Source organism: Papaver somniferum, chromosome 8, assembly GCF_003573695.1.
Source record: "Papaver somniferum cultivar HN1 chromosome 8, ASM357369v1, whole genome shotgun sequence".
NCBI classification, from domain to species: Eukaryota; Viridiplantae; Streptophyta; class Magnoliopsida; order Ranunculales; family Papaveraceae; genus Papaver; species Papaver somniferum.
In genome coordinates, this window is record NC_039365.1 from 41,125,873 (window position 1) to 41,197,961 (window position 72,089).

Genomic DNA, 72,089 nt, shown 5'->3' on the forward strand with positions numbered 1-72,089 from the left:
CTTTTTGTGGTCTGGATATGGAGAAACAAGGAAGTATAATAAATTTTCTTGGAAAAGAGTTTGTACTCCCTTCAGTGAAGGAGGTTTGGGGATTAGAAGACTTGTTGTTATTAATAGAGCTTTTCTTATGAAGATGATGTGGAAAATCAACAATTCAAAAGATGATTGGGCACTATTCTTTCAGGCTAAATACAAAGATAAAATGGGCAATGGAACACTAAGTGGCAGAAATCTTCAGTATGGCCAGGTTTGAAATGGGCATGGGAAACAATGAAAGAAGACACAAGATGGATTATTGGAAATGGTGATAATATCTCAGTCTGGTTTGATATTTGGATAGAAGATGAAGCAATATTTGATAGATTTAGACATCATAGATATGTTACTGAGAATAAAAACTTGAAGGTTTCAAATATCTTGTCATATGGGATGTGGTCTTATAATAATGCTCTTCATCGGATCTTTCATAATATTCAAATGCCTGAAGTTCTTGGAGGAGAGGATAAAATGGTGTGGACAATAAATCTGAAAGGAGAATTCTCTATCTCAGAGGCAGTTAATAAAATGAGCCACAAGGAACAGCCAGTAAATTGGTCAAAGTACTTATGGTCACAGTATCTTCATCCTTCTGTTGCTAGTAATGTGTGGAAATTTATAAAAGGAATATATATTGATGATAAGTGCATGATAGAGAATGGGTATGAAATTGTTTCAAGATGTTGCATTTGTGAAACTGAACAAGATAGTATGAATTACTTACTCTGGGAGTGTAGTTTCAGTGAGGTGATTTGGAGATGGATTTGTGCTATATTTCAATTCAAAGTGCCAAATTCCTTTGAAGACTTATGGAATAGTGCCTCCAAGTGTAGTCTATTGGTCAAACAAGTTTGGATAAATGTATCATGTATTATTCTGAAAGAACTATGGTTTTAGAAGAACAAAAGATCTTTTGATGAAATTAAGACAAGTATGCAAAGTTTCAAGGGAAGAATCATGAAATTAGTGAATGAGTGTGGATTAAGAATTACAGGTACCAAGTGGAATCAGAACTATGATAAAAAAATCATTGAAAAATTTCAATTGGGATTCAGTCATTCCAGGTTTCAGTACATTAAAACATGTTATTGGTCTCCACCTGAACAAGACTTTGTGATGTTCTGTTGTGATGGATCATCATTTGGTAATCCTGGCTCTGCTGGATTTGGTGTTGTTGTCATAGATTCAAATTGTCAGGTGTTAGGTGCCCTCTCTGGAGGTATTGGTGTTAGGTGATTTAGAAAAAAAAAGTCACTTAATTATTTTAATGACCCATCATAGTACGATATGGAATTGTAAGGGCACATACTAGTGCAACCAAAAATGCGTAAGAACAAAAAAAAAAGCCAGGCTTATATCAAGTTACCAACTGGTACGCAAAGAATGGTTGACAAATTGTGGGTCTAAAATGAATAAGTGAAGATGCTTATAATATTGCATATTCCCCAAGCAGTTAAAGGTAGGTTTGTACGCATAACCATGCCTTAGGAACAATTTGTAACCATTGATGATAGCTTTTGCGAGACCATAGGTATAAGATGCTATGCAATACTATTAAATATGCAATAACCATCAAGTCCTTTTGATGTACACTAGCTAGAATTTAGAAGGGGTGGTGAGACCTTACATGTATAATATGTGCTAGTAGTTTTCCAAACGCAAAATTTCTTGGGAACTATAAATAGTCCAAAATGTCAAAACATTCACCGGATCCGTAAGTCACTTTAATGGTCCGCATTCTGTATGAATATTTTTCTAAATTTCACCTTGTTTTCTTTGTAATATGGATTGTTTACCATTTACATCTTATGATGGTCTCGGTCCTGTTTTTCTGAAGACTTTGAGAAGTGAGCGATATGCTTTCTTACTTAAAAGCAATCGCGGGGGTGGATGGAGGTGGGGTACTTTAGAAAACACTTATTGAGGGATATGTCGTCATTTCGCATTCTGTCAATCTTTCTCCCGGTTTTGTTCACTCAAGTAAATTGATGTTCGTATGAATCCTTTAAAAACGATCATCATGTCACAACCAAAGTGCCTTTATGGTTATGCCCAAAGCATGTATGAGTCAATTCCCAACATTTAATTGTCGGAGTCAATATGGATTCAATAATCTAAATACTATAATGATTTACATTTTACTAGATTGACTCACTAGTTTCTCTAATACATTAGAGACTATAAAAGATGCATTCAATTACATTCTCATCATTGTGAGCTTCCACATGATATCCACTTGCATGGATTTCTGTGGAATTTAAGAAGGTGTGATTATCTCTTGGTACATGTAGATATTTTGTGACGTCTTTGTTCTATTTTGAAAAAATATTTTGAGTAGTGATGCGCTCGATGATCCAATCCTCGTAGTCACATTATAAAGAATTAGTTCAACAACTAGTTTAAATCCCTTAAGCTAATGGAAGAAAAACAATTATGAGTTAGACACTTGGGTCTTGAGAGTTTGAACAGGTGGTGTGGCCTTATTACGTTATAAAAGTGGGATTCAACTCATGTACTTTAGAGTGAATATATATTCCTTAAGTTCTAGAGACTTTATGTCTCGTGTTTTCATTCCACGAGTACATACATTGGATCTAGTTCAACTGAATAAGATAGTCAGTTCGCTAGGAAAATTTCTTGTTGCCACTAAAGTTGATGTGAAACTTGGTTGTTACCATGATACACGTACAGATTACATTGTATATACCAACACCTATGACAGGTGCATTTCCAACTCTTTTATTTATGATGAGAGCTAGAATTACATTTTAGCTGATCCCATGTTCAGTTGATACTTGTACTTTGAAATAAATATATTTGAATTGAGTTGGTACAACCAATTAAAAAAAATACACAATTCAACTATAACCAATATCATATTCAAGAGAACAAATAGCATTAAAACCAAAATTCTTAATGATTAAGATTGACAAATATTCAAATTAACTGCTTAAAAGATGCTGGCTTATTTTACAACAAAATTAGAATTACACATGTTCTAAAAAACAAATAAACAAGCCCAACAAGTATTCAACTTTAAAGTACACATCAATTACATATCTTAAACTTTGGAATCGCTCCATATAAATAAAACCAGAACGGAAGCGTACGTTCATGCCCAGAACAAGCTGGAACAGTACGAACAGGGTACCGACTCCCACGGTTCAGAAGCTGGAACAGTATAGATGGGGTACAAGCTCACCCGGTTCAGCTCGATCGGGTTGGTCAGGTCGCGGGTCCAATCCATGAAACCAGGAAAAGACCGGCAAAAAAGATGAAGTAGAACACATTGATTATTAATAATTTTCCATCAAATGCAGGCATAACGTATCACGCAAACTGGTTGAAGATAGGGAAAAAAACAAAAAAAAAAAAAGTATCATACTTACACGTTTCATATTCACACTACATAGTCAATTACAGATGGGTATTCTCCCGATCATACCATCATGTTTACACACACAAAATAGGTCGTAACAATCTAAAGAAGGTGACAGAAACTCTAGCCAAACTAGTGTACACACACATGTCTAATTGATGGATGGATAGATGTAGAGACAAACAGTATCATGATTAAAATAAATACATGCTCTTTATCTTACTAATATAAAGAAAAGGAAATTTTTGTTGAAGTCTTTTTGGTTGGTCATAAAAAGCCAAATTAGTTTAATGTCACCCTGATATTACTAATATGACCTTAAATATTAACCATTACTATGCATTTATATTCAAGGATCAAAATGTACATTGGATCAGTGTTTGTATATTCACAAAAATGTCATTGTTTTAAAAATAGATTAAAAAATTTAAAACATACATATTTTTAAAAATACACATCGTATTTTTATAAAATTAATATATTTGAAAAGCTCTTTGAATTATCTACGTAATGAATATAAACAAGAATATTAAATTTTTACTCTAAGAATTTCTTTTTATTATTATCATAAAAAATCCAATTTAAACATTGCATCACATATGTGGCCTTACTAGTTGTTTATAAATAAAACAAACATATAGAGTACGTCAAATCAGAGATTGAAAGAACATATTTTTGTCTTTTGAAGAAGAGGACGGACGTATGTACTTATAAATTTAGTAGACAATCATGGAACATGGAAAAATCAATTTAAAAAAAAAAATTAAAAAAGAAACAATAAAAAAAAAACTTAAACTTAGCCACCAACCACCACATCCATCAAATGAGCCGCGAGTAGTTCATTCAGAGGTGCCGGACCTGATTGCCGGATGGGATCGAGTCGGGGTTGATGTTTCAATTTGGGTATGTTTCCTTTTAGCTGCAAATGATGGATTAGGTTTATGTTTTTTGTTCATTTTTTCGATGTGTTATGCGTGCGTCAAATTTTTAGTTTTAATCTCTCCTTTATGTCTTGACTTATTTCCTTGGATTGGCTTAATTCAATTGCTATGATCAAAATGAGGGTCTGATTTTGTAATTCTTCTGTGGAGCGGGGTTTCATGTTCTTTGTACCATTTTCGTTTGTTGTCTAGTTGATTCTTTAATGGTGACTGTTTAGAGTTGATTTAATTTCTGTTGGTGACTTTGATAAGTAATTGGAGAAGCAATTTGGTGATAACAAATAAGTTTAGTAAGTAGTAGTTCTCAATTTTAGAGATGAAAATTCTAGTTATCCATCATCAGGGAAGATGGTGTGATACAAATCGGCCGTGTTAGTGCATTTGTAGAATCGGCCTTTAAATCGGCATGTTTTTCAGAATTTTTGTTTTTCTTGACCTCAAAGTCTTGCCTTGAAAAGTGCCCTCCTAAGCTGTCTTCTGTTGGATGGGTAGTAGCCGCGTGTTGTCAATTACTTCTTTTAGGGGAAAGCGTTGGTGCTTTTGGTGTAGTCAACATTAATTTGGTGCGGCTAGATATATGTTTCACTTGAAGAAGTTTTTGGACCCTGCTCCCACCTTTTTTCCCTTTATCTTTCTTTATTATTTGATTTTCTTTCGTTGGAAAGTGTTGTAGTCGGCATTATTTTCGTGCGGCTGGAATTATGTTTCTCATGAAGACGTTTTGGACCCTGTTCCCACCAGGTTCGGTTCCCCTGCTGTTTTTTGATCATCTTATTTTATTTACGCTTCTTTTTAAAGATTAGCTCCCTAGTAATTTTATCTTTCCAGTAATTTTTATGCAAATTTAATTCTAGGTAAAAAAGAAAAAGAAAAAAGGTCCATATTGGTTCATTCATTTTGTATTGCCAGTAGTTTTTAATTTTATCCATCATTTTACACGTCTGCTTTTACCCTTATTGATACTCAACAGTTGATGGTTTCGTTTATTGCATAGGTACGGCATTTCAGTACCCCATCTATTTTATCAGTAGTTTTACATATCTTTTTCTTACTACTATTTTCTTCTAATTTAAACATCTCAATTGTTGATCCTCTCCGACCTAATTCACCTCTTCCATTTCATTTGGTAAGACATGTCTATTATCGCATGGAACTGTCAAGGTTTAAACCAATCACCAACAATTCAACACCTTAATGGACTTATATCAATGTACAAACCAACCATATTATTTCTATCCAAAACTTTAGCCAATGACTGTCAAATGCTGCGAATTGCGCAGACTTTGCAATTTCCAAATCACTGTACAGTTCCTAAAATCGGCAGAAGGGGAGACTTATGTCTATTATGGAAAAATGAGGTCAACATCCAAATCATCTTGAAGTCCCAAAGTTATATTCATGCTCTCGTCACACCTGCTGCTCCAACCCAACCTTGATTTTGCACGGGTATATATGCCCCACCACATCCAGACCCAAGGAAAAACCTGTGGGAAGATTTTCCAACAATCTTTCATAGCACTTCAACACCTTGGCTGCTACTGGAGATTTCAACGAAGTTTTGGACCAATCGGGAAAAAAAGGAGGCAGACCGGTTACGTATGCACAAACGCAACTGTTTCTCAATTTAATAGATCAGATGCGCTATATAGATCTAGGATTCAGAGGAGACCCGTTCACCAGGACAAACAACCAACAAGGTCATGACAACATCCAACAAAGACTTGATAGAGCAGTAACAAATCAGCATTGGAGAACAACCAACCCCCATGCTGGAATCACGCACCTGCCACGAATAGCCTCAGATCATGCTCATATCCTTCTTCAAACGAAAACCTTGGACTGGCAAGTGAGTAAGAATTATAAATTCGTGCATATATGGCTATCTCACCCTCAACTTCATAAAGTGGTTACCTCGGCATGTGATAGACTACAGGACTCGGATCCACCTTTGAACCTCCATCTCAAACTCATCTCAACTAGTGAAACTCTTACAGAATGGAATAAGATTAATCTTGGCCATCTACCCACTTTAATCAAAAAGTCAACCGCGAAAATTAAAGATGCCCAAAATTAATGTGCTATGCAAACCAGAGCTGCACTGGAAAACTGGATTCAACAAGAAAAGCAACTCTGAATTGAACACCTGAATTTTTTGGATTGCCAAGCAACATATTGACAGCAGAGATCTAGAATACAATGGCTTCAGTCAGGCGACCGTAACACCACATTCTTCCACACAAAGGCCACAATTCATAGAAGCTGCAATAATATACAACAAATTCAGGACCATCAAAACCATTAGATTAACGACAAAGAAGACATTATCAGGATCATGCTTGAACACTTCACAGATCAGTATACGGCTCCAAATACAATAATTGATGAAAACTTGTTCGAGACAATAACACCAAGGTTAACCCCCCGACAATGTGAGAAACTAACAGCGGAAGTCACCACTGAGGAGATCAAACAAGCGCTTTTCTCCATAGGATCGTACCGCGCTCCAGGACCAGATGGATTCACCAGTAAGTTTTTTAAAGTTTTCTGGGAAACAACCCAACCACAACTTATTGAAATGGTCCGAAGTTTCTTTGAGTCATTTAGCATTCACCCTCTCATGAACCACACTAACATCACTCTAATCCCAAAGATTGAACATCCCTCAAAACCATCTCAATTTAGATCGATAGGGTTATGTAATGTCACTTACAAAATCATCTAAAAGATCTTGGTCAATCGCATACGACCTCTACTCCCATTTTTGATAAGCCCATACCAAAGTGCCTTTATGCCTCAACGATCCATTCATGATAATATAGCTATCGCAACCGAACTTTTTCGCCACATCAGAACATCATACCGTACGAAGGATCCTAAAATAGCACTGAAACTAGACATTCAAAAGGCATATGACTCCTTGGACTGGGGATTTATCAAAAAGGCTTTAACCAGCTTAGGCTTACCCTCCAACTTTGTGGATTATATTATGCTATGCATATCTACGGTAACCTACTCAATCAATATCAACGGCACGCCGCATGGATACATCACTCCAACCAGGGGAATACGACATGGAGACCCTCTCTCTTCTTATATCTTTATTATTTGTGCGGAAATACTGTCCACCAATTTGGGAATACTTGAAGCACAAAATAAGATAGAGGGGCTCCGCATTTCTCAAAAAGATCCACCAATACTGCATCTTATGTACGCGGATGATCTCTTGATAACATATAAAGCAACTCCAAAAGGCACCAATCACCTCAAACTACTGCTACAGGATTACGGCACCTCGGCGGGTCAACACATCAATGACTCTAAATCCACACTGATACATCACCCGAAACTAGAACAACCCCAAATAGATAAGTTAACCCAAGATTTCAAAATGCCAACAACATCGAACCCCCTACCTAGGAGTACAATTTAAACATGGTAGATCCTCTAGCCACATATTTTCCCCTCTGCTTCAACGGCTGGCACGCAAAGCAAAAGGATGGATGACCAAATGCCTCAACCAATCGGGAAGATTCGAGCTCATAAAATCATCACTAACTCCTACTGCCAACCACCTCATGCAAACCCAAATCCTTCCTTCTCATATCCACCAAAAAATGGATCGTATCACGACAAACTTCTTCTGGGGTCGCGATTCTTCAATCAGAAAACTCCACCCACTGGGAAAAGACAAGCTCCACAAACCCAAATCACAAGGAGGCTCGGTATCCGAAGTAGTAAGGAACACAACAAAGCACTGCTCATGAAATGAGTTTGGCACATTCACCAAAACCCTAACACTATCTTAGCATACTATATAATGCAAAATACCTTGATCAGACCCCCATTTTCGAAAATATCCCACCACTCCCGTCTTCATCTAGCCCTCAATGGAGGCAAATGGCCTCGCTCATACCATTTTTTTAAATAACATCTCTTCCACAAAATAGGAGATGGATTACACACCCCCATACAAGCAAATTGGATACCACAATTTCAAAATACCATTAACCCAGCTTCTTGTTATCCAAAACAATCAGTAACAGACATCATCAACCTATCAACCAGGAATTGGGATCATGAAAGATTAAGCCTACTACCCCACCCTATAATTCAAAGAATCATCAACGTCCACATCCCACTGAACAATCAACCCGATAGGATCACATGGCCTTTTACAAAAAGCGGAAAATATACTACTGCTTCAGGATACAACTGCCTCATTAGCGCTTCTGCGCAAACTCACCAAAACTCCCTTCCACCATCCAACTTCCTTTGGACATTCCCCCCAAAAGTACAACTTTACTTATGGAAAGCAATTAATGAGGGTTTTCCAACCCTCAACATTCTTCATCGCATCCATCTCACCAACTCCAATCTATGCTCTCAATGCATTTCTAATCCTGAAACATCCAGTCACATTCTGCTACACTATCAGACAACAATGGATTCTTGGAACCTCTTACTAAACCACCTCAGAAACTTTCACGTCGCCTCGCAAGGCATACCCATTTCACTACCTCACCAAACAACCATATCCGAACTCCTTCAAACAAAAGTACCTGCACCGATAACCACAACCATCTGCTTCCTTTTTTGGTCCTTATGGTTAACCAGAAACGATGTGATGTATCGCCAACAACAACAAAATCCGATAAATGTAATACAAATGTCCATCAAGCTCCAGCAGGAATATTCTTGGGCCCAGACACACCTCCCACCAGTGCTCCCTGGGATGCAGCCATATCCAAACCCAGCACAAAGAACAATAACAACTTCAACCATCTTTGTAGGATGACTCAAGCCTCAATCAGATTGGATCAAAATTAACACGGACGACGCAACAAGAGGAAACCCCAGAATAGGTATTATTTGTAGAAATAAGGAAACCAACACTATCCTAGCAATAACACAACCTCTAGGCATCACCACAACACTTGCAGCGGAGACCTGGGCCATTCACATAGCCTCTAAAACGGCGACGGAACGAGGATGGTCAAAAGTCCAATTTGAAACAGATTCGGAAAATTTAATGATATTTATAACCTCAGATACAGATCCCCCTTGGTATATATCCGACCTGGTTGCAGAGATCAAACAAAGGCTCGCCCAAATCCAGCAATATACCGTTAGTCACGTATACCGAGAAGCAAACCAAGCGGCAGATGGTTTAGCAAACCGAGCAGCGGATGATTTCTGCATAGGGAAACTCACGACAACAATATGGGAACATACAATTCCATAATTTATCAGTTCTATTTTAATAGCAGATTCTATAGGTATTACGCATCCCGTGTAATTTCAGTCTAATCTAATAAATTTCATGCTTCAAAAAAAAAAATACCATACCACAATCATGAATCAAGCAGGTTACGTCTCCTAGTTTAAGAATAAAAAAATCAAACAAGTGATGCGCATCAATCGGTACCAGTGACGAATATGCCATCTCATAAAGCATAGACATTATATCATCAAGCAGTTATGAATCATGTGTATCAGTCAAACCAAAATTGTGCCTACCATGTTAATCATATTCATTTTCTTATATTTGATTAAAAAGTTAATGTATACCTTCTACGATTAGAAAATAGAACGACCAAAGGTAAGATTTTGAAGATCAAATGATTACCAGAAAATTGTCGGGATATATATAATAAAATTCAAATCAGGATATATATAATAAAAACACAAAATTGGTCAAAAAGACCAAAACACAAAATTCCTGGGTGAAATAGATTATTAGATTTTGATACTGTTTATATAGCCAAACATCAGAAATATACTGTTTATATAGCCAATTTGGATATTTGGCCCAGGAAAATAAAAATAAAAATATATGTCTTACCTAAAATACCCCTAACCTTCTAAACTCTTCTTTTCAAAGAGAATTTATTTCTCTTTTCAAAACCTCCTCGTCCCGGCAGAGCTCGTTTATTCCTCACCTGCAGAATTCGATCAAAGTTTCAGAGCTCGTGTCTTTTTCAGATCTGGTTGATCAATCATGGTGATTAATGATTGTTGAATAGTTTGTTGAATCGAAGTTTCAATTGGAGTTTCAACTGTTGAATCGAAGTTTCATCTAATAGCGTCGAACGGTAAATTTCAATTGAAATAATTTTGATTTGGTTTTTATCCAATTGAAGTTTCTCTGTCGATTTTGAAGTAATTTTTAGTAGTTGATGATTTTTTATGAATTTGAAGATTAATCTTTGTTAATTTTTGATTTTAGATGTTGATTTGGAATATCCAGGGTTTAGTTGATTATGTGACATTATTTGGGTTTGTCTCGAATCATGTTTTCTAGGGTTTAGTAATCTTATTTTCAATGCAATATACACAGATGCAAACCAATTCTAGGTTTAGTAATCTGATGATGATATCTCAGCTATGTATTGCATAACTAGTTATGCACATTTTCTTTGTACTGCATAACTGGTTATTCACATTTTTTTTGTACTGCATAACTTGTTATGCACATTTTCTTTGTACTGCATGACTAGTTATGCATATTTTTTTGCATATATTTGTACTGCATAACTTGTTATGCACTTTATCACATTGCGAAGGAGCTGATTGAGAGATTCAATTTACTCAACAAAGATAATCTGAAATTCAAGCTCAGGTTCGTTCGTTTTATCTTTGATTCTGATCTTGTTTAACTTTGATTCTGATCTTGTTTAATCTTGATTCGATTCTAGGTTTTAGTTTCTTTTAAGATTATGATCTATTATTTTAAGTTACAGAGTTTAATTTAGGTTTTCGAATGGATTTTTAGATATTTTAAGCTTGTTTTTGAATTTACGATCAATGCAGATCTTTTCGATTCAATCTTTAAGTTTCGATTTCACAGAGTTCCAACTCCATTGCACTGTACTCATCTCTAAAGTTCTCCTAAAACTGCAACATGATTTAATAACACTCATCAGGGAAGGCATAACTTTATATGCATAACAGGTTATGCAGATACTCTAAACAAATCATAACTTGTCATGCAGTCAATGTTGGATCTGCAAAAGATGTTATGCAGTTAAACAATGTGTGATGTAGGGTATGCTTAACCAATATAATAAGGCTTTTTATATGTATAACAAGTTATGCAGAAACTCTAAATAATGCATAAAAGGTCATGCAGTTATTTTTGGATATGCATAAGATGTTATGCAGTTAAACAATGTTTGTATTTTAACTGCATAAGCAGTTATGCATAATAAGTTATGCAGTTCACCATGTTTGCTTTTACTGCATAACCAGTTATGCATAATAAGCTACGCAGTTCAGCATAGTTGCTTTTACTACATAAGAAGTTATGCATAATAAGCTACGCAGTTATGCATAGTTGCTTTTACTGCATAACCAGTTATGCATAACAAGTTACGCAGTTATGCATAGCTTCTCTTACTGCATAAGCAGTTATGCATAACGTTATGCATAGCTATTTTTACTGCATAACCAGTTATGCATAACAAGTTATGCAGATACTCTAAATAATGCATAACAAATCATGCAGTTAATTTTTATATATGTGCATAATGATTCATGCATTATTTATTTTGGCTTCATAGTGTTTTTTTAGATGTTATGCATTAAAACAATAAGTGACGCAGGGAAGGCGTAAAAACCCTTTTATATGCATAACTACTTATGCAGATAACCTAAACAATGCATAACTTGTCATGCTGTCAATGTTGGATCTGCATAAGATGTTATGCATTAAAAAAATAAGTGACGCAGGGAATGCTTAACAAAAACAATAACACTTCTTATATGCATAACAAGTTATGCAGATACTCTAAACAATGCATAACAGGTCATGCAGTTATTTTTGGATGGTTTCTGATGAATCTGCTACTGTTGATGGTTAGGAGACGGTGGAGGAAATCGATTTCTGATGGTTTTTGGTGTAGGGAAACAGTGGACGAATTTGTTCCTCTTCTAGTTTGTGAGAAGATGAAAAAGAAGGATGTTGGCGGTTTTCATCTGAAGAGAGAAGGAGAACGTGGTTTTGTTGAGGAGACGGAGAACGTGCAGTTACAAAAGGGTAATTGGGTCAGTTTCAATTAAAAAGTTGAACCGTCCATTTGACCCGAACGAAACTTCTACCAGTCTATATGGCCCAGAAAACTTGTGTTTTTGGCTATATAGCCCATTTCCTGTAATAAAAATTCTAATCACTTGTGTTCAAAATTCTCAATCAAACACAGCGATCAAATATGGAATAGCTATGCTATGCTACGATTATGTTTGGTGCTGAACAGATTCAATTCTCATTGATTTGATTGCTGGGAAAAAAATAGGAGAAAATATGAGAAAATATATTCAACTTATCTGATTTGACGTTGACGATTCCATCAATCCATTGATTCAAAAACAGTGTATTTGATAGCAACTCAAAAGAAAAAAAATCAAAATCCATTACCGCAGGGTAGAGCTCGTGCTGATAACGTTTTGTTGTGGAAATGTAGGGAAAGAAAATATTGATTAGCATCAACCTTATTACATGGCTATAGTATCCTTTATATACATGGAGAAGTAAACCCTAACTATATAGATGGGCCGCACATTTATAGGACGTAAAATTGTTATAAATCAGATAAAATTATGACTAGGATGGGTAAACTATGCCATGTCATCTACACATTCGTCTTAGAGGTTAGGGTTAGAGAAAGATTTTAGGGATTTTGGATGTGTATCCAACGTGTACGAAGACTTTTTTGTTCACACACATACCGTTGGAGAAGCTTCTATTTGTCTTGGTTTCACGTTTGTAGTGAAAAAAAATGAAGATGTTTCTGTGGTCTAAATGCATGTCTCGATTTAGCTAATTATGGTGAGAAAACTATATTTTTTTTGGTTTGAAATCATGATTTATATTGAAAATATGTAGTAATTAGGAATTTGTAGGAAAAAGTTAGTTACTTTGGTTCTGCATCTAGATGACTGAGGAAATTGTTGTTTTCCCTTCAAGAAAATCGAGAATACTGAGTCGAATAGTCATCAAAAAATTTCTTATTATCTCCATAAATAATCTTCTTAACCGTGATTGATCTTGTCTTCTTCAAAACTTTTTCTTTATTTTTTAATAATTTTGTTTATGTTTATTTATTTTCTTCTTTTATAGTTTTGATTCTTTGAATTTTTCATCATAAATAGCTTTCATCTATCTGCAATGTTTTAATTCTCGGTTTATTCTGTATTGGTATATATTTCTTCCTGATCTTCAAGAAAGTGAAAACGAAACAAACGATAAAAAAAGATTGAAACACTTCAGGGTTTTATTGAAGAGAAAAAAATACATACAATCCCTTATTACCGATCAAATAAAAAATAAAAATACATACAATCACGACGATCCATTTCCCAGAAAGTGTATTGATCTACAGGGTTCCAACATCTAGTAAAGCTATGGAACTGGAGGAAGAAGATGAATAGCGCTCAAGGGAAAGTTGCTTTGCTTATTACTATTTACTTTGTTGTATTCAATCAAATTCCTTTTAGACTTTTTTCATTGTTCGCTAATGGATAACTAAACTTTTCTCTATAGCAATTCTTTATTCTGCATCATGAAAGGATGTAGATGGGGAAAAACAATTTGTTGGTTTTTTAGGAAAGTGAAGAGATCACGGTTCGGGCGAGACTCCTCAACCGAGCAAACTTCTTAACCTCACACATATGCATTGCACGGGAGTGCTTTGAGTTCGAGAGATCAATCTGTAGGACTCCGACCTAAACCAAGTCAATGGACGTTCCAGAGTCAATTCGGTCACAAAGACGGAGATGGGTTGATTTGTATGAGGGAAGCTGAGAATTTTGGGATCAATAATGATCAAGAATCGTGGATGTGTTGAAGGTTTCTGCAAGTATGTGAACTGTGTAAATAAGTTTTCGATCGAGGGAATTGCTGTAAATGAATGTTGTCCTTTCAGTCATCGATTTTAGACTTATTTATATTGTCAAAATAGTGAACACCTTGATCCCAGTAAGTGTGACGGTTTCTTGAATGAAAGAGTGGGAAAGTGGCATATCCTGGTAAAATCAGTCCCATGTCGTGCAAAACTTGGTTGATCGTCCACCCACTACTTTGCTAACTCCTTCAACTGCTTGCAAGACTTACTCACATTTCTCATCGTGGATGAACACACGTGTTATAGGCCGCTAGACCAAAACCCTAATCGAAATCCCCATGTGACGTGATTGATGTCTCACGAACATGGAGTCTGCAAAGCAGACGTGTATTTGATTAGTCAGTCGTTGACTTGATTAGACAGTGAGTCTAAGTTTTGTTGAATTGAGCATGATTGACGAATGCTCAGTGATTCATGAATTAAACGATGTTGATATTGCTCCTCTGAGAAAATACTGTAAATTTGACGAATTGTTAAATATTGATAATATTCGGCGAAATATTGATAGTTAGATCAATATTCGAGCAACTGAGCGAATATTGCTCAATTCGATAAATTACTGAATATTGATAGTTGGATCAATATTCGAGCAACTGAGCAAGTATTGCTCATATTCGAAGAATTACTGAATATTGATAGTTGGATCAATATTCGAGCAACTGAGCAAGTATTGCTCTATTTGACGAATTACTGAATATTGATAGTTGGATTAATATTCGAGAAACTGAGCAAGTATTGCTCAATTCGACGAATTACTGAATATTTATAGTTGGATCACTATTCGAGCAACTGAGCAAGTATTGCTCAATTCGACAAATTATTGGTGACGTAACCCAATAAAATATTCGTAGCCTACCAAATATTATATAATTAATCCAGATTTTGATTGCTGGTTGAACATAAATTTATTAGTGTTTGAAATTGCTCAAAATCGTGATTTGCAGAGTATTTATTCAAAACCCTAATTTTAATCAATTATTCATCAATTGATGATTTATTGAAAATAGGCCACTGAGTGAAGGAGCACCCAAGTGCTCGAGTGAGCGTGCACCAGAGTTCTTTGTTGACTGGTTAGTGAAAGGATGATTAAATGCTGGTTTAATCATTTATTAGAATAGTGCTCGTCTGAGCATTAGGTGATAAAACCTAATTATGGAGAAGAGAGGGACCGACCAAGAGGGCATGAGACCGGCTCTTGGTGGACGTGGGACCAGCTGATGGTCGTTCGAGAAAATTCCAAGTTGGTTGGAAAGAGTTTGGACCCAATATGAGCAATTGAGCAAATTAGGTTAAAATTATAAAGATGTGTGGGACCGGCTCCTTGCAAGCCTTAGGGACGGCCTTGGTCGGTCAAGGAAGCATGCCCGTGTCACCATAATGTTCGTGTCTCAGTCCTGAGAATTTTTATATTTTCTGGTGTGCGTTTGAGCAATATCTTGGATTTTCAGAAGGGTTTGATCCTTGACTGAAATTATTGATTTTGCTCGAATGAGCAAGTAGGACTTTGCTCGTTCGATCAATATAATTGAGAATATTAAAATAATAATATTTTAATGTTTTTCGTGAATAGCCTAGTTGGTCATGTGACCATTTGAATTTTTGGCTTTTTCATGGTTTGAGCAATATGTGAGAAAATATGAAGAAACCAGGGTTTTTTGCTCAAACGGAGGAGTTTCATGAGATGAGGGAAATAATAATTATGAAAACAAGGGATTGCAAGGTGTGGGACCGGACATGGCAAGGGCATGACGGACCGGCTAGGTATCCCGGTCCCGCAACACCTTCCCCTATTTTTACTATTATTTTTCATGAAACCGTGAAAATATGGAGAAACTGTGAGTTTTGCTCAAACAAGGAAAAATGCTTGAATGAAGGAGTCTTCATGAGGTCATGAAAAAAAAATAATAAAAATAAAGAAAAATAAAGGAAGTGGCGTGGGGGACCCGCCATGGAGGCACGACCGGCTGGCCGATGGGCCCGGTCCTTAGGAGCCTCTTTTATATTTATTTTTATTATTTTGTCTCTCCTATTTTGCATGGGTTTCCTCGTTTGTCCATATTTTCGAATGCTCGTTCATGCATTTTGGTGCTCGTTCATGCATCATCGTTGAGTACACTTGCACCATTTTATTGGGGACCAGATGCCCGATTAATCGGAGAATATTGTTGAGTAATTATTACTAATTCATGAAATTCAGCGGAGAATGATTCATGAAACAGAGTAATAAAATGAATTGAGTATCTATTACTAATCCATGAAATCCATGAATTAAATTAGTTTGATGTTTGGATACTTAAAAATCAGAATTGGTATTGTAGAGGTATGTATCGTTTCAATTTTGAGATGAACCGAAGGAATTAAAGGTCAGGGAAGAAGATGTAGGGCGACGTATTTAGGTTAGTCAAAGTTTTAAGGGCTTTTAAGTCTTCTTCAACTGATACATTTGAGTTAACTGTCGTTACCCGTTTTTTGAAGAAAAAAAAAACATGATGTAAAATGTCAAACTCGACCAGTTTATATGACAACTCCAAAAAACGTTCATTTTGTTAATTATAGTTCAAAAAGTTGGCCACTTTACAAAAAGAGGAAGGATCTCTTCACACTTTTATTATCACACTATCTTACATGTTGGACGCTATATTTGTGAATAAAAGCCAAACGTAACGGATTTGAAACTAATACTTTGAGGATATGTTCTTCTTACCAAGTTCTACATACCTACCAAAAATGAGCTCATTCTGAAATATAAAACCTCACAATCTACCGGTCTTAATTTCGACGGCCAGAAATCTACATATTTTCAACGACTCATTTTCAAAGTAATAGATGATGATGTTATACGTCTCAGAATACGCTCATTTTCGGTAGAAAAGTAGAGCTATGTAATAGTAACATATCTCAAAAGTGTTAGCTTCAAATTCATTACGGGTTTTAATTCGCAAAAATGATATCTAACGTGTGAGATAATATGATAATGAAAATTGTGAAGAGATCTCCTCGAATAAAGAAAAAGAAAAAGAGCCCAACAAAAAAGCCAATGATGCCCCAAAAAAACGTTCTTTGTTTAACAAATCAAACCACAAGAAGTCCACCACTACCACTTCCACTATTGGTACCTGGTGAACCATTTCCAAAGCTCAAAAAGGCAAAACACTTCGAAGAGGGATTTACATCCAACCAAATTGAATTCCTCTCTCCAATTTCCATGTCAAATCCCTAAACTGTCATAATCCTAATTCGGGTTTAAATCTGATCATATGGGATGCAAATTTGAGGATTCACTTGATTAGTTCGCTTAATTTTTCCGGGAAATGAGTTGCCGTTAAAGTTTTCAGATGACACTTCCATCAACAACAATGAAGTTATGGTGTATACACCATATTACTGTTACAACAGTGGAGGTCGACCATAAAAAATTGTTATTGTATATTGATTATGGCTGGCACACCGTATAGTACCTAGACTTCTCCGAAATACGTGAAGTTAGTGGCCGACCAACCAATTACCAGCCGACTTAACCAGCCGACTTAATCAAGTGGAGATAAACGTGAAGAGCTAATTGTCAGCTAATGGTGACACGTCAACTTCAAACGTGTCTTGTAATTGTTCTTTGCTTATCATATTTTGTACGCTATAAATACCCTTTATGGTACCTTATAAACGATAAAAGAACATTAGAGAAATGTAACAGTAACAACAAGAGGAATAAGAACCACTTCTTTACTTTCACTTCCAAACTCTAGTAGTCACTTTTAGTGCTTCGTATTAAATACACACTAGTGCATGTATGTATAACTAGTATGTTAGCCTCACCATGTATATGCCAGTGCTAATTACTACTTAGTATGGTTAGTGGACAAACTATAAGTTAGTGGAGCAGTTTACTGTTAAGGAAGTCGGTTTAGTGTTTGGAAATATCATACCATTTCATAACACGTTATCAGCATGAATTGTTCTTTGGTAATCGTCAGAGACTGACGATACGGAAAAGGATAATTCTCTTCAACCCTTCCATATTTTATTCAAATATTGTTGAGTAGTTATATGTTTAAACTTTTATTATGTCTAACTTTGTTTCCTATTTTGATTATGACTTGTTAAAGAGGAAGTTGGACATCTTACCGTATTTTGCATGTGCTATTCGGGGCACAGAAAATTATGCGGTATATGAAGAAATATCCAAAATAGGTAGGTATAGCGTTGACTCATATTTGTGGAATTATTCGATTTCCGAATTTAGCCAAATATTTGAGTTCTGTAGTGTTTTGCTGTTTTCCGCTTTAGCCACCCAACAAAAGGTTTTCCGCTTCCATTTGGATACCGTAGAGAATAAAATTACCTTTGTTGGTACATCACTAATTTTTGTGGTGTTAACGGTTTTTAATATCGATGGAGCGAGAAATTACTGCATCCTTGGGATAGCAAAATTTTATATTCCTATGGTAATCTTCATAATTCAAAGTCGTTCCCCTTAGGTCGGAATGCGATGAAAAATGGACACCAGGTTAACAAGGTTAGCCAATCTCTATCAGTGGTCATTGAAATGCCCTATAATTGATATTGAGACAATTTCTTTCAAGGTTAAAGAATGTGTTCATATTTCAACTTTGATAAATTAATATTTCGTCGAGCTTAATGGACGAAATTGGAGATTTTTCGATATTATGCTAGAACCGTATATATTGCATTTTGAGTGTTCTTTTTCTTGTTTCACCATTGATTTTTGTGGAAAATAGTTCGGCTTGATTTTATAGAAAACATATGCGCCGTATATAATATTGGGGGAGCAATAAGGAGAGTCGCACATTTTGCGCCCTTATGTGTCCTTGCTAGTTTTACGACGTGCATTATATACGCCAATTATACGCATCGACGAGCTTTAAAGATCTAGTGCTTAATTTGCACTTTGTATATGTTGGGCCAACAACAACGAGTGTTGCAAATGTTAACTGCCCCTCGTAGAAATACAAACGTCGAGCGATAATAAGTGTTGCATTGTTGTAAATGATATTTAGAGTTAATATCATGTCTTCTTGTCGCCTGAGCTATTACCTAAAATCACGAATTTGGTGAATTAAATTTGCAGCAGTACCTATGCAAATAAGTCTATATTTGGCAAAGATGAAAAATACAATTGTGGTAGGCATATTTGAATATGGGAACCACAATAATTATCAGGTTTGAGAACCTGGTAAACCCCGTACCACCAGAAGTGGAGAAATACGGGACGGTAACAATGATTGGTTTGAATAATCCATCTTTGATCTAGGTAGAGCTCTGCTATCGTTGTGACATAAAAGACACGATACGTGCATTTGAAATGCTGTTCATTTTGTTGAATCTCTATCGGTCGTCTTGGCAGGACTCATACTGATATTGAGATAGTGTCTACAGTCACAAAATTCGTATACAGTTTACTGTTAATTTTACATGGAAATGTAAATTCTTAAAATTATTCCAGCTGGACAGTAGACGAGAGAAGAAACCTGATCAGTTACCTCTCTTGGGTTACGTGTTATTGTTTTTTTCTGCACCCAGTTGCTCATTTGATAGGTTGAGCCATGCAGAACTGAGTGTTCTGATGACGATACATTCCCTCCTAAAGATCAAGGGGAGAATCTTCGACGGTATTGGTTAATTCCAATTGTGTCTCATCTTAATTCTCACACCAAGAGTGCCTGAGGTGTTGGAGATTACTCTGCTGCTAAATTTAGCAAGAGTACGCTTGCTTGATTCGGCGTAAATCAAAGTCCTTGCAAGGCATGCCATAGAATCGCGGCGACTGTTTCGTCTGAATATATGCTTAGAAGCATAGAAGAAAACCTCTAGTTTGAGGTATGCCAATCTAATCAGATAACGTCCATATTTTCTTTGAGTGACGAGTTGATATCTCTCCGGACGAGGAGCACGTCCATAAAAGTTGCGTTGATATCTTTTGAGAAAAAATATCCGCATATTGAAATTTGGTACCAATATGGATTAGGATGTCCTCGTACTCTAGAGAATGATATAAGATCATTATTAACTGATTGTTAACTAATTGTCGATAATACTCAGAGTAGCTACTAAAATCGATGTGGATGAATACCCCCCTTTGTAAAGGAATTATCGACAAAGTTTATATGATTGGCAAGTATGGACCTCGGTCCATATTAATGTGTTTTCTCCCTTATGTACTCTCTTGAGACCTTAGTCTCAGCATTGGTTACGTATTTCATGCTAATCAAAGATCGCAGTGAGGAAAAATAAGGTCGCTTGTTATTCAACACCATCTTGACAACGAGTTTCCACATATACTGACCAGGTTGATGGAAGTATGGTCTGGTAGTCATAAATGACTCGACATATCACCTGGGTACGTAACTGTGTAGATTTGAAATGAAACTCTTGAGTATTAGTCGTTGATGTTGTATCACCTTAGTGATGCTCTGGGCATTGATGGTGAGTATTTTATTGTTCTTATGCATTCACTGAATGGTTTTTGTTTATTCATTCATCAAGCATTTGAACTTATTGCTCATAAACAATTATCATGTTTTCTGTTTGAGACGTACTACATTCCATTGTTGTTGCTACTCTACTGCAAGATTTTGCAAATTTGATGAGAAAGTCTTCCCACCGTTTGAGGGAGGAAAGGCTGCAACCTGAAAAACGGCGTGAAGTATCCTGGTTTGCACAAAGATAAACCAGGATGTATCTCATCTTAATGCTTTCATCAGTGAAATACATACAGAAGATCTGATATCTTCAGAAATTGCAAATTAAATTGATTCCTTGAGAAGCTGTGAATGTAGTAGCTAGTTTGTTAGCTAAAACACACCTTGAGCATGAATGATAAGTTGACTCGAAATATTATGCTCCTCCTGAAAGCCAATCGCAATCATTAAAAGATATCACTCTCAAAGAAACTATCATAGGATCTGAATTCTCTGAGTATAGTTCTCATATTAAGAGAATGTCTCTGCAAAGGCTGTGAAACCTCAAAATGAGAGGATTTTCCATAAGACATGTATGCAACATGGAAATTTGTGATCGTAATACAATGATTGTTGGTCACATACTCAAAAGTATATAATGATGCTATCATAGATGATGTTGGTGTTAAACCATTATTTATAAGGGAATGTCATCAAAGGTATGATTGGTTAAAGGAGAGATCTAAGTAGAATACCAATTTCTTGCAAAATGCATAACATTGGTATTGCAGGCCAAACACTTGATAACGTGAGCTACTCTTAGCCACAGGTGGGTGTTTGCAGTTCCGATAATGTAACCCCTAGTGGTTACAGGTGGGTGTATGTGCATAGTGAGAAAAGTAAAGTTAACTAATGGCACAAAGTATTTTATAGGAACCTGAGATGGATTTCTTTGTAACGTATTCCCTATTATGGATGCAACTACCTTTTTGGTATTTTTCTGGCAGTCTTTAAGGACTCGATGTGCATCTAGTTGATATGGTTACTGCAGGTATGTATGAAAGATTAGATACAGAAAACTGCATGTAAATTATTGAAGTTTTTCAAAAGAATTGCCATGTCTATGCATTTGCTCAATAAGGACGAAAGTGATTAATCGTCCAAGTGAATGCTTATATTATCCAGGGATTTATGAACCATCTTACTGTGCATTGACTAGATTTTATACAACATCTATTTGATTGGAACTCCTGAAGAATTCTCCAAAGCACGAAAATGATTAAAGCAGGAGTTCGAGATGAATTCTCGGTAAAACATGGTTTGGTGGAGAATTGTAGCTTGAAGTCCATTAATATCGTCAACCTTAAGGGTTTAGCCATGTTTAAATGGACAAGCTGACATTGTTTCAGTCATTCGATCTCTTATATTTAAGATTGATCGACTTACACCTCAACAAAGGTAGCGTATCACTCTGTGGTCTGCATTACACAAAAGATGTGTAAATGGTATATCAGCTGAAATATGCAATAGATACCTGATATTGGATTTGTGGTAAACATGGCTCTGTCCCAGTACCAATATCGAGACATTGGTCCGAAGATAACCCCTTCATCTTCGTGGTACCATTAAGCTTGATCTTTTTTATGAAAGATCGCTGGATGTCTCCCACAGAGAAAAGCTAATCATACTGTTTAAGTTTTTATTTTTGGCAGGTTTGTTGATGCAGCTAAACATTTTCCTAGCTAATAGTTTGATAGTAGATGATACTTTTTCATCCTCCGATCGATTATGATTATTCAGACAAAGCTAGTTGAGAATAAATGGCCGAATCAATCAGATGATCATTACGAAATTGCACAGAGTAAAACAGGACCAAGTTCCACAAGTAAAGGAAGTTGCTGAAGACATTCAAGAATGGTTCGTGGTCTCCATGCAGTATCATCAGACACAATGATCAACTGAGAAGGCTTCTCATCAGGGGGAGTAAAGCCATGGAAGACTATGGATATGGGAACATCGGACATTACACAGTGTACTCTTTTTCCTTAGTCAAGGTTTTGTCCCACTGGGATTTCCTTGTCAAGGTTTGAACGAGGCATGCGATTCCAGTGATATCCGCAGTTCGACATGTTGTACTCTTTTTCCTTCGTCTTGATTTTTTGTCCTTTTGGGTTTTTCCGGACAAGGTTTTAACGAGGCAACATCTGGGGGTCCAATACTGTTTTGAGGACTCATGTTTTCCTACGTTCACGCTTTTTTCCCTCTGGGTTTACTGACGAGGTTTTTAATGATATAACAATCTTAGAACGGTGAACATCATGTAAAAGATGGATATCCATAGAATTTTGGCGGAATCAGTACTATTAAGTCAGGTTCTACCACCAACGATTTTCGTTGACAAGGGGAGAAAATTCGTAAACAATCATTATCACAAGGCTCCAACAGTTGCATTCTTCTTCTTTCGACCAGTTTTTATCCCTCCGGATTTTTCTGATAAAATTTTAATGAGGCAATATTCTTAGACGGTGGACTATCCAAGGAGGAGTGTTGTATACTGATTATGGAGGCAACTTCAAACGTGTCTTGTAATTGTTCTTTGCTTATCATATTTTGTAGGCTATAAATACCCTTTGTGGTACCTTGTAAACGATAAGCGAACATTAGAGAAATGTAACAGTAACAACAAGAGGAATAAGAACCAGTTCTTTACTTTCACTTCCAAACTCTAGTAGTCAGTTTAGTGCTTCCTATTAAATACACACACTAGTGCATGTATGTATAACTAGTATGTTACCCTCACCATATATATGCCAGTACTAATTACTACTTAGTATAGTTAGTGGACAAACTATAAAGTTAGTGGAGCAGTTTACTGTTTCGGAAATCAGTTGGAAATCAGTTTACTGTTTGGAAATATCATAACATTTCATAACAAATGTAACTAAATCAGATATATTAGTGACGTCATGCAGTAGTGATAAATTAATGATGGGTGTTTTAGACATTTAAGTAGCTCGAGAATCCGAGGTTATGCCCTAGTTTATGCCGTATTGTCTATACAATCTGGCTTTTTCCTTCACTCACTCGGTCTGTTTGTATCAGCAAAGAAAAAAAAAAACCATTTTAAGACGTGTAGCGAAAAAACACACAGAGATCAAAAGAATCTTCTTCTTATCTATGGTGCTAAGGTTTATTCTCTTCATAATCATTGTGGGTTTTCTTCTCTTAGATTTTAGATTTTGTATAAATTTTAGATTTTAGATTTTTTTCATCTTTTTCTAGAAAACAGGGAGAAAATTCTACATCCTCTACTGGTTTTTGGGTTTGTGGATTTTTGATGTTCTGGGTGTTTTCTTTTTCACTACCATGTGTTGTAAATATGACTCATAGATTTCTTATAACTCTGTTTTCTTCAGCTCGTCTCTGCTACTGTAATGGTAGGATTTTACCCTCTGCTATGTAATTGACGGAGTTAGATTAAACTTTTATTCAATTGAGAACGTTTAACTATTGTTTTGGAAGACATTTGAAGTATACAGTGATTGATTAACTCAATTTTCAAGAATTGAAAATTGATTTATTTTATTTTTTTTAGCGAAAAAGATACTGAAATCGATTGATTCTAGTCGAATCTACGGAAATTTGAAGTAACAGTGAACATGTAATTTGCTAGTTTGATTATATTTGATGGAAATTTGTAAACAATTTGTTTGATTATCTCAGAACGAACTTCAATTTCATGAAATTTGAAGAACCCAAAACCTGATTTTGATTTTTCTGTATGTGAGAATGCTACTTGTTGTTTTACCAATTGACATCTGGTTGTACAGATGATTGGGTATTTGGGTTTCTTCATTAATCAATCTAGAGTAACTGATGAGCTAATGCATGGAGTTTCTATTAGCACTAAAGGCTATGTTGACGACAAGACTGACTTTGGATTTGCAGCAACCGTCTCAAGCTGATTGGATTCGTCAGTATATGGAGCAACAGCAAGAGGAAGAGGTACACAACAAATTGGAGCAAATGTAGCAAAAGGGTTCCAGAGTAAATTTAAGGAGTATAACAAAAAAAAAATACATGCTTTCTTTGTATGCTTGAGATCCTTTCTTATCCCTGGGAAGTTCTAATTTTTGTCCTTTACATTTCTGGCTGTAAGACCTCAAGCATGCTGTTTACCCCATCAGATGATTCCGTAAGTTTACAGTTCGGATTTTGCAGTCGAAATTAATTCTGACAACCGATGTTGGGCAATCAGATTGATGTCATGTCACATATTCATCTTATACGCTAACACGCTTTTCATTAAATCCACATGGGTTGACCGGGTTATATTATAATTGATCTACTCGTTTTTTTTGTTATAGCTTCCAGCATTTTGTCTATCTTTTTGTCAATTGTCTTTCCTTATTTTGTATTGAACTTATAGGAACAGATATCTATGAGGAAACAGCTAGCACTTTAAGACAATAACAAGTGAAGAAATCAAAGAAACAAAGATATAAGGTTTGGGATCACCTGCTTCTTCTTGAGTAATGGCATGCTTTTGCAATTGGTTATATTATGCCTATTTGAACTGCCACCGACAAGTCTTGTGAAGTATTTAAGTGAAAAATGCAAGCTATAGTTTCCTTACAATATTGTTACGCGCGGAAGTTTTAGCCATTTGCATATTGACTACAGTTTAATTTCATTTTCTTCGTGTAGCCAAAATCTGTTGCAGAGAGAGTATCTGATGATCGATGTGAGCCATCTCCAGGATGACAGGATCATATGGTTCCTTGGTTGGTTACCAAGTTCAGCTTGATAGTGCAAGGTAATTATGTGCGTCTTTGGAAATAAATTGAACGTGTAAACTCTTCTAGTAGTTCATATATAAACTACCTTCCTATTTAAACTGTTGTTAATATTTTCTATTGGGTTCTTTAAATACTTTGATACAATTTTACTGTTTCAGCTTTGGTTTTCATGTTTATAACATTTTGCATAACTTTGTACTACATTATTCCCAAAGAGAATAGTAGAGTACCATCCTGCTAATCTAGTCACTTTTGCTAGTTTTGCAACAGGTGGACAACAACGCTTTATGTCACTTGAACTATTTCGAACTACTGCTTGAACCAGATGTTCGTTTTTAGTAATATTGGAATTGGTGGTTTTGAGACAGAATTGAACACTAAATTAATCAACTTTGCTATGTCTTCTTAAATGATGTAGTTCTTAATGTATTAGTATTTTCCCTTATCCACTCTTGATTTGACTGAAGAAGAACAAACCGCATGCTATTTTTCTCTATTCTAAATCCTAGATTTTCACGAGTTATGTTTATAGTTAACTTCTAAGTTGGAGGCATCAATGTGACAATCCTAGTTTTTAGTAGTTCTAGCTTTTCAAAGGGTAGATAATATTCTTCTTTTTTTTCTTTAAAGTGGGGGTTAAACTGGATAGCAAAGTGCCAAGGAGGCACCAAAGGATACAAGAAAGGAGCTTTTCTTAAGTTTCTGTGGTTACAACCTCAAACCACAGACAAGAGAAGCTAAAAATAAACCTTCCCCAAAATACAAACAAAATTACATGCTAGAAACTAGATTCCCAATTATCTTCAAAAAAACCTTTAAGATTTTGATTAGAGAGAGCCTACTGAAACAGCAGCTTGTTGGAGTGCCATATTGTCCAGCCTATTTTTTAGCATCTCGCATGCTGAACTTGGTCTTGATTTGTCCTGGTACAATTAAGGGGGAGAATTGTTAATCCTTCACTCTTCTTGTGCAAGACGTTTTGCTGACTCGTATTGTGTTTTTTGAGCGCTCAAACTAACATTCGGAATAACATTTTTGATTTCTTTCCTTGAATTGTCACAGATAGTCTTTCTTTATGCTTTGCGCCCCTAAAGTATTATTTTCAAGTTATAATTCTATGGTTTAGCTACATATGTTGGTTTACATAATAGATGTCCTCTATCTAAATATTCTCTCTGATGCTTGGAATTCTTGTGCATATTTTTCCGCGATATTTGGGAATGAGAAAACTAGTCTTCCCTTTTGCACTACAGGCATTCTTCCGAGGAAACTCACAGTAAGTTGTTTTTCTTTATCGACGCCCTCTGTTTTTTGCTTGAAAAATCTGCCTAAAGTTTATTTATCCTTTCAATAGAGATATTTATTAGTCTTGATTTTTTTCTTTTCATGGGAGTTCTTTAACTCTGTATGGGGACAAACACCAGTATCAGTGTATCACCCATGTAATAGTTGATGAAGTACACTAGCGTTCTCCGTTGGTGAGTTGGTCATGCATACGTGTCTTTACTAATGCTTTATTCATAAATAATATCCCTGTAGTCTTTTTCACTATACCACTGCCATGACTACCATCTACGTTCAATTTGAATTGATTGTTTAGATTTATAACAGGGTGGTTTTCTACTCGCTTGGGAATCGGAAGAACCTGCTTGAATAACAAGCTGCTCAAGTCCACCAAATCCACACCCAGATTAAAAGTAGCCCTCATGTATGTCTTTGCTCACAGCGTATATTAACTTGTTCCTGCAGATCCAGTTATCATGTCTGATGAGTTTAATCTAGTATGATGGGATTCTTAAATTTTCTGAGATTTTGTGTTTCCATGTATAGGTCTGCAACAGTTGATTCAACTTTGTTCTCCAGATACTTTGTAAACTTCCCCGTTATTAATGCAGAAGGTAGACCGCATCCTGTGTTCACGTACTTCTCGAGGATGTGTATGAAAATCTCACTTCTTGCCTTTCTTCAATTTCTCCAGCCTCTATGAATAACATGTCCACAGCTAAAGAAAAGATCTCCTGTTTTATGGTCCCTAAAGTTGGATGTGCACCTTCTCTTTTTTATTAGATACTTCCACATGAACAATACAAACTGATTCATTTATGTTGGTAACTGCACAGGGTTCTACAATACAAAATTGTCAAATTGATTCACGTGTGCTGGTAACTTCCCAGGGCTATCTTATACCATTCTATTATCTGGTCTCCCAGTGTAGATGTTAAATACTCTAACTTGTGAATTCTTTCTTTATGTTGCTACAGAAAATCCTGAGAACAACTATAGGGGAAAAAAGAATCTTGTACTATTTGCTTGGAGGGATGATAATCTTCTATCTAAGTATGCTATTAACCCTCATGTTTCAAGTTCTTAACAGACTTACCGCGAGAGAACTCAGAATAATCTGTTCAAAGCCTTGCTGTAATATTCGGTGACTTAAACTCCAATTTTCATGGCTTATGTATCAAATTCATTTAACACTTGGTGCTTTGAACGCCTTCTTGACTACTTGAAATATATTATTTGACCACTATGTTTGTGCAGAAAACTTTAAACAAAGATGTTATTGACTACGATCTCCAGGAAGATTTGGTTTTTCATGTTGATGACCTATCCAAGTGCCATACTAGTTTCCATAGCTGTAAGTCCTCCAGCTCTTAGTTACTTCGTCACTTGATTTACTTCGTAGCTGTAACTGCTGATTGCCTCGAAAAGGTATGCAGTTTAGTATCATCCAGGCTGGAAAACTGTTCAATAGTTCAGTTCTAATTGCGGAACCTACACATGCCTAACCTATGATGTTTCATTATCTAATGCTTAGGTCCATCCTCCTGTTGGATGTTTTTCATTAAGGCATAACTTCTTTTTACTAATATGTTCTGAATTTCCAATTTTGTATCTACTTCTTTGAAACTCTAAATGTACAACTCCAATCCTTTTTCCCAGAAAGTGATTTTTATTTCATGTATATCCCAAGTAATAATTTATTTTCTTTTTCTCAGGTGGAGTCATATTTGCAAGATACTAGCATAATCTCTCCCTACCCTCTTCTTTTGTTTGGTGGTCCCCTGAACATCCAACTTGATGTATCTCTATAGAATTTGAGGTACAAATATTATCTGTGTACATAATGTTTGCATACGTAGCATACCAGGTGCCAATTTGTAGAGAATAATATTGTTTATACAAATCAATTGCTGCAGCAGTATCGGGGCCTTGGTCATTTGGCTGCAATTTGTCCTAGCTTTGTATGTTGAATGTTTGAAGTTTCAACAGTCAGTTTCTTATAGTTAATGTAGTACAATATTATATTTTACTGTGCTCATTATAAATGAATAGAATGGCTGCATTGCTTGTTTTTGTAATGCAGACTGGCCTGATATCTATAGATCGTCGGTTAAACTTTTAGCACCATTCAAGATTGCTGTTCTTCCCTAGGAACTCCAGTCAACACTTCATTCTGTCCTGGAGGAGCTGATCAGAAAACCAGAGGTGTATAACATTTCCTTGCATTGCCGCCAACAGGAATTTCAGAGCTCCACTCTGTACATATATTGTTTTTAGATAGCGTTTCAGAGTTCCACTCTGCACACATATTGTTTTTAGATTGCTTCCACAGTTTCTTTTTTTTTCAATTCACACGTATGTTAGCTATTTGAACCCTTGAATCATTTGTACAGTTATAAATTTTGTTAAATGAATTTCTCAGAGTCTAAAAACTTGCATATGCGAGGACAGTGACGATGAATTGCACTAAAATGTATATCTGCACTTAACTAAATCTACTTCTGGCAGCAATGGCAAAATTACTCAGCTGCTGTATCATAATAATTCCGAAATATCAATGTTTGCTTATCTATTGATTCCTCTACATGGTGTCTCTCAACACCTACTATTAAAATTGTTTCTCAGATATTAAACAAACATCAGTCGGATCCATCAATCTCATTTTCTAAGAAATAATGAGATTGTATACAACTTGCACTCTAAAATGGATTACCATGGAACAGTCAGTCAGTCAGTCCACCAAAGACTCCAAAGCTAGGCCTCCTGTTGATTTATTTCCCATCGCTCTGTGCAGTCCTCCAACCTTAGTCTAGGTTTTTTAACTATCTGACCATCTCTAATGATCCAAACTGCACAGCCACAGCATCAACATTTAGAATTAGCATTAATAAATTTGCTGCTTTTAGTAAGCAGCTTTCTCTATTAAAATAAATAAAAAAAAGCAGCTTTTAATAAATTGGATAACATTGAGGGAATAAAGTGGACAGCATTGAAGTACTTAAATTGGACAACACTGAAGTACTTACTGTTGGTATATCCCCCTGATTGAGGTATGTCATAAGTGGCACCATCCACCAAACACTCCAAAGCCAATTTTATCCCATCCCTTTCAGACATATCAATATCATAGTATTTTGTTAACCTCGCATCAGCATACTTCTTGCCGGATCCACAAGAGTAGAACTCCTCAACCTCAAACCACCCTCCCTCGTGGAAGCTACAAATGGAGGGGGTTGCAACTTCATCCCCATCTTTCAAATCCCACCCAGACAGCAGCAACTGAAATGTATACTCCCTATCAACTCTTTTAGTGTGATAAGCATGGTTGTAGATAGAACACCCCACCTCTGCACAATCGGCGACTGATGGCCTTCCTTGTTCATAGAACTCTTCCAACTATAAAAAATTATTAAGATAGCAAAAGTCAGAACCAAAAATAATACCCAGCTTATATTTAAATTATACTAATTAGTAATGTTTTATACCCATCTCCTAAGGCATCCCTCTGCTATGTTGACGGCTCTAGTATGTCCAGACCCTGCTGATGCTAAAGTGCGGTGTGCATCTATCATGTGCATCTTATGAACCATGTTGTTCCCTGCAAAAAAAAAAAAAAAGCAAACAATATTTAATGCTACTAAATTTAGAGATACTGAGTTGTTAGGACACAAGGTACATTTCGTTTGTGGAATCCCTCCTATATCAGAAAGATTACAGGGAACAACTACCAAGCAAAAATTTACTGTGTAAGTTAACTAGTATAACACGTAAATTCAGTTCAGTTCTGTCATCTCAATATCTGATAGTCTCCAAAAGTTTTGGAACTACCAGAAACTCTAACTAATATGTGATCCAAAAACTGAGACTAGATAAAACAATCCATACAAATAAGCAGTTTGCGTGGATATGCTGCATATGTGTATCATAATGGTCATGGCTGACAGCAGTAAGTAGTTCATAATTTGTTATACATTTGATTTTGTTTTGTTGATTATCTTTTGATTGTCTGCTGCTAATAAAGGACTGATTAGCTGTTGGGAAAGAATATCAAATGGAAAGAAACTCATATCCAAGGATAAAAAAAACATTTGTGGTGATTTAGACTGCATTGAGGGAGTATTAATGTAATGCATTTGTGATAAAGAAAATCAAATATAAACATGTTTGTTATCCACATACGTTATGAGGAGCTATATTTGGTCAGTAATTGCTGACTGAAAAACATGGTTGTTCTTTTCATGTATACATACAAATAAGAAAATCCTTTCTGTCATAAGATAATTTAATCAATTACGGTATCATTAATACAAACTTAGATTGGTCATATATACTATTTATAATCACTACTACAAAAATTGAAAATGAAAGAGATAAGAACGCTTACGGATCACATCATTTACGGTTTCATTGCCATCGGTTGCCAGAATGGCGCAAGTTCTAAGTTTAATTCCAATTGCAGTTGTACCTCCCCTCTGCAAAGTTTCAAACCAAACCAGAATGTAAGATTTTTGTTAGTTTAAGCAGAATTGAGATAACCTGTAAACAATGATTTTATTGTATTACCAAGTCAAGTCTTCTTGACCCTGATGGATGAAAACCGTCAAAAGAAGACGAGTTAGACCTCACATGAAAAGGAATCCTCTGTTTTGCTCTCAGATACCTTGATGATGAAGGAACCCTAGAATTACATCGCCTCGATTTCTTACTGAAACAAGTAATTATTGATACGTTAAATTATGGAAATTAAGCTAAATAAAGAAACCATAAAATTCTGATAATTAAAGAAAGAAAATCTAATTTAGAAAAACAAGGAAATACCATATAATCCTAGGAATAACATATTAGAGAGAGTCTAGTCCAATTGATCTAGTCAATTGTCTGTTTGGTCCATTTTGGCAATATAAATTATAGTTTGGTCCTAGGATTTTGTCCACCCACACGGAATATTCTTTTTCTGTTACCAAAACATCCCTGCACGTGCAAAAATTATCTTTTGGTCCTAAATTTTATTGTTTGGTCCTTTTACCGACATATATAAACAAGAAACAACAACAATAAATTTCAGGTTCAAGAAAATTTTCTCTCTCCTACTCCGATCTCGTTTTTCTTCTTTTGCTGCAGATTTTTTTTTTCTAGGGTTTACGAAATCTTCCTCAATTTCGTTTTTGATACCAAGATCGATTCGATTTACAGCAGATTGACTTAGTTATGAAGATTGATTTGATTACAGAGTGAATTTGATTACGGTGTTTCGATTTGGAGTGAATTTGATTCGAGATTTTGATTACAGAAGATTTGATTCGAAGATTTGATTAGAGGCTTTTTTGAAGATTTGATTCGAGACTTTTTCGAAGTGAAGATTGATTTAGTTGGAGTTGATTTTTTGGAATTACAGATTCGTAGATCGGTGTTTTTTTGGAGTTTTGATTTTGAATTCTTCTTGTGCTGGTGAGTTTTCACGCTTATCCTTTCCTTGAATTATAGATCAGCTAAGTTTTTCTTTGATTAGAATGAATGAAGTCGTTCTGTTAAGGTTTCATTTGTTAGAATGAACTCTTTATTTTGTTAAGGAATAAGTTATTAATAGCATTACGGCTTCATTCCAATAATGAACTCTTCTTTTACCATGGAATAAGTACAGTTGGTGCTTTGTTTCTTTTATCTTTTTTAGGATGTTAACGAAATGAAGTCATTCTGTTAAGGCTTCATTTCTTGGAATGAACTCTTTATTTTGTTTAAGGAAGAATCTATTAGTGTTGTTCTGTTAAGAATATTTATTCTGTTAATGCTTCATTTCTTGGAATGAACTCTTTATTTTGTTTAAGGAATAATCTATTAGTGTTGTTCTGTTAAGAATATTTATTTTGTTAAGGCTTCATTTCGAGAATGAACTCTTCTTTTGTCATGGAAGAAGTACTGTTAGGATATTAAAGAGTGAAGTCATTCTATTAAGGCTTCATTCCGGGAATGAATTTTTCTTTTTTTGTCATGGAAGAAGTATTGTTGCTGCTCTGTTTATCTGTTAGGATGTTAATGAATGAGATCATTCTGTTTAAGGCTTCATTCGTGGAATGAAACCTTTATTTTGTTAGAATGTTATTGAATGAAGCTATTTTGTTTCAGCTTCATTCCAATAATGATCTATTTTGTGTGTGTGCGTTCATTTTTCAGGTTCAGTATGGCCCTATCCAGTTGTTATGCTGTTGTGTACTATAAAGGGGATGGTATTCCGTTGAAAGTTTCTTTAGATACTATGATTCGTGACTTTAAAATATCTGTTTGTGATTATTGGAGAAACTTGACTCCTCAGAGCATAAGATTTATCAGTCGTTGTGATAAAGCTCTCATTAATTGTGATTTTTCTCTCCAAGGTCTAATTGCTGTTACTTGTTCAAGGGAATTGTCAAGTTTTGATCTGTTTGTTGAGGAGGCTTGTCATGGTGTTGCTTCTAGCTCTTCGTCTGGTATTTCCACGCGGTCGCTCAGTAACGATGAATCATGCACTGGGTTCACTGAGACTTCAAAGATTAAATACCTGACGGAAGGTCGTGAGCAATTGAAACCTCTTTTATTCGAAGGTTGGGAAGATATTTTTAAAGGTGTTGGTCAAGTTTTTCATGGTGGTGTTGATGAGGTTCGCTTAGCTGTCAGCAAATACTGCAGCAAGTCTGGCTATACAGTTGCAAAGGTTAAGAATGACAGACTCAGGTTCACAGGCAAGTGTGGTAGGAATGCAGAATGTCCTTGGTATCTGCACTGTATTCCAATCGATACCGCTAAAAGTGTCTTTGCTATCAAGGAATTCAATGGGAGCATAAATGTGGTGGTACTTATAAGCTGAAGGACCCACCTGTGAAGAAGAAATTGATTAAGCATCTATTCAAGGATCAAATACAGTCAAATCCGTCGATAAAGCCTAATGATATGGTTGCTCAGGTGAAGAGTTGTTATGGAATTGACATAAAATACCATCATGCTTATAAAGGGAAGGAAGCATCTAAGGCAGAGATATATGGCGATGATGTAAAAAGTTATACAGATCTTATTTGGTATGTTGAAGCAATAAAGGCTACCAATCCTGGCAGTTATATTAAGTTTGAGTATGATAAAGAGACTAAACGTTTTCATAGGCTTTTCATATATTTTGGTGCCTGTATGGAAGGATACCGGTTCATTCGCCCTATGCTTTAATGTGATGCAACATTTCTCAATGGGAGATTCAAGGGAACAGTGATGGCTGCCACTGGTGTGAATGGAAACCAAGGTAAATTTTCTTTCTTTTCTGAATAACTCATATTAGTTTGTTGTTTGATTTTTAAGAGCAATGTGAATGAATGAAGTTTCTCTGTTAAGGCTTTTCATTTTTTAGGATGAACTCATTTTATGTTCAAGAAGAAAGTAATTTCTATCAGTTTTACTTTTGTTATTTTGTTAAGAAGGTCTTCATTTTAAGAATGAACTCTTATTTTTTGTTAAGTTTTTAGCTGTTCATAGGTGGGAATGAACTCCTGCTGCTTTGATTCTACAGTTCATGTTATAGAATGGACTTCATTTTTGGAATGAAGTGTAGAAAAGTTATAGATTTTTTGATTATACAGTTCATGCTACAGAATGGAATTCATTATATAGAATGAAACCTTTATTTTTTTGATTTTTAATAGCAATGTGAATGAATGAAGCTTATCTGTTAAGTTTTTTAGCTGTTCATAAGCGGGGAATGAACTCCTGCTGCTTTTTTTTTATGTTTTACTTTGTTATTTTTTGAAGAAGAAGGTCTTAGTTCATGTTATAGAACAGACTTCATTGTTGGAATGAAGTGTAGAAAAGTTATAGATATTGATTATTCTACAGTTCATGTTACAGAATGGACTTCATTTTTTGGAATGAAGTGTAGAAAAGTTATAGATTTTTTGATTATACAGTTCATGCTACATAATGGACTTCATTTTAAGAATGAAACTTTCATTTTTGTTATAGATATTTTTTAATGAACTGACACTTTTAGTTCTTTTTTGTGTTCTTTTCATTCTGTAGGATTTTTTCCTTTTGCGTATGCTTTAGTTCCTGGAGAAGACATTGAAGGGTGGGAGTGGTTTATGGAGAACTTGCAGCATTGTGTCGACTCTCGTCCTATCACCTTTATTATTGATCATGAAGGGCTGAAGCAAAGTATTCCCAAGTATTTTCCCAACTCTTATCATAGCTACTGTTTCCATCATTTGAAGAATAACCTCCCCATCAAGAAATCACATGAGAAGTATAAAAAAGTTCAAGATTTTTTCCATAAAGCTGCATACTGCTATAATGTTGCTAAATATGAGTCTGCTTTAAATGAGATGTGTATCATAGGATGTGGTTGGGTTGCCAAGTACATCAGAAATATCGATCCCAAGCATTGGACAAATGCTTTCTTCCTAGGATGTAGGTATGGGACACACTCGTCAACTATTGCAGAGTCTTTCAATAACTGGATTCTTCCTGAAAGGGATCTGCCTCCAGCTTCTCTTGTTGATGAGATTAGGATAAAGATTATGAGGATGAGTGCAGAAAGGCGTGAGATCGGTAGAAATTATAGTGATAGTTTGACTCCCATCTATAAATCTCTACTCAAGTCACATGTCGATATAGGGCGTCCATGGAGTGTTACGGAGTCAGGTAATGGTATATATGAGGTTCACTCTCCTTGCTCTCATGCTATTGATCTGATGCATATGACGTGCACTTGCCAGAGATGGAAAGTGTTTGGTTTCCCCTGTGCTCACGCCACTGCTGCTATTACTATGAGTGGTATTGAGATGTTGAGGTTTGTTCAACCTTACTTTGGTTCGAATCATTTTCGCCATACGTATGCTCCTGCAATTCGACCCATTCCCAATTACGACAGGCCAGAAGCGTATGAACCTGAAGAGAGAGTCCTACCTGGTATTCCAAGGCCACCTCCAGGAAGACCACCAAAGAAGCGCATCCGTGGTGCTTATGAGAAGGAGAGGAGGCCTATGAAGTGCTCAAATTGCAAGAAGATTGGGAACCACAACAAAGCTACCTGTCGTGTATTAATGATGGAGTAGTATGCATGAACCTTTTTTTTTTTTTTCTAGTTTATGTTTTTTTATGTTTTTATGAACTTCTCTTACCTGTTTGATTATGCACTGGTTGTAGTTTTTTTTTTTTTTTTTTTTGCATTTTTGATATGCACTTCATTTTCTGTAATGAACCCCCTTTTTTTTCTTAGAAATGCTTTTTTTAGATATTATTTCTTTTTGGATATGTATGTACTGATATTTTGTAGCAGGTTATGGTATTTTTCCTACAAATCAACTCTATGGGATATGTATTTTTCATTATCAGGGATATGTATGAATTCATTTACTGAAATGAACTTCATTTTCAGGAATGAACACAAGTTTTCCTATAACCAATAGAGTTCATTTTGGTAAATGAACTGGTATACATAAGATAGAAGACAAAATGCTGAAGTACTAGAGTTAATAGGTATCCATTAGATAGTAAGACAATGCATAATTTCTCATTATCTGGAATGAACCGCCCCTCTATCAGTTCATTTACTGAAATGAACTTCATTTTCAGGAATGAATACTAGTTTTCCTAGAACTGACTTGAATTCCATAAAGTTCATTTTCAGGAATGAAGTCCACCAAAACATCAAAGAAGGAACATTCATGATATAAAAAATAAATTCATAAGAAAATAAGGCAGAAAGACAAGGCATAAGATAGAACATTGATGTTATATACTATCCAAAATATGATAGATGAAAATATAAAACATACTAGAGTATCAATTACATTAGAAGGTAATTCAGGTGATATTAGACATAAGAGTTTTCTGTTGCAATAAGAATTAATCTACTGTGCAATATACTATAGTTAAAAAGAGTTTTGTCTGTTTAATCTGTTCCAAGTAAGAAATTGCTAAGGTATTCTGAGTTGGAAAATTCAACCCACCTCTCTTCATCCCATGATGCAGTAAGAAGTTTGTAGGCCATCCCAACTCTTCTTGCTTGCATCTTCTCTATCATGTCAACTTTCTTCAACACACTCTGCGACTTGTTTATGGTTGGCTTGACACTTCTCTTGATCCAATAGCAGGTGTACAACAGGAAATCTGGATATGCTCCTTGATCTGGCACTCCTGGGAGATTTTAAAAGTTGACGTTGCTGTATCTCACCCTACCATGAGCTTGTATCCACAAGTTGATGTGTTTCATGCAGTACATAGTCATTATGTTTGCGTCAGCTTTGCATTGCTTACCAAGCTCTCCCTTTTTGATGGAGTTGTAATGCTTCCATGTGTAGTTGCCGATGTCAAAAACCAGCAGATGCCAGTGTTCACCTAGTGACCCTTTTGATTTTGCATTACCACTGTGTGGGTCAGTATTCATAGGAATGAGCAGCTTTTCGGTTTTTTCAGGCATGCTTTTTATAAACTGATCAACTTCTTCTGTTCTCTTAAATTCATTGTGACACGCAAAAAATGTCTGAAAAAAAAAGAGAAATGAATTAGATAAGCAATTCTCATTCTATGCATGGATTATACAGTTCATTATACAGTTCATTATACAGTTCAAATAGATAAAAATCAAAATAACCTTCATAGGCATGCATTTTTCTCTAAATCAGACAAACTGCAAGCAAACATTTCACTTTTTATCAATGGATAGGAAGAAACACACTTACGAATGCTGTTGAATTCATAATATCAAAGTTGATATACTTTCTTCGAGTCTCACTGTCCTCTCTATCATTGAGCATTCTATCGTTGTTTGCAGCTTTATACTTTATGTATATATAGTAATCTAGCAAGGTGGTATCCAAGTAATCATTGAACAACAGAGAAACGATTTCACTCCCTTGAACTGAAATTGGAATTTTCTTGTGATTCTCTGCTTTCCAAGCTGCTTGACTGCAAAAATAAAAAGAAAAAATGAATTTTCAAAAGTTTATACCAAAAAAGAATTATTGAAGAGAAACATATAAAGAGTTAGTAATATAAACATACGTAGTCATAGCTTTGCTGAAGAAATCACCAAATACCGCTAGCGCAGTATTATCAAATCTGTGGTACAAAGGAGATCCTCTCAGTTCTGGTAGATTTGGCTTGATTTCTTGTCTTACTCTTCGAGGAGCCTGTGCTACTGCTTCTTGAATCCGATGTTCTTGTTGCGCCTGTGGTGTTGCTCCCTGAATATTTGCAGGCTCGGATCCTCTTTTCCTCTTACCAACAAGGTTTTTCTTTATCTCTTGTTGCGCCTGTGGTACATTCTTCTTCTTCACTTCTTTATTTCTATCAACTTGAGGTGGTACCTTTGCCACTACCTTCTTTTCTTTGTTCAACATCAGTCTGAATCTTGTTTTCTTTAAACTATAATTTGATCCTGATATGAATTCATCCCCTATTGGTTTCACTGGTTTGTTTGATCTAGTAGCCATTCTACTAGTTTCTTCCGGTACTACTTTCACAGGTGTCTTCTGAGTCTGCTCCATCGATGAACCAAGGCCTATTTCATTCAGTTCTGCAACTATTTGCGAAACTGTTTCCACATCTGCGGCAGTTGTCTTTGCTTTCTTTGACTTAATAACCACTCCACTTGCTTCTTGTGACACATGGGTGGGCTGGTACTGTGTCATCCCAATCGAGAAACTAGGAGGACTATAGTAATTATTGATCGCCTTTAGTGTATCTTTGATAACGGTGTCAGCTTCTTCATCATTCAAATCCTCATTCTTCTCATTCTTGTCATCAATAAACTGCAGACTCACATGCTCTTCTCTATCTAATATATCATCTGTGTCACTTGCTGTTACAAATAATTCAAGAAGCATAAATCAAACAAAGATACACCTTCATTCTAAAGAATGAACTCATAAATATATCTAACTTCATTCTACAACATCATCATATAGATCTACTAACTTCATTCTATAAAATAAAGTCCAGCAAACATCAAAGGAGAAACATGGTTCACTATAGGAATGAGCTCTTTACAATTTTTCTAGACTTCATTCTAGAAATGAAGTCCAGCAAACATCAAAGATGTAACTTGGTATACACCTTCATTATAAAGAAGGAAATCATAGAACACGGTATACACCTTCATTCAGAAGAATGAACTCAAACAACACTTTTCAGTACAATTTTTCTAGACTTCATTCTAGAAATGTAGTCCAGCAAACATGGTATTATTCATTAAACATCAAACATGGTATACACCTTCATAAATATATCTAAATTTATTCTACAACATCATCATATAGATCTACTAACTTCATTCTATAAAATGAAGTCCAACAAACATCAAAGGAGAAACATGGTTCACTATAGGAATGAGCTATTTACAATTTTTCTAGATTTCATTCTAGAAATGAAGTCCAGCAAACATCAAATACGTAACTTGGTATACACCTTCATTATAAAGAAGGAACTCATAGAACATGGTATACACCTTCATTCAGAAGAATGAACTCAAACAACAATTTTCAGTACAATTTTTCTAGACTTCAGTCTAGAAATGAAGTCCAGCAAACATGGTATTATTCATCAAACATCAAACATGGTATACACCTTCATTCAAAAGAATGAACTCCAACTTCTATATTTGTAGCCAGAGTTCATCCATGAGAATGAACTCCAACCTCTACTTGAAAAGTCAGGGTTCATTTCCAGAATGAAGTCCAACTTCTATACTGTATCCATAGTTCATCCATGAGAATGAACTCCAACCTCTGCTTGAAAAGTAAAACTAAAATATTTGCAGAAGGAAGAAAAAAATTTAGAATTCTTACCCAGGTTCACACATTGATCAATACCCTAAGGAGCTGCGGTGTTATTTGGAATTGAAGGAAGCTCTACTTCAGTCATCTCATCAAGGAGCTTTTTCTGAATATCACTTGCATCAACTTCTACAGAAGGATCTCCAACAGATAAGGCGGGAAAGAGATGATCAGAACCTCCAGCAGCTTCATTTACAGCATCTGGTACTGCTTGCATTCCATCATCCACAGCAGCATCTGGGTTTGCAATTCCAACATCATCATTCATATTTCCAACACCATCTTCCACGGCCTCATCCACAACAACATCTGATTGCATATCTTTAGCAGCCTTATGCTCATCAGTGAAAAGTTTAGTACGCATGTACTCTGATGCTTGGTCTGCCATGAATTTCGCCACATTCCCTCCTTGAGCTAGCAATGCATCAACTTCAGGTTGCTTTGGAGCCAAGTATATTTCAAGGCATTCCATCTTTCTATCAAAGAGTGTCTTCGAAGTTGTGGCTTCTGCAAGTGATTTGTCAAGGTCTTCCTTCCTTAACAAAAGATCCAACATCTCCTCAGTATGCTTCTTTGTCAACTGTTGTATCTCTTGAGCATGTTTACCTCTCAGGTCCTCTATTTCTTGAACATGTGTAGCTTTCATATGTTCTATCTGGGCATTCATTTGACTGAATTCTTCCTCAAGCAATTCAACCTTTGTCTTGGCTTTTTGCTTTTGCAGGAGTTTGTTTTCAGCATCGGTATATTCTTCCAAGAACATATTCGACAGCTGCACACAAAAAAAAATTGATTTCATTACACACAATGAACACACTCATTAAACATTCCTTGTAGGTATCCATTATAATACAAGGAGAATGAACCAGAACATCAGATGATTCGACATTAACAGTCAAAGTTCATTTTGTGGAATGAATTCCCAGTTTTATCTTAAAGCATCATAGTTCATTATATGAAATTGAATAAAATATAATGGTACTAGATTTTTACCTCTCCAAAATCATCAACATTCATCTTAGACGTTAAGTGTTTGCAAATGGTATCGATATTCCACCTTGCAAATCTTGGACGGTAGTCTACTATTTTCTTCACCTGCCACTTGGGTTTTAATTTCTTTGAATGCTTAGCAAACCAAGGCTGTAAAAGAGAAGAATTATACTGGTCAGTTATCAGCAACAATTCATTTCAACATCAAACCTCAAAATGAAAAAAATGAACAGTATTTCATCTCACCAACAAGTAAAGGTAACAACCTTCAGAAGAACCTCTTCTCAAGCTTTCCATCAAATGCTTGTGTATGAGATGCGGCAGAGATACTCTATCTATTGCCTCTAGGCAGGCTAGGTACTTGGTGTGGATGGAACCTCCATCACCAGTAGTAAGAAAAATAGTAGACAATAGAAAAAGCTCAAACATGGTTACAAGATCTTCAGTAGATCCTCTATTCCTAATCAACTCAACGATTTTTTCTTTCAATTCTGTGTTCTTTATATCAGAAAGTTTTTTTTAAGGTGGAACAAATTCGTAGGTTCGATAGAACCTTCCTACGTTTCTAGTGTCCAAGAAAGATTCTTCTATTCCACCTCCAGGAATACATGGTATTCCAAACACTAACGACAACTTTTCAGGTGATCTTAGCACATATGTTTCTTCCCCTACTTTGAAAACGAACGTATGGTCATTTGTTTCAGGAATGAACTGATGCGCATCGCAGATAACTTGGACAGCAGGTATTGACTTAATCCATTCAGTAGCAACGATCTCCCCTTCCAGAAATACTTTGGCTACACTCCCCAACGGACTCCTATACAAAGCATCTCTCCGTTCTTCATTCAAAGCCTCATGTTTTGGAAGAGCTTTAATCTTAGCAGCAAGAGCAATAGCTCCATCAAAGCTACACTTTATCTTCTTATCTACAATTTTTTTAAAGACAAAAGAAAAGAAGATTAATGGTTACATTTTTTTAAATAACAGCTTATAAAAGAAGATAAAGTGTGGCTTGAGAAAGATCAATACTTCAGTTCATTCTACTTGGTGAACTCTCAATCATTTCGAAGTTAATTCAATAAAATTAGGCTTTCAAAGAAGAACCAACACAAGAATGAATCTAGATAATGTCAACACCGGCTTACTTCATTTTTGTACAAAATCTAGGTAGAATATGCAGGTATAAGAATGTAGATAATGAACTGTAAATCTTGAAGCGCAAATTTTCTAGACTTCGTTATAGAAATGAAGAGTGGCAAACACCAAAGGAGAAACATGGACTCAGTACAATTTTTCTAGGATTCATTCTAGAAATGAAGTCCAGAAAACACCAAAGGAGAAACATGGACTTAGCGCAATTTTTCTAGACTTCATTCTAGAAATGAAGTCCAGCGAACACCAAAGAAGAAACATGGACGTAGCACAATTTTTCTAGAATTCATTCTAGAAATGAAGTCCAGCAAACATCAAATGAGAAACATGGACTCAGTACAATTTTTCTAGACTTCAGTCTAGAAATGAAGTCCAGCAAACACCAAAGGAGAAACATGGACTTAGCGCAATTTTTCTAGACTTCATTCTAGAAATGAAGTCCAGCAAACACCAAAGGAGAAACATGGACTTAGCACAATTTTTCTAGACTTTATTCTAGAAATGAAGTCCAGCAAACATCAAATGAGAAACATGGACTCAATACAATTTTTCTAGACTTCATTCTAGAAATGAAGTCCAGCAAACACCAAAGGAGAAACATGGACTTAGCGCAATTTTTCTAGATTTCATTCTAGAAATGAAGTCCAGCAAACATCAAATGAGAAACATGGACTCAGTATAATTTTTCTAGACTTCATTCTAGAAATGAAGTCCAGTAAACACCAAAGGAGAAACATGGACTCAGTACAATTTTTCTAGATTTCATTATAGAAATGAAGTCCAGCAAACACCAAAGGGGAAACATGGACTCAGTACAATTTTTCTAGGCTTCATTCTAGAAATGAAATCCAGCAAACAGCAAAGGAGAAACATGAACTCAGTACAATTTTTCTAGACTTCATTCTAGAAATGAAGTCCAGCAAAAACCAAAGGAGAAACATGGACTCAGTACAATTTTTCTAGACTTCATTCTAGAAATGAAGTCCGGCAAACATCAAATGAGAAACATGGACTCAATACAATTTTTCTAGACTTCATTCTAGAAATGAAGTCCGGCAAACACCAAATGAGAAACATGGACTCAGTACAATTTTTCTAGACGTCATTCTAGAATTGAAGTCCGGAAAACACCAAAGGAGAAACATGGACTCAGTATAATTTTTCTAAACTTCATTCTAGAAATGAAGTCCGGCAAACACCAAAGGAGAAACATGGACTTAGGCAATTTTTCTAGAATTCATTCTAGAAATGATGTCCATCAAACATCAAAGGAGAAACATGGACTCAGTACAATTTTTCTAGATTTCATTCTAGAAATGAAGTCCGGCAAACACCAAAGGAGAAACATGCAAACAACAGAAAAATTGGAAGACATGCTCAATTCAACAACAAACAGATCAAAAATCAACTTCGAATTAGTGTTTTTACCTTTCGCTGCTTTCTTCACTTTTGATTTCTTTGACACTGGTTCTTCTTCTTCTTGACTATCTCCTTAAAAAATAACTAATTGGCTATCTCTTTCTTCAACTTCTTCTTCTGAAGATGTATCTACTACTACTTACCTCTTCGATTTACCCATTTAGGGTTTTGATTTCTTCAATTTTTCTAGGGTTTTTCGATTTTCTAGGTTTGGTTTTCTGATTTTGAAGACTGTTTTGATTTTGATTTGCGAAAGTTGAAATGATTTCGACCGATTTTGGTGGATTCTTGGTTTTGATGATCTTCGTTCTCTGGGTTTTGGAGTGAAGAAGACGAAGAAGTTGTGGTTTGATGAGTGCTAAAAAGTGCATATTTCTATATATTTTTCTTGGCATTTAACTCATCTTTTGTGCATTAATTCTACATTTCATCCCATATTCTGTATTTTCTTTGTTTTCAAGAATAAATATTTTTCTTAATTAATTTTGCATCTTTAGGTAATAAATAAAGCTTGGATGAATCGCGGAGAGAAAAGAGCAGAAAAGTGGTGAAAAAGCCGGGAGGAATCACGCAAGGAAGCCGCGAAGAATGTTGTGCACAAGACCAAAAGGCTAGAAGTGGGCTTGAAGAGGAAGAATTGTTCTTAAAGAAGATATGGGCTTGGCATACCCAAGACCCAAAACCCTCACCCAAACCCATTTCCAATATCCATACCCGCCTTCATCTTCAGCCATCAGATTGGATCATCTCAGCATCCAACGGTCGCATCATCTTCGTGCATCGAAATCTGAAGCTCCTGTCAAACACTATAGCACCTAACTCCATCTTGAGCCGTCAGTTTCGTTGTATCAGGCATCCGACGGTCGATACCAGCCTCTTCACTTGTAGCCATTAGATCAATCTATCATTTCCGCATCCCACGGCCGAGCTTCACGAATCATCAAGCTTGCTATCCCCGCCACACACCCAAGCACCTAACACCTATACCCCGCACCAAACAACCCCTTCTCCTATTCTCCATCGAATCCATCTTCTCCTCCACTCCGCTGCAGAGAAAACCCATGTCCGCCATCACCATAACCACCACCTCAACCACCACCATCTCCTCTCAAATCAACCAAACACCAAAACCCATCTCCACTACCATCATTACCACCTATCTAGCCACCTAATTTCCCATTTTTTATACACGTTTTTCTTCCAAAACCCTAACGTGTGAAAATTGGTAAATTAGGTTGAGTTAGATGGACAATTGGACGTAGCTAGAGCATCAGGAGAAGAATTGGAGGCATGGGTCGACATCTACCAGTGTCATCAGTGATTAGGTAAATTTTAATAGAAATTTTTATAAGAACCCTAATTCCATAAATTGGGGATTTTTGGGGGAAATTGATTGTACGTCTAATTAGAAGCATGGGTCACGTATTAGGGTTGTTATCAGTGTGTTAGGTGAGTGAATTTTGGATTTTTGGGTAAACCCTAATTTCACTGATTTGTGGGATTTTTGGGATTTGCTTATATGTATAAATAGATGATGTGGGGGTGTGTTGTAACTATGCCTGGATTAGCCAGTGTGTCCAGAACTGTGAGTTCTGTAAAAAATTCCATTTTATGCTCTGTTTTTATCCTTTGTTCTTCACTGTTTTGCTATCCATGTTTTTCCATGTTTAGTGTATTGTTCAGTTTCTCCATTTGATGTAATGTGCTGTTGCTATCCATGTTATGTTTCATGTCTCCTGTTATGTTATGTTTCTGTAATATTTGTATCATGTTCTGTACTGTTTCTGTTATGTATGTTCTGAATCCCAAATGCTAGGACTAGATGAAATTATGAACCAGCTGAGATAGTCTTCATCATGTGCAGCTCATGTTCAGTGTTGCTAAGCCCTTAGACTAGTTGTGCTTTAATCAGACAATTAGCACTTTGGTAATTATCTTAGCTGTGAGTAGAATATCCCTTAGGTTAATGGTGGATTCAACATCCTAGTGTTCTTTCATCACTCTTGTTTACTGTCTCCCTTCATTGCTTTTCTCAATAGTTCACTGTTAGTTTACTGTTATGTTTAGTGTTTAATGTTTAGTTCCTCAAATGTTAAGTTTGTTCACTGTTAGTGGTGGAAGTTTAGGTTAGAATTCATGTAAATTGAGCTGATTGAGAAATGGAGGAATTTAGTGTCCACTGTTGCTTGTGATTGATTGTGCTGTTAAAAGACAGTCAATGCTAGGAGTAAAACAGTTGGACAAGCTTCTTCTCCTTCCATTCCATTTATGTATGCCCTGGAACATAGGCATGCTAGAACCTCCACCTAGCTCCATTAGGGACAAGGATTTAACCAAAAAACAGCCACTGCCTAGCATCTTTCCTGTTCTTCTTTGTCTATATGTTTTTGTGGCTTCTTATCACTGTTTTTATAGCTGTTTTTATAACTGTTTTGTGCCCTGTTCTTCCTTTGCCTTTGGCCCTTGGCCATTGCCTTTGATTTATCACTGCTATGCCATTGTAAATTTGCATCTTTTGCCCTGTGTTGCTTCCATGTATATACCATTGTCACTTTTTCTTTGTACATGTCATTGTAAATGCCATCCTTGGCCCTGTGTGACTTAGTGCCCTGTCTGCCTAGAGCCTGCTTTACCTTGTCTGCTGCTGCTCCAAACAGTTAGCTTAGAACCAAAGGCTAAAAGCCCAGGTTCAAAGTCCAGTCACTAAAGGCCTAAGGCCCAGCCACAGTTCAGGTTAAGGCCTAAGGCCCAGTTCAGTTCAGTTCATTTCAAAGACTACTGAAGCCCAGATTCATTACAAAGCCCAGTTCAGTCTTGGGTTAATCTAGAAGCCCATTGACACTCAAAGCCCAGTGCACTTCAAAGGCCAAGCCTAGTGCACTTCAAGACCAACTGAGCCCAAGCTCAGTTCACTTCATTGTCAAACAAGCCTATAATCCAAAGGTACCCTAAGCCCAAATCCCAAAAGGCTTCATAGTTAACCAACAACAATTTAGGAGCCCAAAATAGCTAGTAAACTCCAAAACACTCCCAGTCTCTGTGGATCGACCCGTACTTGCACGAGCTACAACTGACGACCGTGCACTTGCGGTTATAATTTGTAGGACCTTTTAGAAGCCTACCAAGTTTTTGGCGCTGCTGCCGGGGACTCGGGTTTGTTTCTCTAGTAGTTTTATTAGCTATTTTTGCATTTCACTGCATAGCATTTGCATCTGCATCTGCTTCACTTCATTTGCTGTTGGACCTGCTGTTCTGAACCAGTTTTTCCTCTGCTGGGACGCCTCCAAGGAAAAGAACCAAAGCCCAACTGGGTTTTTGCAACAATATCAGAGCAGCTGGGCTGTGCTAAAAAGGTAAACCCATTCAGAGAACCCGAATTGTGGGCTTCCAATTTTTAATTGTGGGCTTGTAATATTAAAGCCAATTTTTGGGCTTTTTATTTTCTGTTGGGTTTGTAATTAATTTTTGTGGGCTTGTTTGTTTAATTTGTGGGCTTGTATTTAATTTTTGTGAGCTTGTTTAATTTGGACTGGTATTTTGTATTCTGGGTTTTTAAACCCAGCTGAGCTTGTAACCGATCACGCTAGGTTAACTCGTTAGTGGGCCGAGTACCCAAATTCTAGGCCGAGATTTTGGACTCAGTTTCACCAAACGTTTTCAAACCAGCTGAGCCAAAGCAAACACAAAACCAACAGTGGGCTTGCTCCCATTCAAAAACCAAATTTTATTTTCTTTTAAAATAAATAAATAAATAAATAAATAAATATTTTCTCTCCCATTCAAAAACCAAAATTTTTACTTGCTCCCAAATTTTAAAACCAAATTTTATTTTGCTCCCACATTAACAACCAATTTTTTTTTTCTTTTATCCCACCAAAACCAAATTTTCCCCAAAAAGTCCAATCCCATTAAAAACCAAATTTTCTTGTACATAATCCAGTAGATAAAATTTCTTAAAACCCTTTTGTTCCTTTTGTATATATTTTGCTAATCCAATATGATCTCGGCTGACATATGTTGGATTCTTGCCTTGAATAACGGAGTTCTAATATTGCTTTCGCCGAAATCGGGTATTCTCTTTCCTTTTTCTCTACTCAACATGATCCTCTTCATATGTTGTATTATAATTTTGTTCATATTTTGAAATATGAGGAAATGTTTAGTTTAGGTTTGGGGGGGATAGAGTAGATACCACGATAATGTTATAATTGAAAACAGAACTCCCTCTTTTTTGAAAAATTTAAAAATTCCGAAAAAAAAAAAAAATTAAAAAAATCATAAAAATGGAGCTCATTTACCTTGAAATGTTGACTCTTGTGCATATATGTAATTTTTAGGAGTCTTAGTCTAGATATTTAGGCACCCTGATTCTAGCACAATTCACATAGTGATAAGAAACTTGCACGCGCACGATCTACCAATACATGTATAGCCTCGATCTTCAAGGTGTTTGATAGGAAGTTAGATTGCCAATCACTTTAGAATACTGAATGAGACGACTAGCTTGTTCTTTGTTTGGCTGGGATAGAAGTTGGAGGATACGTTAAGAAAAGCAACCATAGAATTTGACCGGATGCATTCGATAAGGGGCCACCTCTTGCTAAGAGTCATGTAATTATGTTTTTCTTTTTGGTTCATGTATCAAAAGTGTCATATGTTGTAAAGATCAAAGTTATTTCTTCAAAAAAAAAAAAAAAAAAATCAAAAAATCAAAAAAAAGAAAAAAAAAAAGAAATTCAATCAAGTATTTATTTATTCCATGTTTTGTCATGTTAAAGACAATAGTTCTCTCTTGTTCCAAAAATAAAAGAGAGTAATCAATGTAAATAAGAGTCATGTAAAGAGTCATCTTTGTGTTGTAAATAGTCTTGTAATAAGCAAGGAGGGTGCAACCATCGATGTATAACGCGGGTAAACTGAAATATCACCAACTCATTGGGTGAACATTCACAATTCTCGTAAATCCGGACAGCTAGCTTGGCTTAGAATTCGGTTCTTAGCCTAAAAACTATCTCTTGGTGATTAGTAGTCATAACTTCAGGTCATTCTAGACACATGTGTAGATACACTTTACACTCTTATCACATGTCTTTTTTTGTTATCAGTGCTAGGATTGTGCCTTTGATAGCTAGATTGACATCTCCATTTTGCTGTGAGCTTAAACTGACTTGCACATGTCACATTTGATGGAATCTGAGCTTATATTTTGACCTAGAACTTTGTAGGTACGTTCTAAGCAAACCTTCACGAGACTTCACTCGTCCACTAGGGACACTTAGTGGTTTAAAAGGCTTAGTGCATATGCTAAATGCATTCGAGAGACCAGCGACAGTGGTATAGGTAGGATTTCCTTAGTTTTGTTTTACTTGAGGACAAGTAAAATTCAGGTTTGGGGGTATTTGATGAGTGCTAAAAAGTGCATATTTCTATATATTTTTCTTGGCATTTAACTCATCTTTTGTGCATTAATTCTACATTTTATTCCATATTCTGTATTTTCTTTGTTTTCAAGAATAAATATTTTTCTTAATTAATTTTGCATCTTTAGGTAATAAATAAAGCTTGGATGAATCGCGGAGAGAAAAGAGCAGAAAAGTGGTGAAAAATCCGGGAGGAATCACGCAAGGAAGCCGCGAAGAATGTTGTGCACAAGACCAAAAGGCTAGAAGTGGGCTTGAAGAGGAAGAATTGTTCTTAAAGAAGATATGGGCTTGGCATACCCAAGACCCAAAAACCTCACCCAAACCCATTTCCAATATCCATACCCGCCTTCATCTTCAGCCATCAGATTGGATCATCTCAGCATCCAACGGTATCATCATCTTCGTGCATCGAAATCTGAAGCTCCTGTCAAACACTATAGCACCTAACTCCATCTTGAGCCGTCAGTTTCGTTGTATCAGGCATCCGACGGTCGATACCAGCCTCTTCACTTGTAGCCATTAGATCAATCTATCATTTCCGCATCCCACGGCTGAGCTTCGCGAATCATCAAGCTTGCTATCCCCGCCACACACCCAAGCACCTAACACCTATACCCCGCACCAAACAACCCCTTCTCCTATTCTCCATCGAATCCATCTTCTCCTCCACTCTGCTGCAGAGAAAACCCATGTCCGCCATCACCATAACCACCACCTCAACCACCACCATCTCCTCTCAAATCAACCAAACACCAAAACCCATCTCCACTACCATCATTACCACCTATCTAGCCACCTAATTTCCCATTTTTTATACACGTTTTTCTTCCAAAACCCTAACGTGTGAAAATTGGTAAATTAGGTTGAGTTAGATGGAAAATTGGACGTAGCTAGAGCATCAGGAGAAGAATTGGAGGCATGAGTCGACATCTACCAGTGTCATCAGTGATTAGGTAAATTTTAATAGAAATTTTTATAAGAACCCTAATTCCATAAATTGGGGATTTTTGGGGGAAATTGATTGTACGTCTAATTAGAAGCATGGGTCACGTATTAGGGTTGTTATCAGTGTGTTAGGTGAGTGAATTTTGGATTTTTGGGTAAACCCTAATTTCACTGATTTGTGGGATTTTTGGGATTTGCTTATATGTATAAATAGATGATGTGGGGGTGTGTTGTAACTATGCCTGGATTAGCCAGTGTGTCCAGAACTGTGAGTTCTGTAAAAAATTCCATTTTATGCTCTGTTTTTATCCTTTGTTCTTCACTGTTTTGCTATCCATGTTTTTCCATGTTTAGTGTATTGTTCAGTTTCTCCATTTGATGTAATGTGCTGTTGCTATCCATGTTATGTTTCATGTCTCCTGTTATGTTATGTTTCTGTAATATTTGTATCATGTTCTGTACTGTTTCTGTTATGTATGTTCTGAATCCCAAATGCTAGGACTAGATGAAATTATGAACCAGTTGAGATAGTCTTCATCATGTGCAGCTCATGTTCAGTGTTGCTAAGCCCTTAGACTAGTTGTGCTTTAATCAGACAATTAGCACTTTGGTAATTATCTTAGCTGTGAGTAGAATATCCCTTAGGTTAATGGTGGATTCAACATCCTAGTGTTCTTTCATCACTCTTGTTTACTGTCTCCCTTCATTGCTGTTTTCTCAATAGTTCACTGTTAGTTTACTGTTATGTTTAGTGTTTAATGTTTAGTTCCTCAAATGTTAAGTTTGTTCACTGTTAGTGGTGGAAGTTTAGGTTAGAATTCATGTAAATTGAGCTGATTGAGAAATGGAGGAATTTAGTGTCCACTGTTGCTTGTGATTGATTGTGCTGTTAAAAGACAGTCAATGCTAGGAGTAAAACAGTTGGACAAGCTTCTTCTCCTTCCATTCCATTTATGTATGCCCTGGAACATAGGCATGCTAGAACCTCCACCTAGCTCCATTAGGGACAAGGATTTAACCAAAAAACAGCCACTGCCTAGCATCTTTCCTGTTCTTCTTTGTTATCTATATGTTTTTGTGGCTTCTTATCACTGTTTTTATAGCTGTTTTTATAACTGTTTTGTGCCCTGTTCTTCCTTTGCCTTTGGCCCTTGGCCATTGCCTTTGATTTATCACTGCTATGCCATTGTAAATTTGCATTCTTTTGCCCTGTGTTGCTTCCATGTATATACCATTGTCACTTTTTCTTTGTACATGTCATTGTAAATGCCATCCTTGGCCCTGTGTGACTTAGTGCCCTGTCTGCCTAGAGCCTGCTTTACCTTGTCTGCTGCTGCTCCAAACAGTTAGCTTAGAACCAAAGGCTAAAAGCCCAGGTTCAAAGTCCAGTCACTAAAGGCCTAAGGCCCAGCCACAGTTCAGGTTAAGGCCTAAGGCCCAGTTCAGTTCAGTTCATTTCAAAGACTACTGAAGCCCAGATTCATTACAAAGCCCAGTTCAGTCTTGGGTTAATCTAGAAGCCCATTGACACTCAAAGCCCAGTGCACTTCAAAGGCCAAGCCTAGTGCACTTCAAGACCAACTGAGCCCAAGCTCAGTTCACTTCATTGTCAAACAAGCCTATAATCCAAAGGTACCCTAATCCCAAAGCCCAAAAGGCTTCATAGTTAACCAACAACAATTTAGGAGCCCAAAATAGCTAGTAAACTCCAAAACACTCCCAGTCTCTGTGGATCGACCCGTACTTGCACGAGCTATAACTGACGACCGTGCACTTGCGGTTATAATTTGTAGGACCTTTTAGAAGCCTACCATAGTTCTCTGAAAATGAAACTGAAAAGAATGAGAGAGATAGTTAACACGTTTTTAGGAGATCGTGGGTTGAAGGCGGTAACAGTTAAGATAAGGGTATTATTGTCTGTTTGGTATTTTTTTTAATTATGGACCAAACAGTAAAGGGGTTTGACCAAAATACTAAAAAGACATGGGCCCACCTAAAAAAGGACCAAACGATATTTTACCCTTAGAAAAAACAAGAATTGAAAAAGAGATTAGAAAGTAGAAACTACCTTTTCTGATGGCCAGATTTAGGGTTTCTTAATGCATCTTCAACATTAGAAATTTCCTCCTCCGATGATCCCTTAGAAGAAACCTTAGACTCACGCATTTTCTCTTCCATTTCTACATCTGAACCTGATCCATCCACTAGTCTGTTGTAATTTGGATCTCGATGTTCAACATTCGATTCATTCTTTTTCCAGGAAATAATTCATTCCGAATTTCTATATTCAAAACAAAACCTATTTCTTTCTTGGTGAAGAATTGGTAAAGATGTTGGTGATTTCATCTACATCTTTATCTACAGAGGAAACAAACTTTCGTTTCTTTTCCTGAACTTTAATGTAGGAGGAAGAACTAGGGTTTACGTCGTTCATCAAAAATTGACGTGAATCTTCGACTGAAGCAAGAACTCGCTGTTTCTTTGTGTTAACCATGATAATGAGATTTTGAACTAGTTTCTGAGACGAATAATATGAATGTAGGTAATAAAATCAGTCGGTACTCCAAGAGATCAAGAAAATAACCTATAAGCTACATAACAAACATGAAATTAGATTGATTGAAGGGGATGAGAAAGATTCTTACATACCCACAACGGAGCGGTTATATATATATTGTATATAATAATAATTGGCCAATAACAGACAAAGATGGATTAGCCAATGAATACATGACACGTATTAATACAACTTGCCATCTAACAAACACGGTGCAACAGGAGTGTAAGACTGTAAGTGATACTAATTACCAACCCGGAAACTGCTAATGACCCAGAAAAGGACTACCGGTGACACCATGCAACTCCTAAGATGCAGATGTGCAGTTTTTTATGGTATGTGGAGTTTCGTCTGGTCAAATAAAATAGTTAAATACTGTAGTTTCAAAGTTATAAAAAATGAAAAATAAAAGTTTAAAAGAAAATAAAAATTTAGATCACTGAATTCAAAGCAAGAAAAAGGATAACTCTATTTGTAATAATGGTATGGGTTAAAAAACCGAAGTGAAAAAGTTAAATTTTTAAATTGGACGACCGAAAGGAGTCCTTATATGTGACGACTTAATGTGTTTTTGTTCGTCACGAATTCTGTACAAAAATATCTTAATTTTTTTAAATTTCTTCAATTTCAGAGAAACAATAAATCAACCGATTAAATTTGTATTACAATGTACAAGACATTTGTATTTTATCATGTATTTCACTTTTGATGTATCTGGGATGTTGTATTCAGTTTATCTTATCAATGAAACAGAGGTTACCTCTTTCCTTCAAAAATAAATAAATAAATCAACTGATTAAATTGATGACATACATCATTCACATACAATTAAATGAACATATTTTCAGTTTAAATTTCTTTAAAAAAATCATTACATAAATCAAATGGTTCGGACTTCAATCGAAATCCTGTTTTCTGAGTTCTTGAGCCGTCTGGCGGGGAAGATGACATCCCGGATCGGGTAAAGCATCACGGACCCGCAAATATGATAATTAGAGATTTCGATCGGAATCGAATAAACAAAAAAACAGAGCAAAAATTTCCAAACCCATAGTTCCGCCCGGTATAATTTCCACACGATTATCACCCACACAACATGAAAACTAGACTAGATTGGAAAATCAGAAAAAACCTTTGTTCATAAACTAAGCACCATGACTAGATATCAAATATTAAGCACATTTATTTATAGATTCACACCCTTTATTTTTCAGAAAAAAAGCGATCCATAAGAAATAATCCCAATTAACAAAATCAGTTAATGTTACATTCCCCAAAAAAAAGTTACAACCTGATAATTTTCTCTGAACCGTGTGGTGGTGAAATTTGAGAAAGAAAAAGAGAATGGAATTGATTGTATCCTCTCAAAATTGTCGACCGGGGTTCCATCATCTAATTAGCTAAAGGCTAAAGCTGTGTTTATATTACATTTAAAAGAAATAACTGTTCTGTATCTGGTATGGTATGTAACATATAGTAGCAGAAGAAGTTGAAGACATACGAAAAGTTGAGATGGAAAGAAGGAGGCGCACCTTAGTGGGATAGCTTACTTTTTTTTTTTGAAGGAATGAGGGGCTTCAAAGAGCCCCTAAAATTGATTTATTAGACTACCTCATTCGAATTGAGGTTTGAAGGATTACATTGAAGAGGTGATAGATAGACACATCCTCTTGTTTCATCATTATATATTTGGTACCAACAGAACAATTGTACAATGTAATTTGCACTTTTTGAGATTACATAAAACCAAATAACATGGAAAAGACTAACAGAGGTTTTGATCCTACAAGTGAGAGAAATGATGCTCCAAAGAATATCTTGATCATTCCCCATACCGGCTTGTTGATCCCCCTGAATTATCACATCAATAAGATTAAGATTTTTATTCAATTGAAATTCTAAATCACATAGCTTTGTCTCATCCTCCAGAGAAGAAGTTGTATCAAAATCAGTCTGGTATCCCATTTGTTTTACCAAAAAATTCTAAATATTCTTCAGGAAAAACCAAAAACGATTTTGTCCAACATGAAACATCTTCTCTATTCTTCTTACCACTGATTTGGATAGATGAGGTTCTTGATATAAGTTTTGAAGAAAAAAATATGCTGTAACAATTCCATATGTTGATTATATTACCAAATCCCAATAAAAATCCACGGGGCTTATGATAAACCGCCGTATAAGCGTAATAGAAGAACATAAGGAATATAATAGCCATTCAAATCAAACAAAAACAAAGACCTAAACCTAATATTGCTGATGTTGTGTAAATCTCATCTAACACGATTAAATTAAATTACCTTATTATCCTTCAAATTCAAAATTTTGTTTACACGTGTGCCTCATGCATAATTTGCTTAGGAACGTGGAAGGAAAAACTAGATGGCCCATGGTGATAAATGTTTGATACCATACCAAACTTTGACGGTTAAAAGTTGTATAAATGTTTTCACGTTGAACTGCAAGAAAAGAAGAAGAAATGAGTCAATGAACGCTGGGGACTTGTCGGCCTCACACTGTAGCAGATGTTTAAAACGACATTAACGTGTAATATGGAGTATAAGTACTATCGAGTAGTCCGGTGATTCTTATGCACTTTCGTGCATAAGAGAGTTTGAATACAATTTAGGAATCAATGTTCAACCTATAGAAAAAGAAAAAAAAAGAAAAAAAAAAGAAAGACGGCATTTACAGTACCACATGGTTATATACATGTCCAACCTTTCATTTTAGTTATCCATTTGTATTGAGCCAACCCGTTAATGGGTGTTGTAGCATGAGTGGAGACTGGAGAGATATCAGTCATTTTCTAAATGTTTTTCTTTTTCGGTCGGCCACCCACTGCTGTAGCAGTAATCTAGTTTATAATGTCGATGGTGAAAGTTGTTAACAAAGACATCTTCACAAACCCACATTTGGGATATACCGCAAGAAATTTGGGATACTAACGGTTACAAGGGGCTGGATTTTGGCAGGCGGGGTAGTTTTTAGTGATGAAATTACTAAGTAAAAGTATAGTTGACCAAGATGATGAAGGAACCTTAGAGTCACGAGTTTGTCACCTTGATATCTTACTGAAAAGACTAATTAAGTAATAATTAACAAAACTAGTATAAAAATCCAAGGTGACCAAGCTTGTGGTACAAAAATCCATTCAAATGTTGGGGTCCATTAAAACTCCGTCTTAAACAAAATTATTACAAAAATACCAAATTTTTAAAAATTGATACAAAAAATCCGAAATTTCAAAATTGGTTTCATCAAATTCTTTGGCGTTTTTGTTTTACTTTTGTTTTTTGGGGTTTTGTGTTACTTTTGTTTTGATGGGTTTTTTGTGGATGGATAGTGATACCTTTGGGGTTATAACTCGCGGACCGAATAATTAATGAGATACTAAACAAAAAACTACCTTAAACCTGATAACTAAAGAAAGAAAATCTTATAAAAGAGATGAGAAACCTTTATAATGTCCAGATTTGGAGTTTCCATCCATCTTTAACATTCTGGTCAAAATTAAAAATTTATTCCTTTAAACATATGTATCTTCTTCCTGGAGGATCACGACGATTACAACTCTTGGAGGATCAGTTAAAACTTGTACATGTATGTTCATTAAATGACTCAGTGACACTTGTGCAAAGAGTGTTTTGCAAGTTTTCTCTTGTTGTGTGAAGGTAAGGAAACATGAATTTCGTGAGCTCAAATCACTTCATTTAGAGCTTTATACTCTTCACACTGAAGACATTCTAATCTTTGTAGTTTAACACGTTTATGACAGTAGAATTTAGACGGTATTCAGGTGATCAATAGTTAATTTTCTCTAATTCTGAGTATCGGATAATTTCTCAAGTAGTGTACTCATGCATAATTCAAGGTAATTATGGACAGAATATAAAACTCTTCCGTTAGAAAGTTAGGTTTCACACTATGTTCAGGGTAATTACGGACAAGCATAATTCAGAGTTGAAGAGGCTGTTGTTCTCGTAGAAGATCATGTCTCCCTATGGAGAAGAATCACCTACTCTGCAACAATAACAATGCAAACTTTACATATAGAAACTAAGGAAGACACAACAAGTTCAAGAACATCAACAATCTCATCAATTCAACATGTTATCAGGACTCCAACGCCGACTCGTGTCGGTTTACTTTGATTCAAACCATTAAAGGATGATTCAGAAAACCTTTGTTACTTTAGAGTCTGTTACTTTGGTTCTTGTAGATACTTTTACTTAAAAAGTTTAATTCATGTAAGGTTTACATGTTCTTGAAAATACTGGGTTGGATTTGATCCGATCATTGTTCCATGCAGCGATACAAATTAGTTTTGCTTCAAAACTAATTAGACTCCTCATGTGATTTGTTCCTTTGAGAATTCTTGAATGGTTTTTTATGTTTGCAAGATTAAGGTGGTTGGTTAGTCATGAATTGGTGGAGTTACTATAGATTTGTAATTGAATGATGACATTGAAAAATCCTGTAATAGTTTCCGATTTCCAAAACCGGTTATGTATCTAGAGGTTCTCCTCTTTTGTGACAAAGAAGAAAAAAAAACTCTATCCATCCAAATTTGAAGACTGTAGACATAATTTTCTCTAAACGGTTTTTTTTCCTTCAATTTTACCTTACTTATATTGCATAGTTATCAACAAAAATTGATTACATCTCATGAATGGTAGTATGTGGGAGGGAGTACGCGACTTTATCCGGTTGTATTGTTGGATTTTTCTAATTCAGACACTAAAATTTGCGGGGGCACATTCAGCGGGTACCAACTACCAAGAGTACGCAAAACTGACAAAATAACTGTGACGTGGTACATTGGTAGTTAATTTTGGAGAATGGTTCTATCTTAAAATTTTACGACCTCCGTTTCAAAATAATAGGCTGGTTTGCGTGTAAATTGCACATGAACCAGCCTATTATTTTGAAATAGAGGGAGTACTTAATAGGTGATTTTGTAACTAATTTTGGAAGTATACACAGTTTAGACCTGAAATGAATGCAACCGTATGTTTTAAAAGTACCACCGACTACAGAGGATAGTAAAGTTCGTACCTAGGTGTATCACTTTTGGACTCTCATATCAAACTTAAATGCATGGGTGATGGGCGAGTTAGTTCTATAATTGTACATCAAATTGATATGCAGAGGAAATCGATTGGACACAGCGTTACCTGGGTTCTTAAGTGAGGCTCAAAGCTACACAGCAAAGACCAAAACCTATTTTCAGTAGCAAATATCGGGTCGGGTAGGAGACAAAGTTAACTCCCGAAAATAAAGAATAGTTTTTATGCCGGTCTGTCCAAGCCGTGCTCAAAGCCACACACCATCTTTACAAAATTTATTAGTGGTGTTGGCGGCGTTGTTGCTGTGATAACGTTTCCTTTACTTGTTACAAAAAGTACTACCGGGTCAAACAACAATTTTCGCTTTCTCAGACTGTCAACGGTCATCTACTAACCACAAATTGATTTTTCCGCGGTGAAATCAGTCTGTACTGCAACAGACATGGCCTTAGATTGGAAGAGAGATTCTAACAGCCCCACAAACACAAGGGAGCGGTTTTATATAGTATATATAATACTAATACTTGTCCAATATTAGACACGAAAGGAATGGACCAATAAGTACACGACACGTGTTAATAGACTATTAAATAGCTACCCAGCTGGCAGAGATGGTGTTAACAGTAGAATAAGCAGTACTAACTACTAACCTAAAACTGATAATGACCACCAGCGGACCACCGTATATCTCTAGATTGACACCATGATGTGTGCAACCATGTAGCTTCTAAGATGTATACGTGGTCATCACCATCGATTTTGGAGTCGAATTGCAATGGGGTAATTCCAGTTTTAATCTTAATTTCAGAACTCTGGCTGCTAATGGGGGACCGGAATTGTCAGGGGTATTGTTTCATATGAGACAAAAAAATTATATCCGATCCTGACCGTCGGATCACTCAAACGGTATCCCTGCTAATTCCGGTTCCCCCCATTAGTAGCATGTATTATTGGGGCTGTAGGAGAGAGAGATTTTGGGGCTTAAAATACTAAGTGCAACCCAAATGTTATAGGGGGAGATCAGATGTATGTAAAAGTTCAAAAATACCCTCTATTATTCTAATTTATTCCCCTTTTACCTTTTCATTAACTACCTACTCTAATTAAAAAAAAAAAGAAAACTGAAAAAACGGAAAAATCATTAAAAGAAAAAAACTGTCGCCCGCCCCATTCTTCTTCTTCTTCTTCTTCTTTCCCTATTCTGTTTTCCTTCTTCTTCTTCTTCTTCTTCTTCTTCTTCTTTTCTTCTTCCATTCTTCGTTTTTGAACGATTAATTGTCGATTCAAAAAAATTTCGTCGTCGGTTAAACTCATTCTATAAAACCATGAAACCTAAGGAAAATTTAGGTCAAGCTTCGTCGAATCAACCTCCTACTGAAGCAGAGAAACCAACCTCATCAAATGAAGATGGAACTGAAGATCAAGAAGAAGTGAATGAAGGAGATGCACCAGCCGCCGAGACTCCTGATATGACAGCAATAAGGTATGAATTCAAAAATCCACTCTTTATTTAAGCGTTTCCTTGATCATTCAGTAGGTTTCGAAAATTTTAGGTCTGAAAAAACGGTTTCTGAAAATGCTTACGGCTGGGAGTTCTTGTTTCCCAGACGTAAATAGATATAACAGTTGAGAATTATTTATTTCCCAGCCGTTTATAGGTTACACGGTTGGGATATCTAAGAACTCCCAGCCGTAACTCAGTCGATGAGTACGAGATGGAGAAATCCTATCCGTAACTAGCTGTATACGGCTAGGAATATCCTAGCCGTATATTCTCCTGTGTTCGAAATTTTTTCAGCGGTAGTTTAGTTACGTCTCGGTTTTTCTATCCGTAACTTTATTTCCTGACCGTGAAATTCAGTTTCCTAGCCGTTTATATATTACGGCTTGGAATTTCCTGGCCGTATGTGGTCCTGTGTTGAGTATTGAACTAGCAATATACCCACGTATAGGTTTTCCTATCCGTAATTCATTTTTCGGCTTGGTCGATTACTAAGTTCCCATCCGCAATTTGTGTTTCGGATTGGTCGATTACTCAGTTCCCATCCGTAATTTAGATTTCGGCTTGGTCAATTACTAATTCCCTTCCGAAATAATTGTTGCGTCTTGGACTATCCAATTTTCATAGCCGTTTTGGTTGTCACGGTTTGGTTCTGTCAAATTTTTCCAGACGTATTTCTTATTTACTTTTGGTGTTTTGCCTTGTTTGGATTGGAACGGGGGAAAAGAAAAGAAGAAGAAAATATCCCAAGAAGTAACACCTCGTAGTGACCCGACTCCGCAACCTCGTCACGCAAAACCATTGGGTGCAAACGCAAGGAACGCAAGTGGAGTTGTGACTGCTGGAGAAAATGAAGGTGGTGGAGATGGAGTTGTAGTCACTGGAGGAACTGAAGTTGGAGTTGCTGTTACTGAATTTGCTATTACTGAAGTTGACACTTCTAGTAGTGGTGGAAATGAAGGTGTACTTTTTGTTACCGGAGGAACTGAAGTTGGCACTTCTAGTGGTGCTGTTATTGATAAAGGTAAATCCGTAGTTGAGGAGGGCAAGGAGGAGGACAAGAAGGATGTAAAGAACAAGTATAAACCTAAGACAACGCCAAGAGAAGTAATTGATGCTACGGAGCCTTTACCTCCCAAGAGGAATAGGAGACCTTGGGGTGAGCCAAGAGATCGTTCCGTCTTGATTGGCTACACGTCTTCATGGGCTGTTAGAGTTTGTGGCAAAAAAGTAATAAATCGAATTACATATATGTTATATTCATTTTGTTATGGACTATTAATTATGGGAACCATTTTTTTTTGTAGTTCCCGGATAAAGCGGTCCCTAAACTAAAGCACCAGCAAGGAAAGTTTTGGCTGTTGGACAGTGAGCATCCAGATGTGATAACTTTGGTAAAAGTTCGGGGTTATGGTCTGGAATCGAGGATTTGAAGAAGACATATGACGTTGTGACAGTTTGTGGTTTTAGAGAAAGATTTTGGCCCGAAAACTAGGACTTTTCACCTCTCATTCAGCGAGATGACTATCACTCCGGATGACACAAAGCAAATCACTAGTCTAGCTTTGGAAGGAAAGGCTGTGTTTGAGGGTTTCAACAATTCTATGCCTTTTGATGATCTTTGTGCCTTGGCGAAGAACCGTCTTGGGTGGGGTAAAGATGAAGTGGAAGAAGAGTTTGAGATAGGGTATGGAGCACCTCCTAGTGCTAAAAAGAAATTTACTGCACCGGGCGAAATTGGTGAAGCATTAATATGGCAATGAAGATTAATTTGGGTCATCTGAGGGATAAGTTTGGGGATTCTGACCGCAAGACAAATAGTTGATTGGTGGTGATGGACGCAAAAAGAGCTAGACATACGGCTATAGCTTACTTGTTGCATGCTCTTGGGACCGTCCTTTTCCCCGATTTCTCAGGCAATAAGGTAAATGCTTGTTATTTGCAGTGGTTGAAGACTCTCAGACTTGATCCGCAAACAAATGAGGTACCTAGGTACTCGTGGGACACCGCCCTCCTTGCTGATGTGTTGGACTGTCTTTGCAAAGATTCTAGATAGAATGAAACATAAATTACGGTATGTGTTGCTCTTATCCAGGTATCTTTTTGTTTTAATATAACGAATGTTTACTTTTATAAGCTTGGTTTGTGTGTAATAACTTATTTATAAACAAATATTTTTATTTTTTGCCGTAGTCATGAGCTTACGACCATTTTAAAAGATTGAGGCCTACTCGGGATAAAAATTGGCCTCTAGAAAAACCTACAAGAGGGAGATACCCCTTTGGAGGGACCAAATACAAGGCTAAAGAGACGGAAATGGTCGACATGAGGAAAAATTTGGATGCTTTGACAATTGAATATGTGGCTTTTGATCCATATTTGAAACTGGATGAGGACGGAGAAGATGATGTTGGTGATAGATTATTTTCTGATGTGGCTACCTATACGAGACCTTTGTTTCATGAAACTGGGTTCGTCATTTTAGATCCTCGTAGAACGCTCCGCCAAATCGGTATTGTCCAGAATATTGTGCCTCAAGAAACTCCATTTAGACTGAGCGTAGCCACCTCCCAATTTAAGGACAAACATGTCAAATTGAACTATGAAAATGCACCGTCGATCGAGCATTGGAATGCTCATTCCCAAGAAGTAAACCAAATGAGTAGAAGACTCCTTGAAGCTTCTCATGGGACTTCCCAAGCAGATGCGAATTACATGGAATGGTATCGAGAGAGGGATCATCCTGATAGACACATTTTTGTGTCTATGTTTTCCTTAATTTCATGTATTATTGGTACTCGATTTTTGTACTTATTATGGTATTTTATGTGTTTTTAGGTATTTTTGGAAATAAACATTCTTGGAATAATCGGCTCGAAAAGTCGTCTAAAGCACCGGAAGGAACGTTTTATTCAGACTCTCACTTGTGGATAAGGGGCTCCCAAATGATAAGGGGTACCCAAAGGATATTTGCACCCAAGAAGCTGAACAGAGACACCCCTCATGTCATCTGCTATTCGCACCCCAGGGCCGGATAGGGGGCACCCATCTTCTTCTTCACGAGAAAGATATTTGGCGGGAAAAGAAATCTCAACTGTGTGAGATTCTGGTCATGATATTATGGGGATATTTGTGTCTTTAAGACATGATTATCTTCTTACCATGACAGTAAGAATTTGTACGTGTCTTGAATAGAAGGAAATCGTATACTTTTGGGTATTTTCGAAAACAGTGAAGGAATTATTCATGGAATTAATTGAAGATATTCTCTTCATTACTTGGCTCAATTAAATGAGAAGATTTGGATATACCATACAACTCAGAAGACGTGTGAAAATGGAGAGGAAATATTCCCGTGAAATACTTTCATTAACTACAAAGATCTTTTGGAGTAATTGAGATGATTGACGACCTAAGATTGGCTTCACAGTATAAATAAGAGTGTCTTGGGTATCAGTGAGGGGATAGAGAGTTTGGGAGAGTTATAGAGCATCACAGAGCCGGTGAGCCGGTAGCCAGTTTCACAATTTTCTTTTATTTATTTTATTTAGTTTTCTTTGTAATAATGAGGAGCTAAACCCAATCCTTGGGGCTATGGAGGAAGCCGTTGTTTCGGTAAAAGTGATATATTTCCATTAATTAATTACAACAACTCTATTATGATTTTTGCATTGAACTAAAATTTTTTTATATGATTTTGATTAGTTAGGTGTATTTTCTCTTGATAGAATATGCTTGCTTTAGGGTTTTGATATTCTATGCTTGGATTAACATCTATTCTTTTGGAAATCTACATGTCTAGGCAATACTATTAGAATCAATTTGAATGTTGAGTTGAATAATATTGTTTTATTAAATCACTAATATCAACCAATGGTGGAATCCTAGTCCCATTCTCTCCATAATTTCCACAACATCTTTTTAATTTAGTTCGCTATTTTTATTTATTAAAAAATCTAAAAATCCGCTTTCACAAGTCTTGAACGAATCATATTACTATAACAATTTTGAAAACACATCAAATTTTTGGCGCCGCCGACGCGGACTTGTCTTTAGGCTAGAGTTTTTAGATTCTTTTTTTTATTTTTTTTTTATTTGTTTTTCTTTACGTTTTTGGTTTTTTGTCCCTTTCTTTAAGATTTTGGAATTTGGAGCGAAAGAAAATTTTGCTAAAGCTTTTGGTGAATACTTAAAGACTGGAGTAAAAGGCAAAGCGAAAGGAGCGAAAGAAGAAGATTTTCTTTTTTATAAAAAAAATAGTGAAAAAAAAAGTGAGACATTTTTATTTTTGTTAACATGACATTTTTATTTTTGTTAAAAAAAGAGAGTTCAACGACATCAATGAATGAAGAACATGATTGGGAGAAGATGGTGGTACGTATACTACTAATTATGTTTGTATATGATGTTTTTTTTTAATTATCTATGAATAATTAGAGTATGTGTGTTTGATATGAAAAAATAGGTTGAACGAGTTAATTGGGTGGCCAATGACATCACCCGTATGATTAATTTGGGTGAGGGGTTAACGGTAGATGAACTAAGATTAATGCGGAATCGAGTTAGAGGCATAATTATCCCTGAGAAAGGAGGTTTATATCCTGATGAAGCGGAACGACCAAGGAGAACTAAAAGGGCTAGGGCCCTTTTTTTTTCAAGCGACGACTCAGACACTCCCCCCCGTGACCAAGTTCAATCTAAGCAAGAAAAATTCGGTCGAGGTGGTAGAGGTGAAAAAGGTGGAACAAGTGCTCGAGGTGGTCGAGGTGCAAAAGGTGGAACAAGTGCTCGAGGTGGTCGAGGTGAAAAAGGTTGAGGTACTGGAACAAGTGCAAAAGTTAGCCGTGCCGGAACAAGTGCTCGAGGTGGACGTGGTGGAGGTAAAAAGGCTCCAATTCAAGGTGGCAGCGGTCGAGGTAAAAAATCTAGAGTTATAGAACAAGTTGTGGAACCTGAGCCAGAGGACAATTTGGATGAGTTTTTGCAAAACATGTCGGAGGAGGGATCAAGTGAAATTGAATGACTATTTACTTTTTATTATATTACTTCATGGATCTTTTATTATCTAAAACTTTGTCTATTTACTTTTTTTGTTATTTGGTTATGGATTTGGATGGATGAATTTTTAAAACTTTGCATTTATTAATGAATGCTAGTCTTTCCAATTATCTAATCTAAGAAAACTGAGGAAACAATCAAGATTAACTAATTTTTTGTGCAATTTCGGCTAGGTCGATCCTTCACATAACCTAGCCGAAAGTGCATATAATTCTTGTCAAAATAACTTGCACATGATTGCGGTTGGAAAGTCCCGACCGTTGTACAAAAACGGTTATGAAAAGTAACCGTAACTGTATTACGGTCAGGAAATACCTGGCCGTATATTCAGTGCAGACTCAAAAATTAACTGAGCCTGGGTTACGGCTAAGTTTCCGAGCCACGTACCTGTTTGCGGTTGGGACTCCTAACCGTAATGCTGACATAAATTTGGAACTCTGGTTTACGGCTTGGTCGACATTTGAAATTCCTTTCCGCAAAACATTTCGGCGTGGAAATTCCTAACCGTATGTCACTCTGATAACCCAAAAAAAATGGCTCCTTGTTGCGGCAATGTATCTAGGACGTAATTCTGATAAAAAATAACAACTATTATTTACGACTTGAACTACCTAGACGTAAATCTGACACACCACAAATCCCGCAGGTTTATACAGAATAACGGCTGGTTCTAACCTGCGATTTCCTAGCCGTAAATGCCTATAATTTTGAATACCACATCATATCGGCTAGTTTTTTGAATTTTGAAAAATAGATCCGTTTGAAGACTGATCTATAGAAGGTTCTATCTGTTCAACCACTTATTTAAACTTGAAATAACTCCACCTCCATATAACCACCCATTCCAAAACAAAATCACACCTTATACATCAATAATCTCCACCAAAACTTCTAAAAGCTCAATGCAATGTACTCAAAGGATACACTCAACTTCACTTTGAAAGAAGACTTATCTCTTTGCAAAAATTTTGTACTATGCTATCCAAGAAGGGGGAAGAACGAAAGAAACGTGGTTTACCAAGTCAATCGTATTGGAGTAATATTTTTGAGAATTTTCGTAGTAAAACAGGTAACACTAACAACCGTGATGGGGTTGAATTGTATCTTCGATTTTCAGACATACACAAAAAAGTGGAAGAATATATGTCTTTACGTCGTATGTGCAACCAACTTCGACTTAGAGGTGAGACTGATAGAGAAGTCGCAGCTCAAGCTAAGAAAGAATGGAGAAAATGGAAAGGTTATGACTTCAACTTGGAAGCTCAATTCGCCATCATCAAAGACTTATTAATACATCGAAACGGATGTTATTGAAACCAACTTTGTAACGAAGATCTATTAAGTATGTAATAGATTTTATTGTGGTCTAATTAATGAAATTATTACTAATTTTCAATCGTAGTATGTATTCATGTTGAAAATCAAAATTTCTCATCTTACATATTCAATTACGGACGAGGAATATATGAATTCCCAGCCGTGAAACAGACTCAGGAGATTATTGGTTGAATAACGGCTAGAAGTTCTTAAATTCCCATCCGTTATCTCTGTTTACGACTGGGAATTCCTCATATCCTAACCGTAATTGCTTAATTACGGCTGGTTCGACACAATTTCCCGGCCGTAACAGAAGAAAATTCCAGATTCTTTTCAGATTTTTGACGGATTTAATTGATAAAATTGATGTTGGGTGTTGATTATAAGGTTATCTTGAGTTTTGTGATGAAGGGTTTCATCATTTTCGTTCAAAAATGTTCAAACAAATTTCACCAAAATCACAATTTTTCCTTTTTCAAAACTCAAAAAAATCAAGTTTCGATCTGCAAAAGATTAATATTTTGATTAGTCTAATCAATTCACTAAGACTGATTAGTTAGCTTAATCACTTTAATTAGCACTAATCAAATTAAGGGTATACATTACAAAAAATGATAGATAAGGGGTCCTATGGGTTGTTATTTCATGACCCCATTAAGCCCCCAAAAACCCACCCTTTTTAAGCCCCAATAATAGGATTCTAATTTTACTCCACCACCATGAGGACCAAAAAGAATATGGATAACACCTGAAAAAGCGGGGGTCTAACAACCACACCCAATATTTCGCTTAGCAATCTGTATGGAGAAACTCCAATATACTTTCTAGAGAATCAACTAGACAGTCAGACTCAATCTAGACGAAAAGTATATCAAAGAGTTTATATCTCTATCTCTCGATTTAAATCTTACTCAAGCAAACTGCGAGTCTCGATTAAATACAAGAGACATAAACTTGGATGGTACCAAAGACCAATATCCAAGGATCAATCAATATCAATCAATAACCAAAGGTCGGATTTCCAATTGATTGATTCAAACGCACAATCTGTATTATTTAAATTATATAAACAAATATAATGCGGAAAAGAAATAACACAGATGATAGACACATTTTTTGTGTCTGATATAATCTCAATTGTATATATTTTTAGTGATCGATTTTGTATTTATTTTGACTTTTTATGTTTTTGTAGGTGTTTTTGGAAAAATAAAATTTTGCGGCGAAATTGGCTCGAAAAGTGTTTTTTGCGTTCATGGGAGGACACTTTCTATTCGGACCCTCACTTTGGATAAGGGGTAACCTAATTAGTAAGGGGCATCCCATTTCCAGGCATCTGCTAATCGCACCCCTACTCTGGATAAGGGGCAACCATCTTCAACATTCAAAAACCAGAAAATTGGCGGGAAAATAGTGCAGTTAAAGAACAGTTTTGGTGATCGTGATTTGGAGGAGTTTGAGGTCGATTAAACCTCTGATTTTCATAGGATAAACTCCTTATGGGTTTAGGAATCTGATATGGGTGTTTAAATCGATTAGATTGGGTTCAATCGACGGATTTTTCTCACAACAAGAAAATATGGAAAGTCACGTGTGTGACCTGTTTTAGGGAATTTTAGAGTGATTAAAATGTTGTAAACCTTCCCAAAGATTTGTATCTATCTAAGGAAGAGTTAAGAATAAAAAAGAAAGCTCAGAAACACGTAGAAATCCTAAAACAAGAAATTGTCGCAACTTGGCCGTGAAGAGAAGGAAAGAGATTTTGGAAGATTTGGGAGAGATTTAATCGATATTTTGATATAAATAGATGTCTTGGGTCATATACAAGAGGTGTCGAGATCTTGGGAACCTAAGGAGATCCAGAGAAGAAGATATCAGAGCTTTACCAAACTCTGTTTCTGCTGCTGCTTCTGTTGAAGAAGAAGAACGCTAAGAACATTGACCCTCGGTAGACCGTCGCATAAAAGTGTCGCTGTTTAACAGCTGAAGAACATTAAGTTGTTCAGGGCAGTCTTATTCTAGGGTCTTAAAATCAGCGACAAAGCAATAGTTTTTCTGTAACATTTCCATTGTAACAACTGTTTTGCAACACCAATACGCTGTTGCAAACAGTCTGTGTTATTACTTTTCACTGATGACGGGGGAAGCCATATTTCATACGTGTGGTAATTATATTTAATTCTTTTTATGACTTTTTGCATTAATTTAATCGTTTTATGATTTTTCTTAATTAGTTGTGAAATCGTATGATGATGTATGCTTGGTCTAAGTGCTTTTGATGCATCATGCTAGTGATTTATAGTTAATATTTTTAAAATCTACCCTGGCAAAGAATTAGAGTCAATAAACAAGAGCTATAATTGTCTAAGAATTGATTTTTGAACCACATGGTATGAGGTTTTGTGGAATCCTGAGTCTCAGTAATCTCTCGACATTGTGACAAACCTTTTGTATATATTTTCTTTATTTTTATTGTTTTCTATTATTAAGTCTGAAATTGAGTCTACACAAGTCCGAGTTGAACGAACTTTATTTACCACTTTCAAAACTACATCAATTTTTGGCGCCGCCGACGCGGATTTGTATTTAGATTTGTTTTAGGTTTATTTTTATTTTTATTTTTTTGTTCTTTTTTACGCGTTTTGATATTTTTCGATTCTTTTCATATTTGGAGCGAAGCTACAAGGAAATAAAAATTGCTATAAAAGGAAAGCATCGCTAAAGAAGGAAAGAAAAGAGGAATCTGTAAATAGGATTTTATTTTTGTAATTTTTCTTTTCCTTTTTGGACATTTTTATTTTTGGACTGGACATTATTATTATTTTGAAACCCTAAGGAAGGGTTAAAAATTAAATATAAACTGTTTGCAGGGAAGGACGACAGTTACGATACTGTCTCGGCCCCTCGGGTTCGTACACTGACATTGGATTCGGTGGCCTGAGTCGACTTCAACGGTTCATCGCCCGTCTGGTACGGGAGGTAAGACTCTATCCACCTACGAATCCCTTGTTAGTGGGTTTTATTTTGTGTGACAACTCACACCCCTGCAGTAGAATGTCGAACTGGTATTACAATATCCAATACAATGAATATCCGACTGAGTTTCAAAATGGACGTTATTAATTTGACCATAGTGTGAATAGTGGTTGGGAACATCAGCCTTTTGAAGATTATGGTCCATACCATGGTGAGCCCAATTACTATCCACATATGCACCGGTCATATGAGCAAAATTCTTATATTTCTCCTTTAGAAGAGTCTCTCAGGAAATTAGAAGAGTCGACACGTACGATAGATGAGATGAATAACTTAGTTTATGACGAAAGAAAACTTTCTATAGAGGAATCCCTCAAGCTGATAGCTGAGACGAACGAAATAATTGCTCGAAATAATCTTAATTTTCAATATAGTTTCTCCAATAATACCCTTGAAAATGAGGATAGTTATTTGCATAAACAGGATGACGAGGATATAATTGGTAACAATACTTGTTGTTTAGATGAGGTTCAACCATTTTCATGTTATTATAATGATTATGATGAGGATAGTGTTGATGAAGAATTTGAAATAAATAGGCATAGTGATCAGGAATTTGCTACTCCAACTGAGCTTAATAATAATATTATTTCTAGTTCAAATCCAAATAATTTTAATAATTATTCACCTATTCAAAAGGACGAGGATTTGACTAGAGATACCCCCGTTTTAGAAGATATAGTATTTCCTTTTGATTACGAAGCTAATAATGGTTTAGAGAAACGAGTATATTTTGAGCCTAGCGATTTAGAAACAATAGACTTAGAAAAATAAAATGAACTCGTCGAGATGAGTGAGGATGTACCCGACTTAGAGGAATAAATTGACCATTTTCATGAATTAGATGACCTTGAAATTAGGGAAGTTGTGACTAGTCTTTCTAGAGACACTGAAAACTCTAGGTTTGGGGGTGATTATCATTCTCCATGTGATTTAACTCTTAGAAAGATCCCTCACTTGGGACTTGACATATGTGCCTCAACCATTTTACAAGATTATCTTCATACACGTTTTTCTGAACCTAGTGATGTCCACAAGAAATTTCAGTTATTAGAAACCCATCCTATGGTTGATGTGGTTTACCCAGGCTATGATACCCAGATTGACTTTGTTTTCCCACCAAATATTTTTCTTCCAAATGTGGGAATGTTTGATTTTCAAATGTGTCGAATATTAAGTTTTGAGACTAAACCTAATTACTTTAGGAGATTAGGGTCGACATACTTGTTTAAGGAAGATCACCACTCTCATTGTGGTCCGCTGTGTAAGTCAAATCTGATTGACTTAGAGGATCCTCAATTATTTAGGTTATTATTATGTGCTTCTAAGTTTTTATTTGAGTTTTTCTAGACTCTAGAACCTGAACATTTGGATCTAACTTATAAGGAGATGCAACCCATGAAGATATTTTATTTGGACCCAGTTATAGATCCTGAACCTGAACCACAACTAGATGTAGTTGTCTTAAACAGGAAACTAGACAAGGGTGTGCTTTATTTGTTCATTTTATTGGCATGTTGCAGATTCCTTTTACTTGTGATAGCTCTATTTGGTTTTGATGACCCACAAATATTTCGGCTATTACTTTATGATTCTATGAGGTGACTAATCCTATCTTAGTCTGGCTGAAGACGTTAAACTTAGCACTTCTTGGGAGGTAACCCAATATTCATGCGACACGGTAATATCTTTCCTTATCTCTTTTGCTTCAAATGGTAACAATTTCTCCTTGTTCATGTTTTTAATTTGATCTTTAGAACATTGAGGACAATGTTAGATTTAAGTTTGAGGGTGGGGTAGAACTTTTTGTTACCTTTTTGTTGCAATAAATAAAATCCAGAGCCTAGAAATTTATCCCTATTAAGGATGGCACTAACCAATCTAAGTGGATGGAAGCATTTGGTTGTAGGAGTTGAGGAACCAATCTGACTAGATGGAAACATGTAAAGAGTCTATTCATAAAAGCACAGAGCTCAGGTGTTAGAAATAACATGATAGTTTCACCATATCTCGTTGAGTCCTTTTCACTTCTGTTTTTATTTTGTTTTGTCTTTAAACTATGTTTCTCTAAGTGATTAGGTGGGACTCACGATTCAAGTTGTTACCAATGCTAGGGTGAATTAGAGTGATTGAGATGCAAAAAAAAAAGTTGAAAAGAAAAAAAAAGAAAAAAAGAAAAAGAGACCAGACCATCAGACCAACTGGAATAAATTCAATAAAGTCGACCACTGGAACCCTTGTATATGCCAGTTGTTTTGACCTAGAGTTAGGATTATCGACCACTGGTACCCTTGTATATGCCAGTGTGTTGATATTAGTCAAACTAGTATCTCAGTCCATTAGGATAGGTTCATTTTGGCGGAGGCCTTCAGACAGATATGAGAAACACCGCTCACCTAGTAAACATCAAAACCATCTATGTTTTTCTATATCCATCTTCGTGATCTATCCATGTGATTAGTTTTGACTCCGGATATTGATGTCCATAGTGCGACTATCTGAGTAGAGCTCTATCACTTCATATGAATTTTAGTATGCTTGAGTGCAAACTCGTGTATAACAATTGGAATTTCGCATCAGGGTACTTCCTCCTGTAGTCAATAAGTATGCCAACCAAAGAGATTCTTTAGTGCCTTCCAAGGTTCTGTGTAGATATCTAGGGTCTGGAGTAAAAAGGTTTTGTGGGTATACCTCTGGTAAGCCCTCCGGAGACAACACTCCGCCACTAAGGACACCTAGGGGTTTAAAGGCTTATTGCATACGCTAAATGCAATCGACGATGCCTGCGACAGTGAGTTAGGATTTTATTTCTATTTTATTTTTGCTCGAGGACTAGAAAATAATAGGTTTGGGGGTATTTGATAGACACATTTTTTATGTCTGATATAATCTCAATTGTATATATTGTTAGTGCTCGATTTTGTATTTATTTTGGCTTTTTATGTCTTTGTAGGTGTTTTTGGAAAAATAAGATTTTGCGGCGAAATTGGCTCGAAAAGTGTTTTTTACATTCATGGGAGGACATTTGCTGTTCAGACTCTCACTTTGTATAAGGGGTAACCTAATTACTAAGGGGCATCCCATTTCCAGGCATCTGCTAATCACACCCCTACTCTGGATAAGGGGCAACCATCTTCAACATTCAAAAACCAGAAAATTGGCGGGAAAATAGTGCAGTTAAAGAACAGTTTTGGTGATCGTGATTTGGAGATGTTTGATATCGATTAAACCTATGATTTTCATAGGATAGACTCCTTATGGGTCTAGGAATCTGATATGGGTGTTTAAATCGATTAGATTGGGCTCAATCGACGGATTTTTCTCACAACAAGAAAATATGGAAAGTCACGTGTGTGACCTGTTTTAGGGAATTTTAGAGTGATTAAAATGCTGTAAACCTTCCCAAAGATTTGTATCTATCTAAGGAAGAGTTAAGAATAAAAAAGAAAGCTCAGAAACACGTAGAAATCCTAAAACAAGAAATTGTCGCAACTTGGCCGTGAAGAGAAGGAAAGAGATTTTGGAAGATTTGGGAGAGATTTAATCGATATTTTGATATAAATAGATGTCTTGGGTCATATACAAGAGGTGTCGAGAGCTTGGGAACCTAAGGAGATCCAGAGAAGAAGATATCAGAGCTTTACCAAACTCTGTTTCTGCTGCTGCTGCTGTTGAAGAAGAAGAACGCTAAGAACATTGACCCTCGGTAGACCGTCGCATAAAAGTGTCGCTGTTTAACAGCTGAAGAACATTAAGTTGTTCAGGGCAGTCTTATTCTAGGGTCTTAAAATCAGCGACAAAGCAATAGTTTTTCTGTAACTGTTCCATTGTAACAACTGTTTTGCAACACCAATACACTGTTGCAAACAGTCCGTGTTATTACTTTTCACTCTTTTAATCATCTTTTGAGCAACAAACACATATTTTGAGATCATGATGAATATGAGGAGCTAAAACCCAACACTAGGATGACGGAGGAAGCCATATTTCATACGTGTGGTAATTATATTTAATTCTTTTTGTATTAATTTAATCGTTTTATGATTTTTCTTAATTAGTTGTGAAATCGTATGATGA

General features: G+C 36.1%; 2 protein-coding genes across 2 annotated transcripts; one reads left to right on the top strand and one right to left on the bottom strand.

The window, feature by feature from the left end:
• Nucleotides 1-270: 270 nt before the first annotated feature.
• On the top strand, nt 271-1,272 carry LOC113305463. The gene is made up of 2 exons (XM_026554498.1): nt 271-783; nt 934-1,272. Exons 1-2 carry the CDS (start codon nt 271-273, stop codon nt 1,270-1,272), a joined length of 852 nt encoding a protein of 283 aa, XP_026410283.1.
• A 27,568-nt stretch (nt 1,273-28,840) lies between these two features.
• On the bottom strand, nt 28,841-51,652 carry LOC113305464. Its single transcript, XM_026554499.1, has 6 exons — nt 51,543-51,652; nt 31,318-31,459; nt 31,139-31,226; nt 30,240-30,352; nt 29,781-30,150; nt 28,841-29,603 (listed from the first exon to the last, which is right to left on the bottom strand). The coding sequence occupies exons 1-6, from the start codon at nt 51,650-51,652 to the stop codon at nt 29,509-29,511; spliced, it is 918 nt and encodes a 305-aa protein (XP_026410284.1). The 3' UTR covers nt 28,841-29,508.
• Between the last annotated feature and the right edge of the window lie 20,437 nt (nt 51,653-72,089).

Excerpts from the sequence above, each read along its gene's own strand:
- LOC113305464 (XM_026554499.1), bottom strand. The coding sequence starts at position 51,652 with ATGGAAGAGAAAATGCGTGAGTCTAAGGTTTCTTCTAAGGGATCATCG. Across the intron at positions 31,460-51,542 it reads AAATCTGGCCATCAGAAAAG|TAAGAAATCGAGGCGATGTA; the intron begins GTAGTTTCTACT and ends TACTTGTTTCAG. Across the intron at positions 29,604-29,780 it reads ATCAGGGGGATATACCAACA|TTTGGATCATTAGAGATGGT; the intron begins GTAAGTACTTCA and ends GTGGCTGTGCAG.
- LOC113305463 (XM_026554498.1), top strand. The coding sequence starts at position 271 with ATGAAAGAAGACACAAGATGGATTATTGGAAATGGTGATAATATCTCA. Across the intron at positions 784-933 it reads GGGAGTGTAGTTTCAGTGAG|AAGAACAAAAGATCTTTTGA; the intron begins GTGATTTGGAGA and ends CTATGGTTTTAG.